The sequence below is a fragment of the Bubalus bubalis genome, chromosome 5, assembly GCF_019923935.1.
Source record: "Bubalus bubalis isolate 160015118507 breed Murrah chromosome 5, NDDB_SH_1, whole genome shotgun sequence".
In the NCBI taxonomy this organism is placed as follows: Eukaryota; Metazoa; Chordata; class Mammalia; order Artiodactyla; family Bovidae; genus Bubalus; species Bubalus bubalis.
Window position 1 is genome coordinate 122,001,633 of NC_059161.1, and position 70,124 is coordinate 122,071,756.

The 70,124-nt window shown below is 49.9% G+C and overlaps 2 protein-coding genes across 4 annotated transcripts; one reads left to right on the plus strand and one right to left on the minus strand.

Annotated features, from left to right (window-relative positions):
* The first annotated feature begins 3,360 nt into the window (after positions 1-3,360).
* LOC102395225 (inner centromere protein) lies at positions 3,361-33,298 on the plus strand. Of its 3 annotated transcripts, XM_025286519.3 has the most exons (20): positions 3,361-3,521; positions 4,106-4,181; positions 6,744-6,894; positions 7,302-7,415; positions 8,242-9,029; positions 15,898-15,949; positions 16,816-16,873; positions 16,957-17,050; positions 18,351-18,402; positions 18,830-18,947; positions 19,336-19,470; positions 19,936-19,947; positions 25,437-25,546; positions 25,617-25,737; positions 26,035-26,157; positions 27,203-27,381; positions 29,128-29,206; positions 29,392-29,499; positions 31,236-31,386; positions 32,821-33,298. In XM_025286519.3, exons 3-20 carry the CDS (start codon positions 6,755-6,757, stop codon positions 33,033-33,035), a joined length of 2,649 nt encoding a protein of 882 aa, XP_025142304.3. In that variant the 5' UTR covers positions 3,361-3,521; positions 4,106-4,181; positions 6,744-6,754; the 3' UTR covers positions 33,036-33,298. The 3 variants fall into 3 exon arrangements, with proteins under 3 accessions (XP_025142304.3, XP_006043249.3, XP_006043250.3); XM_006043187.4 differs by lacking the exon at positions 4,106-4,181 and having other exon boundaries at positions 3,362-3,521; XM_006043188.4 differs by lacking the exons at positions 4,106-4,181; positions 19,936-19,947 and having other exon boundaries at positions 3,362-3,521.
* Positions 33,299-42,928: 9,630 nt separating this feature from the next.
* Positions 42,929-43,947, minus strand: LOC123333811 (3-beta-hydroxysteroid-Delta(8),Delta(7)-isomerase). The gene has a single exon (XM_044943613.1). It carries the CDS (start codon positions 43,872-43,874, stop codon positions 43,182-43,184), a length of 693 nt encoding a protein of 230 aa, XP_044799548.1. The 5' UTR covers positions 43,875-43,947; the 3' UTR covers positions 42,929-43,181.
* Between the last annotated feature and the right edge of the window lie 26,177 nt (positions 43,948-70,124).

The following is a 70,124-nucleotide window of genomic DNA, read 5'->3' on the forward strand; positions in this document are numbered from 1 at the left end:
GAGATGGCAAGAACACAGAAGAACTGCACAAAAAAGATCTTCATGACCCAGATAATCACGATGGTGTGGTCACTGACCTAGAGCCAGACATCCTGGAATGTGAAGTCAAGTGGGCGTTAGAAAGCATCACTACAAACAAAGCTAGTGGAGGTGATGGAATTCCAGTGGAGCTATTTCAAATCCTGAAAGATGATGCTGTGAAAGTGCTGCACTCAATATGCCAGCAAATTTGGAAAATTCAGCAGTGGCCACAGGACTGGAAAAGGTCAGTTTTCATTCCAATCCCAAAGAAAGGCAATGCCAAAGAATGCTCAAACTACCGCACAATTGCACTCATCTCACACACTAGTAAAGTAATGCTTAAAATTCTCCAAGTCAGGCTTCAACAGTACCTGAACCGTGAACTTCCAGATGTTCAAGCTGGATTTAGAAAAGGCAGAGGAACCAGAGATCAAATTGCCAACATCCGCTGGATCATGGAAAAAGCAAGAGAGTTCCAGAAAAACATCTATTTCTGCTTTATTGACTCTGCCAAAGCCTTTGACTGTGTGGATCACAATAAACTGTGGAAAATTCTGAAAGAGATGGGAATACCAGACCACCTGACCTGCCTCTTGAGAAATTTGTATGCATGTCAGGAAGCAACAGGTAGAACTGGACATGGAACAACAGACTGGTTCCAAATAGGAAAAGGAGTATCTCAAGGCTGTATATTGTCACCCTGTTTATTTAACTTATATGCAGAGTACATCAGGAGAAACGCTGGACTGGATGAAGCACGAGCTGGAATCAAGGTTGCTGGGAGAAATATCAATAACCTCAGATATGCATATGACACCACTGTTATGGCAGAAAGTGAAGAAGAACTAAAGAGCCTCTTGATGAAAGTGAAAGTGGAGAGTGAAAAACTTGGCTTAAAGCTCAACATTCAGAAAACTAAGATCATGGCATCTGATCCCATTAGTCAGTTCAATTCAGTCGCTCAGTCATGTCTGACTCTTTGCAACCCCATGAACTGCAGCACACCAGGCCTCCCTATCCATCACCAACTCCCGGAGTTCACTGAAACTCATGTCCATTGAGTCGGTGATGTCATCCAGCCATCTCATCCTCTGTCGTCCCTTTCTCGTCCTGCCCCCAATCCCTCCCAGCATCAGAGTCTTTTCCTTTTTTTTTTTTTTTTTTCCCCAGAGTCTTTTCCAATGAGTCAACTCTTCGCATGAGGTGGCCAAAGTATTGGAGTTTCAGCTTTAGCATCATTCCTTCCAAAGAAATCCCAGAGCTGATCTCCTTCAGAATGGACTGGTTGGATCTCCTTGCAGTCCAAGGGACTCTCAAGAGTCTTCTCCAACACCACAGTTCAAAAGCATCAATTCTTCGGCGGTCAGCTTTCTGCACAGTCCAACTCTCACATCCATACATGACTACTGGAAAAACCATAGCCTTGACTAGACGGACCTTTGTTGGCAAAGTAATGTCTCTGCTTTTGAATATGCTATCTAGGTTGCTCATAACTTTCCTTCCAAGGAGTAAGCATCTTTTAATTTCATGGCTGCAGTCACCATCTTCAGTGATTTTGGAGCCCCCAAAAATAAAGTCTGACACTGTTTCCACTGTTTCCCCATCTATTTTCCATGAAGTGATGGGACCAGATGCCATGATCTTAGTTTTGTGAATGTTGAGCTTTATGATCCCATTACCTCCTGGCAAATAGATGGGGAAACAGTGGAAACAGTGGAAGACTTTATTTTGGGGAGCTCCAAAATCATTGCAGATGGTGACTGCAGCCATGAAATTAAAAGATGCTTACTGCTTGGAAGGAAAGTTATGACCAACCTCGACAACATTTAAAATGCAGAGACATTGCTTTGCCAACAAAGGTCCATCTAGTCAGGGCTATGGATTTTCCAGTAGTCATGTATGGATGTGAGAGTTGGACTGTAAATAAAGATGAGCTCTGAAGATTTTATTCTTTTGAACTGTAGTGTTGGAGGAGACTCTTGAGAGTCCCTTGGACTTCAAGGAGATACAACCAGTACATCCTAAAGGAAATCAGTCCTGAATATTCATTGGAAGGACTGATGTTGAAGCTGAAACTCCAATACTTTGGCCACCTGATGCAAAGGGCTGACTCATTAGAAAAGACCCTCATGCTGGGTAAGATTGAGGGCAGGAGGAGAAGGGGACAACAGAGGATGAGGTGGTTGGATGGCATCACCAACTCAATGGACATGAGTTTGGGTAAACTCCAGGAGTTAGTGATGGACAGGAAGGCTTGGTGTGCTGCAGTCCATGGGGTCGCAAAGAGTCAGACACGACTGAGTGACTGAACTGAACTGAGTGGCTCAGTCAGTAAGGAATCTGCCTTCAGTGGTGGACCAGGGTTCCATCACTGGGTGGGGAATGTCCCCTGGAGAAGGAAATGGCAACCCACTCCAGTATTCTTGCCTGGAGAATCCCATGGACAGAGGAGCCTGGTGAGCTACAGTCCACAGGGTCGGGTATAGTCCATGGAGTCTCAGGAGAGTCCAACACGACTTAACGACTTAACTATCACCAGAAAGGTATGTGTAGAATTGTTAGCTTCTTCTCTTGATATTTGCCTTTTAGCAGGTCATCGCATTGCTAATGACGTCCAGTTGGAGATTAAGTGGAAAGTCCTGAATAACAGAGTTAAATGGATTATGAAATAATGGAAATTTCCTCTGCATTTGCATCAAAGTCTGAAAAAGTATGCTGGAACTGCAGTTTGAGGTTGGCAATTTGTGTGGAAATGGAAATGTGGGTTCTTACTTTAACCTTTGACAGCATGGAAAGCATATAACCAATTTGGCTTCACTTGTGACTCAGACAGTGTTAATTGTTATGGAAACAATTTCTCTGTATTATAAATTTTGCTGTCTTGCTTTGTAATTTTAAGTTGAAATCATTAAGAAACATCATCATCTATATTATTTCTGTAAAATGGCTGAGGTCGGCCCGTATTGAGGACAGAGTTGGGTGAAGAAATGGCAAAGTGAAGACTCCCGAAAAGAGCACTATCCACAAATAAGGCCTCACCTATCTCCCAGGTCCCTCAGGGCACTCACAATGCACACTGGGACTTGTAGTTCTGGCGTGTGAGGCCTTGCGCGCGCAACCCCCACCTCTAGCGATCTCCTTTCTCGGCCGCGCGCCGCTGTTCCCGGAAGCTGTACAGGTTAAAGTTTCAACGCTTCCTCTCCCTTCTTCTTAGTCCCGTAGACTGCCAATCCACGTAGCCAATCGATGGCCTGACTGGTGCTTCCTTTTACTTGATTGGCTTAGAGTTTTGCAGCCGCCCAGACAAACTTGGCGGGGATTGGTCGAACCTTCAGTTTTGAAAATCGTAGGTTTGGCCCGCGCTGTACCGCCCCGTTTGTTCACTGCAGCCGCAAGCCTTGGAGGCCGGGAGCCGTGGGGCTTGGGCCGGCTGGGATTTGTGTTGGGAGGGTCGCCGGACTTGGATCGCAACAGCAGTTAAGGAGACGCGGTGCAGTCGAGTGAGTCTGCGCGGGCGGCCGGGGGGGCTGGGGGGTCGTTAGCAATTTGTTATCCCTCCGCAAGCCCTGGACCGGGGGGCATGACCTCCCTTATCCCCCGTTGCGGCCTGCAGGGGATGGGTCTCCTCTTCCAAGTGACGAGGTGACCTGCCTTGGTCCTGGGGCCCAAGATGACCCCACCCCCCTCACCCCCTGTCCAAGAAAATAATCCCGTCCGCTCCCCCTCCAGGTGCCTTTTGTTGACCTGGACAGGAAGCACCCACCGACCGGGTGTTTGGCGGCATTGTACCAGATGGCATTTCTGTACAGTTAACCCTGGCTCACCACCTCCCTTATCGGCTGAGCAGCATTTTAAATTGACCCATTTCCGGAGGCCGGTGCTGACTTGTCATTCCGCAGGCCCGTTTACTGACAGTGGCCTTCTCTGGGGCGCCCAGTCAGAAGTTAGCGCCTTTCCGAAGTTGAAATGGAGTAGGCGGCAAAACTTGAGGTTAAGAGCACAGTTTAAATCCGGGCCCCTCCCTTGACTTGCACGAAGACTTGGCCTTAACTTCAGTCTGCCTCAATTTGCTCGTCTGCACCAGGATCTCCTTGAGGTTGTGCCGAGAATGAAATGAGATGATGCTCCACCCGAGCATGGAGCAGGTCTCTTTACAGAAGGTAGCTATTACGAACCTCCTTCACTGAGGTGTGGTCAGGGTTGGCTGGTGGACTTCCCGCACCTTCAAAAGAACAGGCATTGTGAAGGAGGGCCGTGGGGCTTTTAACGTATGACGTGAGAAAAGTATTGGGAGAGGAAGATGAGCCTCCTTCACCCTTGGTGGGACGTAAGGTGCTTTGGGTTTTTATCAAGGTTCTTATAGGGGACTGAAAAGATTTTTATTGCTTTTCCAGGGACCCTCATTCTCAACACTGATCACCTTTCTCAGGGTCATCTCTGATCTAATGACAGTGACCCTTTTTAAATAGGCTGAGGCTGCTGAAAACAAACCTCCTTATGGAAGGAGCTCAAACACTTTTTCGCACTTTGTGTAAGAAGCCCTGACCCACTTTGCCATTTACTTTTTTAAATAAAAGAGCAAATTGTTGCTTTCCATAGCACAAAGTGTTTTGTGTTCCTTAAACAGGTCTCTCTTTCCTAGCCTCAAACTGGATTCCTGTCGTTAGCCAGGGCTGAGTGCTGGGACAGAGGGACTGGGGGGAGGCAGAGGGATGGCAGCCAGGAGGCTGTGCTGTGACTGGAATCTGCACATCGGTCTCTGCCCAAAACCTCTGCGATCCTGCCCAGTTGGTCCTGCCCTGACGGGTGCTGCTCTTGGCTCCTCGGAGTAGGGCTTTGGATGAGAAAGGCGTGCTCTAACCTGTGTAGAATGGCCTGATTTGGTGTCCCTGTGTGTGTGTGTCTTTGGGGAGGGAGTTAGAGTGGCTGTAGAATGTTTATTTCTAGGTGTACAGTTCATAGATGGATCTGTTCATTCAACAGGTATTCTTTTTGTGCCAGGCACTCTGCCAAGCTCTGGGCTTCAAAGCTACAAGCAAGACAGATCAGGGCTTGCCCTCAGGGAACAAATGCTTAGTGGGCAGAGACAGGTAGTCTGCAAGCAGATACATTGTCACCTGAGTGTTGTGCAGAGTATTGAAATTGATGGATAGGATGGTGGCTGGTAGTCAGGTCCTCCCTGCGTTGCTGAGAGCCAAGTGCTGAGGAGTGAACTGTACCAAATAAGAGACAGAAGGTTCCAGGCAGAGGGCAGAGCTTGCTCGAGGAACCCAGGCCAGTGTGCCCTGGAAATCAGGCCCCAGGAAGGCAGTCCTATGAGGCTGCAACAGCACCTGGCATTAAGCCCTTTATAGGGGTCGGTGACTTAGCCCCTCCGTCAAGAACTTCCTGTCTTAGGTAGAGGCCGAGCTGTGTGTGGTTCTTGGTTTTGCAGGTGTCGATCGGGGTGGTGGGTCACTGCCATGGCATGAGACATGCAGTCTGTTGTTATGGCTTGTGACTGTCACCTATTAATTCGTTCTTCCATTCATTGCCCCAGTCGAGATATTTATTGAGCCCCTGCTATGAACCAGAATAGAACACTTCTTCTTTGCCTGGGCCTTTGGTGATAATTTTATCACTGAGTTTTGAGGAGAATATCTGAGTTTCTAGTTGTTTGTTTTTGTTTGTTTGAGTTGCTAGTTTCTTAAGAAATAGAAAGCAAGCTTATGGTTACCAAAGCGGAAAGGGGGGAAGAGATAAATTAGGAGCTTGGGATTAAAATATACACACTATGATATACAAAATAGATAATCAACAAGAACCTACTGTATAGCCCAGGGAACTCTACTCAGTATCTTTTAATAACCTGTAATGAAAAAGAATAGATATATATGTATCTGTAAACTGAATCACTTTGCCACGTGCAAATCAGCTATATGTCAATAAAAATTATTTTTAAAAAATTAAGGGAAAACTAATTTTGTATTTTATACTGCCTGATATTTCTAGACTAAGTTTTCTAAAAAACCAAGACATTGCTTATCCACTTTCCTCATGCTCCCTCATCCATCCGAAGGCGTTTCAGTTCAAGGGAGAGAGTTATAGGGGCCCCTTAGAGAAGAGCCTGTCTCTGGACCACCACTTTCTTACCCACTCCTTTGGAATGCAGATCTGTCATTTACTAGCATCCATAAAAGGCAGTTGGATTCGATGTTCTTTGACCTGACACCTGGGGTTAGCTTGTGTGTACCTCAAGTGTTAGTCACTCAGTCGTGTCCGACTCTTTGCAATTCCATGGAATGTAGCCTGCCAGGCTCCTTTGTCCATGGGATTCTCCAGGCAAGAATACTGGAGTGGGTTACCATTCCCTTCTCTAGGGGATCTTCCCTATGCAGGGATCGAATGCAGGTCTCCTGCACTGCAGGCAGATTCTTTACTGTCTGGGCCACCAGGGAAGCCCCTAGGTGTCCCTTAAGGTGGCCCTCAATCACCTTCAGGCAGTAAGAGGAGTGGGTAAGAGCAGGCCTGTGTGTGGGCAGGTCAAGGAGTCCTACCTGGTGGGACCACAGTTTCTCCTGAACCCAGGAAGGCCATTTGTAATGAGGTCCATTGATCCCAGAATTGCCTGGGCAGCATGGACTTCTGTGGAAAGTGTCGTATGGGGCTGGGGAGGGTTTGGTGTTTGAACAGTGTGAAGATTCCAGCCTGAGCCCCATTCCTCTTGTCTCTGCTTTCTCCAGGCAGAGCCACCATGGGGACAACAGCCCAGGGGCCCATTCACTTGCTGGAGCTCTGTGACCAGAAGCTCCTGGAGTTTGTCTGCAACGTGGACAATAAGGACATGGTGTGGCTGGAGGAGATCGAGGAGGAGGCCGAGCGCATGTTCACCAGGTGCGGGGCTGGGGGGGCGGGGGTGGCGGCAAGAGCGGGGCGCACTGGCAGGATGCACCAGGGGCTGCCTGGCTGCTGCGGCCTTAGGGCACTTCCCCACCTGCCGGGCAAGACAGGCTGCCAGGGGTCCTTCCTGAGTGCCCCAGATGCTCGGGCTAGGGAGAGGGGTTGGCCCGCGCCTCAGAAGGTAGGGCTGCCTGGCAACCTTGCTCCCCTGCTTTGTCTACGCGAGGAAGCCCCAAGTGCCTGGCGGTGACTCTTACACAGCCTTGGAGCGCTTGCTTGGTACTTACTGGTCACCCCAGCTTGACCAGCCACCGTCAGGAAAGAGGCAGCTGTCTGGCTGGGTGGGGGAGGGGCAGTGGTTTCCAAGCAGCCTCAACCATTACTGTCTTCGTACCAAACAGAGAATTCAGCAAAGAGCCTGAGCTGATGCCCAGAACGCCTTCACAGAAGAACCGACGGAAGAAGAGACGAATTTCTTCCATTCAGGATGAAAACAGAGACCCCATCCGGAAAAGGTAGGAGGGGCGGGAGGCTTGGTGGCCACGAGGAGAGTTTGATTCAAAGGTGTTAACTGAGATCAGGAGCAGTGGGCACTGCGTGCGCCATGCCGAGGGAAATGAAGCAGGGCTGGAGACCGTGGAGTCCAGAGCTTGTGTGCGTTAGGGTAGGGGTGGTGTTTGATCTGGGCCTCGGAGGATGGGGAGGGTTTCTGGAGGTGGGAGAAGCAAGAGAATCTGACTTTCTGCTTGGGGGAGAGTGACCAGAGGTGTAGACTGGGGGCTGGCTGTCTCCCAACCCCCTGTTGCTATGCTGGTTCTAACTGCCCCTGTAACGACTGTGGGTTTCACTGTACCAGGGGAAAGAGGCTGGGTCTTAGAGTCAGGCGGTCCTGGGTGTACACCCCAGCTCTGCTGCGTAGCAACTGTGTGTCCTTGGGTTAATGTTCCACTTCTCTGAACCTCAAGTTTCTGAAATCTAAAGTGAGGATGAGGGTCCCTGCCTCTCGGGGACTGTCTGGTGGATTAAGCGACAGAAGGAGCGATTCTGCCAGCAGGGTTTTGGCCCAGTCTGACCCAGTCAGCAGGAGGTTTATGGGAATTTAATCTTCCCAGCGGTCTTGTGAGGACTGGCATCATCCCAGTTCACAGATAGGGAGACTGAGGCTTGGAGAAGAGCACCTGGGGTGTCTTGGCTAGAGGCGGCAGAGCCTGAATTGGAACCCCAGTCTTCTGCCTCCAAGCTTCAGAGGCCCCTGGAGTTGGCAGCTCCTCCAGCTGGAATTGTGGGCAGCCTCCCCGCTTCCCTGGGTCACCTCAGCTTCTGCTCCGCCCCCTCCACCAGGTTGTCCCGCAGAAAGACACGGAGCAGCCAGCGGATCTCCCGGCACCTCCGCAGCAAGGACAAGGTGGAGAAGCTGGCCACAGTGGTGGGCGAGAACGGCTCTGTCCTGCGGCGCGTGACGCGGGCTGCCGCTGCAGCGGCGGCCGCCTCTGTGGCTACCGCCCCTCCTTCACCCACCTCCAGGTCTCCCACTGTCCTGACAAAGAATCCCAGGGAGAGCCCAACCCAGTGCCAGCTGGTGCCTGCGGTAGAGATCGGTGCCACTGAGCGCCGGAGCGCCGAGCAGTACCTCAATCAGCTCCAGTCTGCCCAGGCTCCGACCTCTGCCCTGGCCCCGGCCTCCCAGATCCCCTCGAGCTCGGATGAGGATTCAACACCCCAGAAGGCAGAGGTGGGAAGGCTGGAGTCTGTCACTGTGAGCTCCTTGATGACTACACCTCGGGACCCCAAGGGCCGAGGGGCCGGGGCAGGAAGGTCCGCCTCCAAGCTCCGGATTGCGGTGGCCACCCCGGGCCCGCAGGACTCACCCAGCTCTCCCGCCTCCCCGTGGCGGGAGCGGGTGCTGGCTCCCCTCCAGCCAGATAACTTCTCCACCCCAATGGGAGCCCGTGTGGACCGGCATTCCGTGCGGCGCAGCCTGATCGCCCCATCCTCCCCGGGCCCCCAGGCCTCCCTGGCCCAGACTCGCTCCCCAGTTTCCAAAGAATCCGAGAGCACCGTCCGACGATCAAGCAGAAGGATTGCCAAGAAGGCCGCCAAAGAGCCAACTGCCTCCGCCCGCATCATCTGTGAGTTGGGGCTCGGTGTTGGGCAAAACTTCAGAGGGTGGTCCTTTGTGCCCGGCTCAGTGGAGGGTGTCTGGGGGCCCTCTAAGTAAGGAGCTGTCCACAGAACTTTCTGTGATGATGTGAATGTCCCAGATCTGTGCCATCCCACATAGCAGCCACTAGCTAGCCACGTGTGGCTATAGAGCCTTCAAAATGTGGCTCCTTTGATCGAGGAGCTGAATTTTTAGTTTTATTACATTTTATTTGTTTCTGATTTAAGTTGCCACACAAAGCTCATGGCTGCCATGTTGGACAGAGCATATTCGATCCAGCGCTTTTGTTTTCCAAAAGAGAAATTTGAGGTCCAGCACTGTTTTCCACAGTGTCCCCATGGTTAATGCCATGCTGAGCTCAAACCTGGGCCTGTCCCCCAGGGCTGGCGTGTTCCCCTTCCCTCCTGCCCAGACTCTCTTAGATTCAGCCTGCTTATGGACCGCCTCCTGTTGGCATAATTGTAGGGCCTGGAGATACCGAGGTGAAGAGAGATGAATTCTGGGAGGGACACATAGCTGGGTTTGAGTGCCAGGTCGACCTTTTACCTGCCCTGTGACCTCGGGGAAGTTACAGGAATGCCTTCACGAGCTTCAGTTTCTCGTGTGTCGGCTGATAATAACAGCATCACCTCAGAGGGTCATTGGGAGGTTTTCTTGTTAATGCACATAGGATGCTTAGAACAGTGGCTGCACGGAGAAGGGGCTGTGTGACGTTAGCTGCTTTGTCATCATCTGATCCCAGCTCCAGGGATCCTTGTCCCAGGTGGAAGCAGGTGTGAGCCACAGAGAAGGACAGGCAGCTCTAAGAGTCAGGGATGTCTGCATGGAGGAGGTGGGGTCTGAGCTGGGAGGGTTGCGAAGGCTTCCTGGGCTTTTGCCTAGTGGAGAAATCCAGGAAAAGGTATTCCTGGCAGAGGGAACAGCTTGTATGGAGACCCTGAGGCCCGAACTGGCCAGTGATGGAGTATCTGGGACTCGAGCTTGACCCCACAAAGGATGTGGCCCCTCAGTGGTTGTTGGAAGGTTCCAGCGCTGTGTGAAAAACAGCCAAGAAGAGAAGGAACAGGGTAGAGAGTCCAGGGAGGAGGCTGCAGGGTCCAGCCGGAGGACGATGAGGTCCTGGGGTGGTGGAGAGGACGAGCCAGGCTTTTACATTAATGAAACTGAGGCTTAAGGAGGCCACTGAGTCTGTTAAGTTGGGAAGCTGGGGTTAGAGCCCCCTGTGTTTCGTCCTTTCTAGGATGGCGGGCCGCTTGCCAGGGAGGCCAGGTGGAAAGCCTCAGGGCGGGCATCAGGCAGGTGAGGGCCCGGCCCAGTTTCTTCGCTGCCTGGGGAAGGGCTTGCTCCAGGGTCTGGGGCTCAGGGACACACAGCTGGCGGCCCATGCAGGCCTGTGGTCTGACACACTGACCATACTTGGATTCTCAGAAGGGCCCAGAAGCTTCTGACCTGTCTTGGGGATGGGGATTTCCTTAGGTGTGAATCTCATCCTGGGCCCAAGGGGGAGAGCAGACCTGGAATTCTAGAGGGAGGGTCAGGTAGAGACCCTCAAGGCCCTCCTCATGCTTCTGGTTCAGACATCTGGATACTCTTAAGCCAGTCTTTTCCCTGGAGAAGGAAATGGCAACCCACTTCAGTATTCTTGCCTGGGGAATCCCATGGAGGGGAAGCCTGGTGGGCTGCAGTCCATGGGGTCGCAAAGGAGTTGGACACGACTTAGTGACTGAACAACAACTTGGCCCCCGCCCTGAACACAGGTGGGCTTCAGTCCTATGGAAGGAAGACAGTCAGACAAGGTGGTTAAGCCCTGGAGACACTAGAGCCTGCAGGACCTGGGGCATACCCTTCTCAGAACCTCAGTTTTCCCATCTGTTAAATGGTAAGAATGCCTGCCTTGAGTGTGGGTAGAAGACCCATCTTAGTGGTTGGGTATGGTACAGCTCGTTCATGCAAAACAAAACTAGATGATAAAACCACAGTCAGCCTGTGTCCCTACAGCTCAACCGAGGAGTGGCCTATCTGATCCTCCTAGGGCGCTCAAGGGTGTGGAGCAGGGAAGGGCGAGAGGGCTTCCTGGAGGCCTTCCTGATACCCGGGCCCTGGGGCTTAGCTGGGCGGGCAGCTTAGAGGTGGAGGTCTTAGTTTGGGTTCCCCGGAAGCAGCCCTCGATGTCAGGATTTGAGAAGAGCTTGTTACTGTGGGAGGGAGAGGAAGCACCTGCAGCAGGGGAGCAGGGAGGTGACCACCAGTAACGGGACTGGGGCCTCTGGAGCCAGTGTGGAGCCCTTGGGAGGGGCTGCTGGGTGGAGGCATTAACCCCTGAACTCCTGGCACGGTGCACAGTTGGCCACACTTCACTGGGCAAAGAAGTGGTTTCTGAAGTGGTCAGGTGGGGCCAGGGCCACTGCCCCCGGTTTCTGCAGGGCCCAGCTTTACAGGCCGGGCTCCTCCCCAGGTGCCCCGCCCAGCTCTGCACAGGGAAATGGCCCCTTAGCCCCTCTCCAGGCCTTTGCCCTGCCACCAGACCTGTTCTAAAGCCCTAATGGCTTGAGTTGGCGCTTAACATTCCAGAGAAGTCTTTGCACACTTCTGTGTGGTCACATGGGCGTCTTCTCACCTTTCAGCCCCCTCATCAGCAAGCCCTGAGCTGGGATGGGAGGCAGGGGGTGGGAGGAGTCTCCTGGCTGTGGACACCGCAGGTAGGAGCCTGCCCTTGTTCTCCACCCGACTCCCCCAGGCCTGCCTGCCTCCCCCCTAGTAAAAGTCGCTTAGTCTGTCCGACTCTGCGACCCCATGGACTATAGTCTGCCAGGCTCCTCTGTCCATGAAATTTTCCAGGCAAGAATACTGGAGTGGGTTGCCGTTCCCTTCTCCAGGGGATCCTCCCAACTCAGGGATCAAACCCTGGTCTACTGCACTGCAGGCAGATTCTCTATCGTCTGAGCCACCTGGGAAACCTCACAGAAGGATGGTCCCTGCTTCCGGCCTCCCATCCTCTGCCTTAACGTCTGGCCACGCCCACGTGGCTCAAATGCTCCACAAAGCCTGCTCCTTCCTGCCTCATGGCCTTTGCAGATGCTGTTCCTTCTGCCTAGACTGGCACCTCTCAATTTGCGGCCTCAGGACCTCAAAGAGCTTTTGATTATGAGGACTCTTATCTGTGGGTAGTTATTTAATAGTTTTAAGAGTAACAAACCTATTAAGGTTAGTTTTTCTTTCTTTCTTTTTTTTTTAAAATAACTGTTTCCCAAACAAATGTGGTGAGGACCCTGGCATTGTTCTCATGTTATAAATCCCATTTATGGGTGGCTGAGAAGAAGGTGGCTGGGTGCTGCGTTCAGTCTGTTGCACTGTGCTGTTTGGGTTCAAGTCTGTGACGAAAACCTGGCCTCACATAGAAACCTAGTTGGAAAAGGGAAGAGGACTTAGAAAGCATTTTGTTGTGTATTCTTTTTTCTTCCAATTAATTTGTGCGTACTCGCAAGTGTGTGGAGTTACACACATCTTCCAGGTGTTGACACACTTTATTATATATTGTCTTAAAGGAGCACGTTTGTGTTCTGGTCTCATCAGAAAGGTTTTTAGGTATCAGGAAGCTATGAAGTTCATGGCGGTTTTGACTTTTTGGGGGGCTCAGTTTTTTATTCTTGGCAACAAATCCTGTTCATTTGATTTGAAGGGACAGGCTCCCTTTGGTCATTTCTAAGACAGTATCTGCCAGACGCCCAAGCTTGGTGAGCCATAGTTTGTCAGTTGTTCTTTGACTTAAAAACAGCATTCTGTTTAAAAAAAAAAAGGGAGGGGGTGGGACCAGTTCAGGTGAGCCCTCAGACCCCTGTGCTTTTTAGAGATTTGGCTATGCAGCCCAAGGGCATTTTGCATACACTCTACTTTATGACATAGTGTATTAAAAAGATATGTACTTAAGTTTATTTATTTTAAAAATATTTTATTTATTATTTATTTGGCTGTGAGGGGTTTTTTTGTTTTTTTTTTAATGCTTACTTATTTGACTGTGCCATGTCTTACTTGGGGCACGCGGGATCTTTGATCTTTGTGGCAGCATGCGGGATCTTTAGTTGCGGTTTTGGTATTATGGTGAAAATAGTTAAGACCTTGTGGGTGCCCCTGAAACAGTACTCTTGGGCCCTCAGCTCTCAGAAGCCCCAGACTACACTCAGAACTACTGGCCCAGACATCCCCCCCACCCCTCCTTTGCAGCTTTCTTGCACTTCACTTCCCAGCCTCCAGACCAGCTTGTCTCCCCATCATAGGCTTTCCAAGTCCTCTCCTCTTTCCTGTCGTGACACATGCACATGTCAGCCACAGGATTATCTGGTGATTGTCTAGACCAACTTGTGGCCCGTCTGGTTTGCTCTCTTGGGTCCCCAGGCCCTAGTGGCCCTCGACGTGTGTTTGCTGAATGCATCTGATGCTTTGTGATCAGCCTGTGCTGGAAGGTGGAGGCCCGAAGCCCGGCATTGTCCCTCTCTCCAGAGACTTCCAGCCCAGTGAACTTTGTCCCCGGAGGGGCTTGTTACCAGCTATGGAGTAGCAGGAGACATTCAGGCAGCAGCTCTGTGGAAGGTGTGAGGAGTCAAGGGAGTGCCGACTGCAGGGCTATGCACCCCGGGAATGGGGAGAAATCTGTGGGTTAGAGGGGATCTGGGTCTAGTGAAGGGAGGGGTCTACAGGATGGGGAGGATCTGTGGTAGTGAAGGGAGGGGTCTGTGGGGTGAGGGGGTCTGTGACTAGTGAAGGGAGGGGTCTGTGGGGTGAGGGGGTCTGTGACTAGTGAAGGGAGGGGTCTGGGTGGAGGGGGTCTGTGACTAGTGATGGGAGGGGTCTGTAGGTTGGGGGTGGTCTGTGACTAGTGAAGGGAGGGGTCTGCAGGTGGAGGGGGTCTGTGACTAGTGATGGGAGGGGTCTGCAGGTGGAGGGGGTCTGTAACTAGTGAAGGGAGGGGTCTGTGGGGTGGAGTGGTCTGTGACTAGTGATGGGAGGGGGTCTGTAGGGTGAGGGGGTCCGTGACTAGTGAAGGCAGGGGTCTTGGGATAAGGGGGTCTGAGGGGGTCTGTGACTAGTGAAGGGAGGGGTCTGTAGGGTGAGGGGGTCTGAGGGGGTCCGGGACTAGTGAAGGGAGGGGTCTGCAGGTGGAGGGGGTCAGTGACTAGTGAAGGGAGGGGTCTGCAGGTGGAGGGGGTCTGTGACTAGTGATGGGAGGGGTCTGCAGATGGAGGGGGTCTGTGACTAGTGATGGGAGGGGTCTGCGGGGTGGAGGGGGTCTGTGACTAGTAATGGGAGGGGTCTGTAGGGTAAGGGGGTCCGTGATTAGTGAAGGGAGGGGTCTTGGGGTAAGGGGGTCTGAGGGGGTCTGTGACTAGTGAAGGGAAGGGTCTTCAGGTGGAGGGGGTCTGTGACTAGTGAAGGGAGGGGTCTGTGGGGTGAAGGGGTCTATGACTAGTGAAGGGAGGGGTCTTCAGGTGGAGGGGATCTGTGACTAGTGATGGGAGGGGTCTGTAGGTTGGGGGTGGTCTGTGACTAGTGATGGGAGGGGTCTGTACTGAGGGGGTCCGTGACTAGTGAAGGCAGGGGTCTTGGGGTAAGGGGGTCTGAGGGGGTCTGTGACTAGTGAAGGGAGGGGTCTTGGAGTAAGGGGGTCTGAGGGGGTCTGTGACTAGTGAAGGGAGGAGTCTTGGGGTAAGGGGGTCTGAGGGGGTCCGGGACTAGTGAAGGGAGGGGTCTGCAGGTGGAGGGGGTCTGTGACTAGTGAAGGGAGGGGTCTGCAGGTGGAGGGGATCTGTGTCTAGTGAAGGGAGGGGTCTGTGGGGTGGAGGGGTCTGTGACTAGTGAATGGGGGGGTCTGTGGGGTGAAGGGAGGGGTCTGCAGGTGGAGGGGTCTGTGACTAGTGAAGGGAGGGGTCTGTGGTGTGAGGGGGTCTGTGACTAGTGAAGAGAGGGGTCTGTTGGGTGAGGGGGTCTGTGACAAGTGAAGGGAGGGATCTGTGGGGTGGAGGGGGTCTGTGACTAGTGAAGGGAGGGATCTGTGGGGTGGAGGTGGTCTGTGACTAGTGAAGGGAGGGGTCTGCAGGTGGAGGGGGTCTGTGACTAATGAAGGGAGGGGTCTGCAGGTGGAGGGGGTCTGTGATAGTGAAGGGAGGGGTCTGTGGGGTGAGCGGATCTGTGACTAGTGAAGGGAGGGGTCTGTAGGTGAAGGAGGTCTGTGACTAGTGAAGGGAGGAGTCTGTAGGGTGAGGGGGTCTGTGACTAGTGAAGGGAGGGGTCTGTAGGGTGAGGGGGTCTGTAACTAGTGAAGGGAGGGGTCTGCCGGTGAATGAGGTCTGTGACTAGTGAAGGGAGGGGTCTGCAGGTGGAGGGAGTCTGTGACTAGTGATGGGAGGGGTCTGTGGGGTGGAGGTGGTCTGTGACTAGTGAAGGGAGGGGTCTGCAGGTGGAGGGGGTCTGTAACTAGTGAAGGGAGGGGTCTGCCGGTGAATGAGGTCTGTGACTAGTGAAGGGAGGGGTCTGCAGGTGGAGGGAGTCTGTGACTAGTGATGGGAGGGGTCTGTGGGGTGAGGGGGTCTGTAACTAGTGAAGGGAGGGGTCTGCCGGTGAATGAGGTCTGTGACTAGTGATGGGAGGGGTCTATGACTAGTGAAGGAAGGGATCTGTGGGGTGAGGAGGTCTGAGTCGAGTGAAGAGGAGGGGTCAGCAGGTGACAGTGTCTGCTGCAGAGAGACACCGTGAGCCCCCAGCAGAGCCTGGCTGCCCTGGACTTCTTGGACAGACCAGGCAGGTTCTGAGGGTGTCTTTTTGTCCCTTTGTTTTCCCGTCAGGCCACAGTTACCTGGAGAGGCTCCTGAATGTTGAGGTGCCCCAGAAAGTCAGGTGAGTTGAGTTCTGGGGCTTGGGGACCTTCCCGGGGCTGGCAGGACACACACACTGCGGGCCCTTTCCAGGTGAGCCCCCCGGGTGGAGGTGTTTCCTTTGCCCGAGCCTCCCCTTTCCTTGGGAACCACTCCTGAGCGGCCCACCACTGCCCCCTGCCCCTGCCCCAGTTTTACCAGGAAGTGCCCCACGGGTGCCAGGTCTTCCCACATTGCTTGTCAACATCCCTGGTCAGCCCTGGCCCCTCCAAGCCTTACCCTGGGGCCGGGGCTCCATAGGTTGTCAAATCCAAAGCCCTGAGGGTGAGCCAGCGCAGTCAGGAGGAGTCAGTTCCTCCTGGAGTGCGCGGCCTGGGGATCGGAGCTGCTCCATTTATAGCCCGGTAGCGCTTGGGGCCAGCGCCCCTTTTCCAGGAGGCCACGTCCTGCCATCCCTGAAACTACTGCAGCCCCCCTCCCCCGCGGCCCCTGCTCTGGAGCAGAGGGTTGGTGCTGGGGATGGGCAGACCCACTGGCTTTGCCGGCCCCATGGTGAATGGAGGAGAGGCCTCAATGAAACGTGGCTCATTCTGGCCAACCGGGTTGACAGGGAGCTGGGAAAGGGCTGACATCCAGAACCCAGGCCCCGATGGGATCTGAGTGAAGCCAGACTCAGAAGCTGACACCCCTCATCTGGTGTGGCCACAGACTTAAAGCACCCAGCATGTGGCTCTGGCTGCCCTGCCTGCCTGGGGCTGTGGGGCTGTAGTTCAGTCTGGGGCATCTGATGGACCCCTCCTGGCTCGCTTCCCCAGGGCACGGGAGAGGGGCTCCCATGGGGAGGCTTGGGCAGGGTGGGTCCCACAGTGCCCCCTGCTCTGCTTCCAGCCCCAAAGAGGAGGAACCCAGCAAGGAAGCTGAGCCTAAGGAGTCAGCCGAGCCAGAGGTAAGTGGGCAGGCCAGGGAGGGGTGGGCTCGAGGCCTGCGAGTCCCTGGGGCAGACTCCTGAAGCCTTGGTTCTTCCCTTAGGTCCCCAAGAACAAGGGCGGGGCCTTGCAGCTCCGTAGCACCACCAACATCACCCTTAGCCCACCCAGCTCACAGCCTGCAGCCAGCAGCCAGGGTGAGTGTGAAGGGCGGCAGGGTGAGTCTCCTGACCTGCTGGTGAGGGACATTCAGGGCTGTGCAGGCCTTGGTAGCCTCTGCCTGACTTTCTCTCAGAAGCGGGGCAAGGCTGGGTTTCTGTGCTGACAGGCCGAGGGTACGTGAGACCCGGGGTGCAGAAATCTTGAGTCTACATGTTTCATCTCCCACCTTTTGGCTGAAGCTGCTGCTGGGTGGAATTGGGTGGCCATGGCCAGTTGGTCCAGGAAGCTGGGGTGGGGCGACCTGAATTAGGGCAGTAACTGTGAACATGCCAGGTCAAAGCCTCGAGCCTCCCTCCAGGGTGGGGAACAGGGAGGGCTGGGTGCTGGGGTGTGAGCACATGGCCTTGTGTTTTGTCTGCCGCTGGCTCACTTCTCACCTCTGGGTCTCCCGGCTGAAAGGGCGGGAGCGCTGCAGGCTCTGCAGCCCTGCCCGCACCTCCCCTGGTTCAAAGTGCAGTAACTGAGGGGGCTTGAACGTGGCTCCCTGGCTTCATGACTGGGTTAGGGACAACGGCCACGCCAGCCCCACAGACCTCAGGGGTCGCTGCTAGAACCCTTTGGAGTAGAGAGCGTTGTGAGGGACTTCCCTGACGGTCCAGTGGCTAAGACACCACACTTCTACTGCAGGGGACATGGGTTCAATCCCTGGCTGGGGAACCAAGATCCTGCATGCCACATGGTGTGGCCCCCCAAAAAAAATAGAAATGTAAAAAGTGTAATAGTGTTGAAGAACCAGGGGAGGGGAGATCGGCCCCTTCTCTTACTAGGGAAACAAAACCTACTGACCAGCACCCCACATGTTGACCGTGCTCGGGAGCACCCCACCCCCACCCCTGTGCCACCCCCAGCGGAAAGGGCCGGAGAGGTCAGGTTTTGAAGCCAGTCCAGGGGCCTGTTAGAGCTTGCAGCTTCCAATTCTTCCCATGAAAGTCACCCCATGTTAGTGTTAGGCTGGGGAGAGGGGGCAACTGGGCTCTCAGTGTTAAAGGCGGGTGGGACATGCTTGGGGCCCCCTCGATGGGACTGTCTCACCGTTTTCACCCCGGAGGCCAGGCCTGGGGACAAGGGGTCTGTGAACTGGGACAGCATGCTGGCTTTGCACGTCCCGAGATGTGTCAGGACCAGATGGTGCTAAAGTGGATGCTCCTGCCCCTGGCCACCCCAAGATATGCTGGGAAGAGAGCTTTGCCCCTGCCGGGGCTTCTGCCCGTGGGCCCCTTCCCTGGACCCCTCCCCACCCTCCATGCCACCCCCCTGAACCTGCTCTCTCCACAGAGGCCGAGACTGACCAGGCAGATGGCCCCAAGGAGCCACCCCAGAGTGTCAGGTTTGCATCTGGGAAGGGGCATGCAGGCCACCATTCAGAGGGACCCAGAGGGGCGTGAACCCTGAGTCCTTGGCTGGGGAGGGTGGGCACCTGCGTTTCCTCTCGGCAGAGGTGGGGCCTGGTGCTCTCACTTAATAAAGGAGACAGCTTCGTGCTGCGGGGTGAGCCTGGCCTGGGGGTGGGCGACGGGATCCCAGATCCCATCTTCCTGGCCGCATGACCTTAGACTGGTTCATTTCCCCTCCTCTGACCAGGCAGCAGAGGGTCAGTCAGGGAGACTCACCTCTGCGGTACCTTTCAGGCTGGAGTCTTGGGGGCTGGGCCCAGTTCTGTTCACAGAGGGGGCACCTTTTCTGGGGCGTGGCGGGGGCGCTGGGGAGGACACCAGGGCCGGCCCCCTGACACCGCTGCCTCCACGCCTCGGCAGGAGGAAGCGCAGCTATAAGCAGGCGGTGAATGAGCTGGACGAGGAGCAGCAGCTGGAGGATGAGGAGCTGCAGCCCCCCAGGAGCAAGACCCCCTCCCCGCCCTGTCCTGCCAGCAAGGTGAGTGCACGTCTGCCCTCCCTCTGCGCCCCTGCCCCACCCCGGGGTCTGGCCCTGGTCTCCTCTGTCCCGCCCCTGGGGCCTGATCCTGGTCTCCTCTGTCCCGCCCCCTAGGGTCTGACCCTGGTCTGTCTGTCCTGCCCCCAGGGTCTGACTCTGGTCTGTCTGTCCATGGTCTGTCTGTCCCGCCCCCTGGGGTCTGACCCTGGTCTGTCTGTCCTGCCCCCAGGGTCTGACTCTGGTCTGTCTGTCCTGCCTCCTGGGGTCTGACCCTGGTCTGTCTGTCCTGCCCCCAGGGTCTGACCCTGGTCTGTCTGTCCAGCCCCCTGGGGTCTGACCCTGGTCTGTCTGTCCTGCCCCCGGGGCCTGACGCTGGTCCCATCTGCAGGTGGTGCGGCCCCTCCGGACCTTCCTGCACACCGTGCAGAGGAACCAGATGCTCATGACCCCGACCTCGACCCCCCATGGCAACATCATGAAATCCTTCATCAAGCGCAACACTCCTCTGCGCGTGGACCCCAAGGTGAGGAGCTGCCAGGGTCTGGGCCAAGGCAGGTTGTGGCCCAGCCCACCGGTCGGGCCAGCTCGAGCCTCTGTGGCCCCAGGCTGCCTCGACCCTGGGGACTGTCCCATCCCCTTGGGCTCCGCCTGGCCACCTCAAGGCTTGGCCGGCTCCGGGTGGCCTCCCAGGTCCTGGGTCCTGGGCCGGGAAGTTACAGAACTGGCCTGGCTGGCCACCACCATGACTGTCCATCCCCACACACACACCATTCCCTCCCGGTGGCCTGAGTAGTTAAAGTGAAGGACACATGTGGACACTGATTTGCTGGGGATGAGGGCTGGGTGATGCCAGAGGAGTTGACACTGGTGAGAGGTGGGCAGGCCCCAAGCAGACTTATTGGCGTCACCAGGAGGGTGGTCTGCCTTCCAGGTCTCCCCCAACCTGGCATTAACTCTTGGCTTTTTCCCTGTCTCCTCTCCTCCACAGAGCAGCTTCGTTGTAAGTAAGGCCTTCCCCTTCCTCGTAACCTAGCTCCACGCAGCACTTACCCGCTGTGGCCCTGTCTCTGAAACTGACAGCACCTGTAGAGGCACTAACATCATTGATGGGAGCGTTAAGGGGGCCGGAGGAGGGAGGTGAAGCCGAGGTGCTGGCAGGCTGGGAGGAGGCGTCTCAGAGCCTCCCTGAGGCAGGAGGCAGCAGAGCAGGTGTGACCTGTGGCCTGTCCCCGGGGCCGCATCTTGCAGTGTCCCCCCACCCTCCCCACCCCCGACCACCTCCTTCCGGCCTCCCTCCCTCCCTCCCTCTTCCCTGTTGCTGGGCTCATCCTCAGGGTCTGGGGCTGTGAAGAGAACAGACAAGGCTTCTCTGATCCCAGGCCACCGAGATTTACTGGGTTGCAGACCTGAGTTGCTGCCTTGAGGGGCAGGGCAGTGCGGGGAAAGGAGGGCCAGGTCCGCTGGGTGACACTTTCTAGAACGGTCAGTGTCATCCCTTCAGAAAGAAAGCCACAGGAGCTGTTCTCTTCTCAGATGTCCCAGAGCCAGGCTGGACTACCGGCCGTGTGCAGGGAGCCGTAGGGGACTGGGACCGGCTTGGGCCACGGTCCTGGCTCCCGGGGTCTCCTGCGCAGCTGCAGAGCTACAGTCCCCGCAGTCCTTTAGTGTCCACTGGAGCTTTAAAGGGTCTCCTACCAGGAGGGCTTCTGCCTCCAGCCGAGGGTCTTGGGGCCTCAGCTTGGCAGTCAAGGGGCTTCCCCACAGCTGGACAGGCAGGCCCTGAACTTGCCTCTCCTGCAAGAAGGCTGGTCCCATCTGGGTGGACAGGGCTGGGGCATGCCATACAGTATGCCAGGGAGCAGCTGTGTGGTCCTTATGCACCTGTTTTTGTGCCAGGGCCCTGCTGGGCATCTGTGCCCATAGCAGTGAACCAACCCTGGGCTTGTTCCTCCTACGAGGAACTACCCGTGCCCCACCCAGACTGCTTGGAGCCTCACAGGGCCTGTGGGGATGAACAAGGGATCTAGGAAGCTGCCCTTCCCAGCTGTGGGGAGCCCAGGTCTCTGCACGGGGCATCTGGTGGGTAGGACAGTCCTCAAAGAGACCAAGGGACCTACACAGGTCTCTGTGGCCTTGGACCGTTTCCTAACCTTTGGGCCTGCATTTCTTTGGCTATGAAATGTGGAGACAGTGGTCCATTCATGCAGACCCAGTGAACCAGAGAGTACTGTATGTCAAGCCCCCAGCACAGGGCTCGGCACGGAGTGGTAGTTTAATGAATGGCAGAGACGCTGCTCAGTTGAGGCCCCTGGAGGCGGAAGGGGCTGTGCAAGCTTTTGGATTCTTCCTGCTCTCTGCCCTGGCCTTGACGGGGGCGTCTGGGGAGCAGCCCACCTCTCAGGGTTGGGGCAGAGAGGAAGCACGGGTTCTATGGCATAAGTAACTCTTGTTTTCCTTCTGTGAGATTCACAGTGCAACAGGATAAATTCTGTGACCTGGACTGGGAAACCCTAACACCTGAACTTCAGGACAAGAGCCTGTTTTTCTGAGCCCTGCTGGGAGCAGGAGTCTGGCGCGTGGGGAGGGTGGGGTAGGAAGAGAGGGCGGGCACTCTCTGGGTGCCACGTGGCCTTTGTTTCCCCGGTGCTTTCCTCACAGGCCAGCAGGCAGGGTGGCCTCTCGCTGGGTTCCCCTGGGTCTGGGTGGTTGGAGAGCAAAAAGCCACCTGCTCCTTCCCTGAGGGGGCCTCCTAAAGGCCAGCGTCCTCCTCCAGCCTGGCTCCTACGCTCAGGGTCATCTCTGTTTCCATTTCTCTCTCCATCTTCTAAAAAAAACTTTACAGTAAAATTTATGTTAAAAATGATCATACGGTAAAATCTATACTTTGTGAAAGTATAGGTTATGTAACCCCCTGCCACAATTGGGGTGCAGAGCAGTTCCATCCCCCCCCCAAACTCTGTCCCCCACCCACAACCCATGTTCTCCATCACTATAGTTTTGGCTTTTTGAGAGTCACGAGGGGAATCATGACAGGTGATACCTCTTGAGATTGGCATCTCAGCCATTACATTTGAAGTCAGTTTCTGGTAGACAGCATATAGTTGAGTCATGGTGGTTTTGTTTTGTCTTTTCTTTTTAAAATCTAACAGTGTCTGATTTATTTTGTTGTATGTTTGGATTTAAGGATTTAAGTCTACTGCTTTATTATTGTCGGCTGTAACATTATTTTTTTCCTTCTGTTTCCCTTTCTTGCCTTCTTTTGGGGGTCCCTTGAACATTTTTTAGTATTCCATTTTAATTTGTCTTCCACGATTTGGACTGTATCATTTTGAGTGTTTTTTGGTGTTTGTTCTGAGCCATTACATACTTAACTTTCACAATCGCTTTAGCATCTGTATCTTATCAGTTACCTGTAGGCGCCTTGACTCCCTGCTGTGTGTGAACCTTGTCTTTCATGTTTCATCTCCAAACATCGACAGCCCTGGCAGAATAATTTTTGCTTTCAACTGTCAAACATTTTAAAGAAACTTGAGAGGAAAGGAAGTCTGTTGATATTTACCCCGATGTTTATCATTTCTGTTCTGCATTTTCAATGTTTTCTTCTGCTATCATTTCTCTTCCATCTGAAAAACACACTTTAGCAATTTTTTGAGAACAAGTCTGCTGGCAGCAAATTCTCTAGTTTTCCTTTGAGAAAGTTCCTTTATGAAGGATATTTTCACTGAATAAGTGGAATTCTCGAGTAACAGTTCTTTCCGTTTAGCAATCTTAAAATGTGCCATTTCTGTCTGGCCTCCACACTTTCTGATGTCAGTCAAATGATTGCTCCCTGTTAATGTGTCTTTTTTTCCGGTGCTTGCTTTTCAGATTTTTTCCCTTTGTATTAAGTGAATTTTTTGTTTGTTTGTTTTGTTTTTTCAAGCTATGCTGGATCTTCGTTGCGGCATGCAGGCTTTTCTCCTGTGGCAGGTGGGGGCTCCTCTCTAGTTGTGGCGCGCGGGCTTCTCATTGCCGTGGCTTCTCTTATTGTGGAGCATGGGCTCTAGGCACGTGGGCCTCAGCAGTTGTGGCACATGGGCTCAGTAGTTACGGGGTTCCGGGCTCTGGAGCGCAGACTCAGTAGTTGTGGCGTGTGGGCTTATCTGATCCACAGCACTCAGGATCCTCCCAGCCCAGGGATCAAACCCATGTCTCCTATATTGGCAGGTGGATTCTTTACCACTCAGTCATCAGGGAAGCCCTGTATTATTAAGTTATTAGCAGTTTGATTCTTTTCTGGCTGGGTATGTGTTTCCTTGGATTTATCCTGTTTAAGTTTTGATGACCTCAGCTTCCCTGGTGGCTCAGATGGTAAAGCGTCTGCCTGCAGTGCGAGAGACCCAGGTTTGATCCCTGGGTTGGGAAGATCCCCTGGAGAAGGAAATGACAACCCACTCCAGTACTCTTGCCTGGAAAATTTCATGGACTGAGGAGCCTGGTGGGCTACAGTCCATGGGGTCGCAGAGTCGGACACGACTGAGCGACTTCACTTCACCTCACTTCACTTTAATCTGTAGATTTATATCTTTCTGCAGCTCTGGGCATTTTCAGCCATTATTTCTTCAAGGTTCGTTGTTTTTTGTTTTTTTTTTTTTTTCTCCCCAGCATTTCATAAACCTTTTGTTGTCATCCCACAGTTCCTTCAGGCTCTGTTAATTTTTCTTCAATATCTTTTCTCTCTGTGCATAGACTGGATCCATTTTATTGATTTATCTTCAAGTTTTCTCCATTCTGCTGTTGGGTCCATCCACTGAATTTTTTTTTCAGTTACTGTATTTTTAGTTCCAAAATTTCCATTTGATTCTTCTTTAGATCTTTTACTTGCTGAGAGTTTCTATTTTTCCAGTTTCTTAAGAATCCTCTGATGACTTATTAAAGCATTTTTGTCATAGCTGCGTTAAAGTCTTTGTCAGGTAATTCCAACATGTCATCTTGGCATTGGTGTCTGTTGATTGTCTTTTCCCATGGGAGTTAAGATTTCCCTGGTTCTTTTATGCTGAGTAATTTGGGATTGCATCCTGGACATTTTGAATATGATGTTAGGAGTGAGTTAAAGTTGCTCAGTCATATCCGACTCTTTCCAACCCCCTGGGCTGTAGCCTGCCAGGCTCCTCTGTCCATGGAATTCTCCAGGCAAGAATACTGGAGTGGGCTGCCATTACCTTCTCCAGGGGATCTTCCTGACCCAGGGATCAAACCTGGGTCTCCCACATTGCAGGCAGATTCTTTACTGTCTGAGCCACCAGGGAAGCCCTATGTTAGGAGACTGGGTCTTGTTTAAATCTTATGGAGAATGTTATTGTTTGCTTTAGTGGCAATCCGCTGGTCCCGGCTGTGGTTCCAGCCTGCTTTCTGTGGCCTGTGGTTCCAACGTCAGTTCATATTTCCAAGCCTTCACAGTGCTGTTTGGACCTGTCCAGGTGCACCAGTCAGCGGTCAGGCTGGGATCTGGCAGGGGGCCTGTGGCTTTAGTTCTCAAAGTTTCAGGTGTGATAGTGCAGGGATTGAACCCGTGTCTCCTGCACTGACAGGCAGATTCTTCATCACTGAACCACCAGGGAAGCCCTGAAACAACTAATACTTTTAAAAAGTTGTTTTTGAAATTATTATGTAGCCATATCATAAGAAGTGTGAAAAATAAAGAGAAAAAATGGCATCTCTCATCTACCTCTGCAGCCTATAGTAAACCTCTGTTAGCATATGGCAGTATTATCTTTTCTTTTTTTTTCAACTGTTAGGAAATAGTTAATACACACAAAACTATGTGTGTACAGTCATAAAGTTATTACACATATAATAAAAAATTAATACACGTACCCACCCAGGGGCTTCCCTTGTGGCTCAGCTGGTAAAGAATCCACCTGCAATGCGGGAGACCTGGGTTCAATCCCTGGGTTGGGAAGATCCTCTAGAGAAGAGAATGGCTACCCACTCCAGTATTCTGGCTTGGAGAATTCCATGGACTGTATAGTCCATGGGGTCACAAAGAGTCGGACAGGACTGAATGACTTTGAGTTTCACCCACCCACCCCCTTAAATAGAACATTAACAGTAACTTTAAAAACTGCCTTTCTGTCCCTTCCCAATCCCGTTCTTCATTCTATTTTCAAATATACTTTTTACGTATCTAGACTCAGAACATACATCCAATGTTGAGCCTGACTTTTGTGTTGCCCAGGACTTGACCAGGCCCAGGTGAGGGCACACGTGTCTCAGGCCCCTGGGAGGCCTTTGGATTCCCCCAGGAGAGAGACCGAAGCCCCAGGCCTCCATCTGGGTGGGAATGGAGGCCCGTTTGGGGTGACTTTGACTCTCAGAAGCAGTCTGGTGCTGCTGCCTGTCTGGCGGGGTTGGGAGGGGTGGTTGCTGTGGGGGTCCCAGGGCAACGTCTGGGGGTCATCCTGGCCCAGCACCGGGCTGTGCTCGCTCACTCCCTACCCCCCACCCCAGGAGAAGGAGCGGCAGCGCCTGGAGAACCTGCGGCGGAAGGAGGAGGCCGAGCAGCTCCGCAGGCAGAAGGTGGAGGAGGACAAGCGCCGGCGGCTGGAGGAGGTGAAGCTGTAAGTGCCCCCGTGCCCTGCAGCCCACCCAGCCTCGCTGGGCCCCCGTGACCAGCCTGTGTGCCCACAGGAAGCGCGAGGAGCGCCTCCGCAAGGTGCTGCAGGCCCGGGAGCGGGTGGAGCAGATGAAGGAGGAGAAGAAGAAGCAGATCGAGCAGAAGTTTGCTCAGATCGACGAGAAGACAGAGAAGGTGCGGGCCTGGGCTGTGGGTGGCAGCTCAGTGGACTGGACCCATGGGGACCTTACCGGTCTCCTGCCCCATATCCTCCTGTCCGTCATGGGCCCTGCGTTCTGTTCCATGTGGAGGGTGGAAGGTCTGCTCTGGAGCAAGCACAGGACTGCCTCCTGGCTGCCCCCTCTCCGGGGCTGTGGGAGCAAGCCAGATCCATGGGGACTCGGAGTATCCGTCACGCAGAGTACCGAGCCCCCCTCCAAAGGGTTGAGTGAGGGGGCTGTTCCGACGGGCATCTGGGCATGGGCTCCGCAGGCCAAGGAGGAGCGGCTGGCAGAGGAGAAGGCCAGAAAGAAGGCAGCAGCTAAGAAGATGGAGGAGGTGGAGGCGCGCAGGAAGCAGGAGGAGGAGGCACGGAGGCTCAAGTGGCTGCAGCAGGTGTGAACGCTGGGTGCGGCCGCAGGGAAGAGGTGGGGGAGTCTGCAGGACCCCGAGGACCGCTGGGCACGCGCCGCTGCACCAGGTTGATCCTGGTGGATCTTGTCACCTTGAGCTCGGAAGGAGCTGCAGCAGAGGCTGTGGAGATGGGGATGGTGACGGCGACCTGCCTTGTGTTTTCTGCAGAGGCAGCAGTTTGAGGGCTAAGTCCATGGCCTCGGGAGCCAGACTTCCAATTTCATTTCTGCCCTGTTAGCTGTGTGACTTTGGGTGGGTTCCTTGACCTCTCTGTGCTTCATTTCCTTCAGGTAACAGTGGTATCTACTTGATAGGGTTGTTGTGAGGATTAGGATTAAGATTACAGGGCTTCCCTGGTGGCTCAGATGGTAAAGAATCCACCTGCAATGTGGGAGACCTGGGTTTGATCCCTGGGTCAGGAGCAACCCACTCCAGTATTCGTGCCTGTAGAATCCCCATGGACAGAGGAGCCTGGCGAACTACAGTCCATGGGGACACAAAGAGTCGGACACGGCTGAGCAACTAAGCACAGCACATAAATTTACAGGCCTACCTATTCCTGAGACCTCAGTCTTATGACTCTCAGTCAGTCAGTCAGTCAGTTCAGTCGCTCATGACTCTAGGGGATGCAAATCTGGCATTAGGGGGTTGCAAGACTAGTGGCTGAAACGTATGAAGCGTTTACATAGTGCCAGCCACTGTTCTAAGTGCGTCGTGTATATAAACCCAGCAGTCTCATGAGGCGTGGCCGTAACTGTTGTCCATGTTTTATCAACGAGGACAAACCAGGCCAGAGGGCTTGTGTGACCCGCCCGGTGTCCTCCAGCTCCAGGGTCTGGCTCCAGTCTGTAAACATGCTACAGCAGCAAAAGTTGTTGCGGGATGCCTCTCAGGCCGGTCAGGTGCTCCTTGTGGACGGGGCTTTGGTGGGGTGTCCTGGGCTCACGCCCCTCTTCCTCCCCAGACGCTCTGTGGCCCCTGCAGCCCGGGCTGTCCTGCGGGCCCTAACCACGCTCCCTGTTGACAGGAGGAAGAGGAGCGGCGGCACCAGGAGCTGCTGCAGAAGAGGAGGGAGGAGGAGCAGGAGCGGCTGCGGAAGGCAGCCGAGGCCAGGAGGCTGGCAGAGCAGCGCGAGCAGGAGCGGCAGCTGGCGGAGCAGCGCGAGCAGGAGCGGAAGAGGGAGCAGGAGCGGCTGCAGGCTGAGAGGTGAGCGGCCGGGTGGGTGGCCCACCCCCTGGGGGCCACGCTGTCCTCCTGTGCGTGTGGTTGACACAGGTGTAGCCATGACCCAGGGGCAGCTCCCACCTTCACTCGGGGGTCTGGAAAAGAAGGTTTCCCTTCTTCCTATAGGCTTCCTTGGTGGCTCAGATGGGAAAGAATCTTCCTGCAGTGCAGGAGACCCGGGTTCAATCCCTGGGTCAGGAGGATCCCCTGGAAAAGGGAATGGCTACCCACTCCAGTATTCTGGCCTGGAGAATCCCCATGGACAGAAGAGCCTAGTGGGCTGCAGTCCATGGGGTCACAGAGAGTCAGACATGACTGAGAAACTGACGCTTTGCAAAACAGGGAGGCTTTTTTTCTCTTGGCTCCAAACCAGGCAGACCACCCAAACATGGTGTGTTGGCTGCTGGAGATTTGAGGAGTACGGGGCAGAGTCACTCAGGACTTTGTCTTCATTCTTCCTCAAGCCGGATAAGCTGAGCCCTTTGGTGTGTTTTTTTCTCAGCTGACATGAGGCAGGGAGGTTGCAGGATGAGCCAGCATTTCTCAGCAGTCGCTGAGGGTCTTTGGGTGGGAGCGTCCCACCAAAAAGGATGCCCTCTGGCGTCCTTGGCTCTTGCCCACCACTCTGCTCCTCTATTCTGATGATGACTCGGGTTGCGTCCCATCAACATTTCCTGGCTGCCCCCCACCCCCATTGGGGACCATGGTGGATGAGCCCTTTCAGAGACAGGGGTCTCTGCGATAGGCAAGATTTCCACACTTAGTTCCACCGCTGTTTATCCAAGGCCAGTCCCTGTGCCTGGTTGTGCTGGGTCCTGGGGGTGCCAGGGAGGATAAACCAGTCACCGTTGGCCCCGAGCTGTATGGGGCCCTATGCCTGTGTGTAGACATAGAGAACTCTGCCTGTGCATGTGTAAACACACGGGCAGACCTCAGCCCAGGCCCTGCCTCCACTTCCTAGGAAACACCAGGTGTCTACGTGGGGTACCCCTGGTGGGGGGGTCCACGTGCGTGGGGGGTCCACTGCCAGGGGGCTCACTGCATCAGGGCTGTCTCCCGTGCTTGATGATTGGCACAAAGGTGTCCTTTGACCTGTGGGCAGAGTCAGAGACAGGAGCCTGGGAAGGGAGCAGAGGGTGGCAGCTGGTGTGGTTTTAGAATTGGATGTGTGCTAGGCAGCACCAGGGGCTTTGAGGGGACGGACAATGGTTTGGTGGTCATAATGGTTGGCAGCTATACGCCTTCCACCCATTTCCTTGTTTAAACCTGTGGCCGGCACACCAGCAGCTCCACCTCCAGAGGGGCACACAGGTTCAGAGAGGTTCCGTGATTTGTTCAGGGTCATCCAAGCAAGTACACGGAGGTGGCCCGTGAGCAGCCCCGCCCGGCTTCACGTCAGGCCCGGGTGTGGGCCTGCGGTCAGGATGAGTGGCAGTGACTCGGAAGACCTCATTTCACTCTCCTGTCAACTCTGGAGGAAAGGAGCTGGGTTCCCATCGTACGGCAGATAAGAGCGAGGTGCAGGGTTGTGGAGGAGGGGGCCCCAGCTTGGTGGCCCCGAAGCCCAGCACCCCCACCCTGTCGGGTGTGCACGCCAGCCTCCGGTGTAGCTGCTGGCCCTCAGCTGGCATGCCCGCCCTGCCAGTGGGCCAGGGGGCCTGGCTTCCCTGGCAGGGACGGAACAGGGGCTCAGCTTCCCACCCTGACGTGCTCTGTCTCGGTCCTCAGGGAGCTGCAGGAGAGAGAGAAGGCCTTGCGGTTACAGAAGGAGCGGTTGCAGCGGGAGCTGGAGGAGAAGAAGAGAAAGGTAACGGGGGGCTGGGCGTGTGGCTCCCGCGGGCTCTGCACTGAGCTCTGGGCTGGGGCGGCCTGGCCCCAGTGGTTCGGGCAGGAGCTGCTGTGCCTGCCTGGCTGTGCTGGGGTTGGCGCAGAGGAGGGGAGCGCACTCCCCTGGTCTGTGACATCCTGCCTCCTGCTGTCTCCGGGCCCCAGGAAGAGCAGCAGCGCCTGGCTGAGCAGCGGCTGCAGGAGGAACAGGAGAAGAAGGCCAAGGAGGCCGCGGCTGCCAGCAATAACCTGAATGTGACCGTGGACGTGCAGGTGAGCCCCGGGCATCAGGGCGGAGAGGGCCCCCGTCTCTGATGATTCTCTTCCCAGGAGCTGGAGGCACAGGCTGAGTAAATTAGGACCATGAGACAGAGGGGGCTTCCCTTGTGGCTCAACTGGTAAAGAATCCACCTGTAATGAGGGAGACCTGGGTTCGATCCCTGGGTTGGGAAAATCCCCTGGAGAAGGGAAAGGCTACCCACTCCAGTATTCTGGCCTGGAGAATTCCATGGACCGTACAGTCCATGGGGTTGCAAAAAGTTGAACACGACTGAGCGACCTTCACTTCCCTTCATGAGAAACAGGAAGGATACAATCAGCCCGTTTGTTTTTTTCTCCCCCCACTATTTTTGATATATGTATTGTTCTTTATTCTGAAAGTAGGAAGTAGTTAAAAAAAAAAAAAAAGAAATTGAACTTTATAAAAGAATACAAAGCAAAAGAAAGGTGCCCTCAAAAGGAAAAGTCTAAGTCTGGTGTATTTCTTTCTATATTTAAACATTCATAAATATTTTGTACACACTTTTTCTCATGCACACATAAGTATAGTTTTTTAAATGGGCCCAGACTGTACATACCGTCTCAGTCTGTTCGTGCTGCTACAACAAATGACCCTAGACTGGGCGGCTTAAACAGCAGACACGCTGGCAAGTCCAGGGTCAAGGCACTGGCAGGTGAGCGGCCTCCTCCGGTTCACAGATGGCCGTCTTCTCGCTGTGTCCTCACATGGCTGGAGGGGAGAGGGCGCTCTCTGGGGTCTTTTCTAAGGGAACTGAACCCACTGAGGAGGGCTGTGCCTCCCAAAGGTCCCACCTCCAGATACCATCACACTGGGGATTAGGATTTATCATAGGAATGTGGGGGAAGAATACAAACATTCAGTCCAGAACACATACCCTTTGGCAGCTTGATTTTTTTTTTTTCCTCCTTTTTTTTGTGTGTGTTTAATGTGTTATACACGCCTGTTTCCCCTCCTTTTTTTTTTGCTTGTTTAATGTGTTATACACGCCTGTTTCCCCTCCTTTTTTTTTTGCTTGTTTAATGTATTGTACACGCCTGTTTCCCTTCCTTTTATTTTTGCGTGTTTAATGTGTTGTACACGCCTGTTTCACCTCCTTTTTTTTGCTTGTTTAATGTGTTGTACACACCTGTTTCCCCTCCTTTTTTTTTTTGCTTCTTTAATGTATTGTACACGCCTGTTTCACCTTTTTTTTGCTTGTTTAATGTATTGTACACACCTGTTTCACCATTTATTAATTTCCTTTGGTGGCTGTGTTCCACTTAGTTGGTACCAGAATTTCTTTAATCAGCCCTTCCCGACAAGCATTTAGGCTGTTAATGCTGTTACAGACGGATATAGTGTGAGGAAGGGTTTTCGTTGCAGTATAGTTTAGGATGTTGAAAACTTGGAAGGTCGCTGAACCAGGTGGTTAAATTACAAATCATGGAGTTCCCAGTGCAGTGCCCTGCAGCCATTCAAAGGACATACACACACATACACACACTGACCTGGAAGAACGTTTGTAACATACTTTTACATGAAAAAGGAAGACACAAGAGTCATGTATGTGGCATGTTTTTTTTTTTCCCCAATCAAAAAGCGACCCCTGAACCTTTTTCTTTCTTTTCCCTGTGAAACGAGGGGAGGTGGCCAGAGCCTGGTGCTTCTCAGCTTCAGGAGAGGCCAGCGTGCAGGGCGGGCAGCCAGTAGCCATGTTCATCTTTTCCAGTCTCCAGCTTGTAGCTCGTATCAGATGACCCCTCAGGGGCACAGGGCCCCCCCCAAGATCAATGCGGATGACTACGGGATGGATCTGAACAGTGATGACTCCACCGATGACGAGGCCCATCCCCGGAAGCCCATCCCCAGCTGGGCCCGAGGTGAGCAGGGCCTGGAGCTCCCCAGGAGGGCGGGTCCCCACTTGTGACTCCGAGGGCTTGGCGGCTGTGGGTGTCAGGAGCCCATTGTGCCCATGGGCTGACAGCTTGAGTCTTGGGCCAACTCTGCATCGGACCTCCAGACGCTGCTGCAAAGGGTGGGTGCCCTGTGACCAGTGGGCTCACCTGTAGACCAGATCTACGGTGATGGGTGCCTCCATTCTCAGCAGATGTGTTAGATCCTGGCTGACTGCTGGCAGGCGTGGTGCTGGGTATTCTGCCTCAGACTCTGGCCTCCCCCTGGGAGCCCCACCCAGCAGGCCAGATAGACCCAAATATGTCGCCTGGGATGGGAATAGAGCTCAGAGAGGTAGCGGGGCTTTGGCCGTGCATAAAGACCTGGAGCAGGGGTTCTGGCCAGCTGGTGGCGGGAGTTGGGGGTGGAGATGGGGGACCTTGAGCAGGATTGGTCCCCGAGTTTACACATCTCTAAACGGGAGTGTGGGTGAGTTTGAAGGTGCTTTAGGCCTGGGTCCAAAGCTTGTGGGAGTGATCGAGGCCAGTGGGTGCCCATCTCACAGAGCTGGCCGAGCTGGGAGCGGGGTGGGCCTCACTCCCCTGAGGAAGGGCCCAGAGCCCTGGAAGCTCAGCCCTCTACAGACCACAGGCCCTGTGAGTCTCACCTCATCTAAACCCCACAGTAACGGGAATCTGACTCCCTCTCCTTAATAGTAAGTCATTCTGGAGGTGGCAGCTGGCAGGAGTCAGCGTGGCTGGGATGCCAGGCTAATTGTGGTTGACCTTGACCAGCCCACTTGAACTCTCAGTTTTCCCATCTGGAATGGGGGTGCTGAGAGCACCCAGCTGAGAAGGGCTACTGATGACGAAGCACATTAGTGCAGGAAGGCCTGGTACGAGGCAAGCGCTGGGCACGCATTCTGCCACCCTGACCCCCTGGGTTCCTCCTCAGCTTCACTCTAGGCTCTGAGCCTCCAGCAGCCCCAGCCTGCACTGTACGTGATGGGGCTGGCAGTGTTGATGTCACGATTAGCCGATCAAGGCCGTCAAGCATGGTGTCAAATGTGTTGGTCTGGGAGCTGGACTTGTCTTCAGACCCCAGCTCTGCCGGTCACCAGCTGTGTGCCTTTGGGCAGGTCTCACCGAGGTGGCCGTGGTGGTCTCACAATGAGGCGGTCATGCAGTGACCTCAGCCAAGTGCCTGGCTCACGTGAGCTGCCAGAACAGGGCTTGCAGGAGCTGGCAGTGAGGGGTTATCGCTGTTTTGTGGAGGAGGACTCTGAGGAGAGTTGATGTGGCAGGAGGTGGGGGAGTGATGAGGCGGAGAGGTTGACAGGGGTTCTGTGGGGGGGCAGGGAGACGGGAGGAGGCTCAGGGGGAACCCAGGGCAGTGAGCCAGCCCTTCATGTGCCCCCGCAGGCACCCAGCTCAGCCAGGCCGTCATCCGCCAGTATTACCAGCCCCCAGACCTTATGGACCTCTTTGGAAGCCTCCTCCAACTGGACTTGGAGGAAATCTTTCAGAAGAGCAAGCCCCGCTACCATAAGCGCACCAGCTCCGCCGTGTGGAACTCGCCGCCCCTGCAGGGCCCCAGGGTCCCTGGCAGCCTGGCCTACAGCCTGAAGAAGCACTGAGCCAGGCCCGCGGGCCCGCTCGACCATCTCGGCCTTTGTCTGTGTCTGTCTGTCCATCTCTCTGTTGACCTACTGCCCTCCTGCCTGGTATCCTGTCACTGAGGGTTCGGTCAGGTGTATATAAACGTCCTCTGAGTCATGGGTGAAGAGCGGCCCATCCCCACCTGGTCTGTGGACAGCACTCTGTAAATAGATTGTTCGAGTTCAGCTGAATTTTAGCCTCTAGTATTTGAAAGCTAGATTAATAAAGTCTATTCCTTTAAGCCTGCTGTGGGTATCATGGTACCAGGGCTTCTCTGCGCAAAGCCCTGGACCCTGGCTCTGTCTTGGGCCACCGGAGGGGCCAGAGGAGGAGGTATGTGTCAAGGTCAGCTGGATCCCACCCCCAGAGAGGCCGATGGGACAGGCAATGCTGATGGCAGCCCTGAACAACCCTGAGAAACACTTCAGTTACTTTCGTGTTGAGGCAGGTGACATTACAAGCCTGTTTTTCTGGGCACCGCCCTGCCTGGAAAGAGGGGCTCGTTCAGTGGGTCAGACTTGGAGTTGAGGTCAGAGTTGGGCTCTTGACACAGCTCTGCCACTTAACACAGGCCCTCAGCCCCTCCACGCCTCAGGTTCCATCCACCCTCGCCGCACAGATGCTGAAAGGACTTTAGAACATGGACAGGCCGCTGAAGCAGATCTGGGTGAGGAAGGGGATGTCTCTTGAAACTACCTCGGGACCAGTACGTGCAAGCAGCTGGGATGTTTCTCCAGCAAAACCAGGCAGCCGCCAGGTTCAGTGCTCATTAGCCGCCTCATTAAATGCTTCTCCACGGAAGCTGGCCCCGCCCCACTGCCGCCAGCTGTGTGCTAAACCTGCCGTAGCTCCATCTCCTTCTCCAGCTCCTGGGATGGGGGTTGGTGAACTTGGGCCTATGGGCAAATCAAGTCACAGTCCGTTTTTGTTAAGTTTTATTGGAACCCGCTGTATAGACATGAATTAACTACTGTCCCCATCTGCCCTGCTGAGGGCAGAGTTAAGGAGTTACATCAGAGGCCTAATGTTTCCCAAAGGTGAGAGTATTTATTCTATACCTTTACAGAAAATGTTCGCTGACCCTACTTCAGGACAAAATCAAGGCTGAATATAAGAGAGATTTTTTTAAATGAGCAAAGAGTGAATACACATAACAGGCTGAGATCTAGAAGACTCCACCCATGAAAAGAAAAACATTTTACTATTCATTTAAACAATTTACATTTGTTTCATATGTTCTCTGGGCTTCCCAGGTAGTGCTAGTGGTAAAGAACCCACCTGCCAATGCAGGAGACCTAAGGGACATGGGTTCGGTCCCTGGGTCGGAAAGATCCAATATTCTTGCCTGGAGAATCCCATGGACAGAGGAACCCAGCGGGCTACAGTCCATGGGGTCACAGAAAGGACTGACGCAGTGTACGCATGTGCACACACATGTTCTTTGATGAGAAACTTGTGTTGAGTCTGCTGGTGAGGATGTGTTTGCCTAAAGCCATAATGTCAAAATATGGCCTCTTGTAAGCTTATTTGTATGGTGGGTTTGAGAAGAAATTGTTAAACCAGCAAGTGGGTGGTTACAGTTACTCTGTGTCTTCACCAGCACTTGATATTCTTAGTGCTTATTTTCGCTGTTTTTATAGATGTGTAGTGAGTTCTTGTTGTGGTTTTTTGTTTGTTTGTTTGTTTTTTTTAACTTTGGCGGCACTGTGAGGCTTGCAGGATCTTGGTTCCCCAATCAGGGATCAAACCTGTGCCCCTGCGTGGAAGCTTGGAGTCTAAGTCCTAGCCACTGGACCACCAGGGAATTCCCTCTTCATGGTTTTAATTTGCATTTCCCTAACGGCTGGTCATGCTGAACATCATCTCATGTGCTTACCTGCCATCTGCCTACCTTTGGCGAAGTGTCTGTTCAACTCAGTTCAGTTTAGTTCAGTCGCTCAGTCGTGTCTGACTGCGACCCCATGAATTGCAGCACGCCAGGCCTCCCTGTCCATCACCAACTCCCGGAGTTCACTCAAACTCATGTCCATCGAGTCAGTGATGCCATCCAGCCATCTCATCTGTCATCCCCTTCTCCTCCTGCCCCTAATCCCTCCCAGCATCAGGGTCTTTTCCAATGAGTCAGCTCTTTGCATGAGGTGGCCAAAGTACTGGAGTTTCAGCTTTAGCATCATTCCTTCCAAAGAACACCCATTTGTTCATTTTTAAATTGAGTTGTTAGTTTTCTTGTTGTTTAGAATCTGTATATTCTAGACATAAATCTGTTGTCAGATATGTATGTACTTTGCACTATTTTGTCCTAGTCTGCAACTTGTCTTTTCATTCACTTACCAGTATTTTTCATAGAGCACAAATTTTACTTTTGATAAAGTTCAATTTATTAACGTTTTCCTTTTATGGATTATGCTTTTTTGGCTTCATGTCTAAGAAATCTTTGTCCGGCTCCAGTTCTCAAAGAGTTTCTCCTATGTTTTCTCCTAAATATTTTATAGTTTTACATATTACATTTAGGTTTATGATCTAGTTTGTGTTAATTTTTTTTAATGTGAAGTTTATGTTTTTGTTTTGGGAGCATATCTATATGCTCCCAGTTGTTTTGGGACTATTTGTTTAAACGACTGTTCTTTTTCACTAAATTTCTTTTGTGTCTTTATCAAGAGTCAGTCAGCCGTATTTGACTGTATCTGTTTCTGGACTTTGTATTCTCCTTCACTGGTCTATGGGTCTCTCCTTTTACAGTAGTCTTGACCACGCTAATGGTCAAGATTACTGTAGCTTAAAGTCTTAAAAATCTGATAGTGTGATTTCTCCATCTTTATTCTTCCCTTTCAAAATTATCTTGACTTTTCTATCAGTGTTGCCTTTCTGTATAAAATTTAGAATCAACTTACCTATATAAAAGTGCTGCTGGGATATTGATTGAAATTACATTAAGCCTGTAGATAAACTTGGGGAGGGTTGACATGTTAGTGATGGTGAGTCACGTGACATAGCTCTCCATTTCTTTGCATCTTTAGTTTCTTTTATCAGCATTTTGTAGTTTCAGCATGCAGATTCTGTTAAGTATGGTTAGATTTCTAGCTAAGTATTTTCTCAGAGCCTTTATAAATGGTATTGTCTTTCTAATTTTGGTTTCTACTTGTTCATTGCTGGTATATAGAAATCCAATTGACTTTTGTGTGTTGACCTTGTATCTTATAATGCAAGTTAAGCAGTACTTAGAGGGAAATTTATAGCACTAAATGCTTAAATTAGAAGAAGTCTCAAATCTACGACCCTAGCTTCCACTTTAAGAAACTAGAAAAAGAAGAGCAACCCAAAATACAGGCAGAAGGGAAATAACAAAGGTAGAGTGGAAGTCAATGACATTGGAAAGAAAAAATAATAGAGAAAAGTTTAATTAAACCCAAAGCTGATTCTTTAAGAAGCTCAAAAAAAAAAAAAAAAATTGTAAACTGCTTTCAAAACTGATAAAGCGAAAAAGAATAAACAAATGACCAATGTCAGGAACGAGAGGAAACACTACAGATTCTACAGACACTAAAAGAATATTATGAACAGTTTATGATGTTTGGCAATCGAGATGAACACAGATTTCTTGGAAGATACAAATTGTTTCAGTCACTCAAAAAGAAATGTAAAACCTAAGTAGCCCTATCTATGAGAGAAATTTAATTTGTTGTTTAAAATACATATGTATGGTCACATGGTTTTGGACAAAGGTGGAAAGGCAATTTAGTGCGAGGAGAATAATTTTTTTTTTCAGCAAATTGTCTTGAAACCATTGGATATATTTAAAAATCTCCAACCCTACTGACACCATCTACCAGATTAATTCATGATGGGTTGTAGTGCTAAATTTAAAAACTAAAAATAAGAAACTAGGGAAAAAAATGGGACAAAGTCTTAGCATCTGTGTTCAGCACAGATTTCTCTTAGACATGACAATGAAAGTATTCTCTGGTGGCTCAGACAGTAAAGAATCTGCCTGAAATGCAGGAGACCCAGGTTCTACCCATGGGTTGGGAAGATCCCCTGGAGAAAGGAATGGCAACCCACTCCAATGTTCTTGCCTGGAGAATTCCATGGACAGAGGAGCTACCATCCATGGGGCTGCAAAGGGTTAGACATGACTGAGTGACTAACACTTTCATAAAGGAAACATTTAAAACTCTTCCCCCTTTAAAAGTCACTGCTGAGACTTCCCTGGTGGTCCAGTGATTAAAAATCTGGCTACCAGTACAGAGAACACAGGTTCGATCCGTGGTCCAAGAGGATCCCACATGCCGAAGGGCAGCTAAGCCTGAACTCCACAACTACTGAGCCCATGTTCTAGAGCTGGTGCTCTGCAACAAGAGAAGCCACCGCAGTGAGACGCCCGTGCACCGCAGCAGAGTAGTCCCTGCTCACCACAACTAGAGAAAGCCCACATGGAGCAATGAAGGACCCAGCACAGCCAAATAAAGTATTAAAAAGTCACTGTTGCTAACCATTCTCCCACCCCTATGACTGGGGTGATGCAAATAGCCTGTAACCATATTCCTGGGGGTTCCCTGGTGGTGCTAGTGGTAAAGAATCCACCTGCCAATGCAGTACCACAGGAGACTCGGGTTTGATCCCTGGGTCGGAAAGATCCCCCTGCAATAGAAAATGGCAACCTGCTCCAGAATTCTTGCCTGGAAAATCCTAGGGACAGTGGAGCCTGACTCCACTTTTTTATTTCCAGGGATAAAGCTGGGAATGGATTCAACTAGGCTCTCTCTTGCTTCGGTAGGACCTATTCCTGTGTGCCCATCCCACCCCTCATTGTAACCTTCTTTTACCTACCTGACACTTCCCCTGGTCAGGCACCAGCTGGCTACCTGCTCTGTGAAGCTTTCCTTGTCTCCCTCAGGTGGACTAAGGCCGACTGCTTTCTGGCTCCCTCTGGGGTGGTGAAGCTCTGGGTACCCACAGCTCTGAAGTCAGCTGAGCACCAGTGAATGCTGGGTAGTCTCTGCTTGGACAAGAGCTGTAGCAGCCTCTGCTCCTCTGGATTTCCCTGATGCAAACACTCCTCCGGAAGCTTTAGGAAAGAAGGAAGTGTATAGCCTGTATTCCAAAGGCTTCCAAACTTGTCCAAGACCTAAGGTTATGGTCCTGCCTGAGCCACGTGGAGCTCAGTTCTGAGGTTCCCTTGGACATCTAGAGAGCAATCAGCAGCACGTAGCGCTAGAGAAGCTGAGTCACTTGAGCCCCGAGGCACCAGCTTTGTATCCTTCCTGACTGAGGAGAACAAGCTTAGTTGTCCCCAACCAGCAAAACAGAGAATAAATTCCACGACCCATCCCAACCAAAGCTCCACTCAGTGCAATCTGTCATGCATGCTGGAAGGAGGAAGTGAACTTATTTTCTTATAATGAGAAGGGGGGGACTTTTAAAATAGTCATATCTTTTTCTTTGGCTTCACCAGGTCTTATTTGCAGCACCCAGAATATAGCTCCCTGATCAGGGGTTGAACCCAGGCCCCCTGCATTGGGAGCACATAGTCTTAACCACGGGACCACCAGAGAAGTCCCTAAAATAGTCACATCTTCATTTGGACTTGTCTTGATCGCAATTTATTAACCCTGAAAAACTGGACACTTTCATTAGGATTTAGTTGCCTTTAATCGTACTTGCCCGCAGATACACACGTGTGTACACACACACCTGCCAACATTATTTACCTTTTCAAACATTCCCCATCCTCTGCTGTTAAGATACAGGAAGGCAGGTCATATCAGATTAATTTCAGGGTAACCATTCTAGGGCTACATGTCAAGGGAGAGGGGGTAACAACCCATGAGAGCTGTGAGATTTCTTTGGGCCTCTGTGTTTTCCCTACCCAGCTCTGCCTCTAGCCTGGAGGGCTCGGTGCAGGTGAGGATCCATCCCTCAGAGCAGGAGAACTTGAGGGGTCTATTTGTGTCCTTGGATTGTGATTTGAGAATAACAAAGAGGTCATGTATGGATGTGAGAGTTGGACTGTGAAGAAGGCTGAGCGCTGAAGAATTGATGCTTTTGAACTGTGGTGTTGGAGAAGACTCTTGAGAGTCCCTTGGACTGCAAGGAGATCCAACCAGTCCATTCTGAAGGAGATCAGCCCTGGGATTTCTTTGGAAGGAATGATGCTAAAGCTGAAACTCCAGTACTTTGGCCACCTCATGCGAAGAGTTGACTCATTGGAGAAGACTCTGATGCTGGGAGGGATTGGGGGCAGGAGGAGAAGGGGACGACAGAGGATGAGATGGCTGGATAGCATCACTGACTCGATGGACGTGAGTCTGAGTGAACTCCGGGAGTTGGTGATGGACAGGGAGGCCTGGCGTGCTGCGATTCATGGGGTTGCAAAGAGTCGGACACGACTGAGCGACTGAACTGAACTGAACTGAAGGGCCCCTGGGATTCTGTAACAAAACAAGTACAGGATCACTTCCTGTACCCTCACCACAAAGGCAGTCACAGTGTTTTTACTGAGTGAAGCCAAGAAGAAGGTGGCATTGTGGGAGCAATGGGGGGGCCAGACAAAGACGGTGGCACTTAAAAGGAGCTGGAACATGTCCCCACTCTGGTCCAGCCTGGGGGACGCTGCTCGGAAGAGCATGGTCTCCTGGGCTGCAGCCTCAGGCCCGGGTCCCGCTGGCCCTTCCGCTGTTGTGTCTCATGTTTTGATGAAACAGATCAAGAAGAGTGGCTCAGGCAGAGAACATAACCCAGCAGTAAACTCCTTACTGTGTGAGGGTCAAGGGCACGGGGTTTGTCATCCAACCTGAGTTAACTGCTTCCCCCAGGAACTGTCTGGGAGTAAGGATGATAACTGTCAATTACAAAGCACTGACTGTTGGCTTCCCTGGTGGCTCAGTTGGCAAAGAATCCATCTGCAATGCAGGAGACATGGTTCGATCCCTAGGTTGGGAAGACCCCCTGGAGAAGTAAATGGCAACCCACTCCAGTATTCTTACCTAGAGAATCCCATGGACGGAGGAGCCTTTGCATCCATAGGGTCGCAAAGAGTCAGACACAACATAGCGACTAAACCACCACCACCGTGTACAAGTCTTCTGCAAGGTCTGAGGGTCTGTGCCCTCAATCACATCTTCACTCCAAACCAGGGGAGGGGTGGTAATGGTATCATTTTCGTCTTCATTTTAAGTTTATGCAAAGTGAGACTCAATGTCAATGCCAAGCTCATGCAGGGCATGTGGTCAGGTTGGAATCTCTTGACTCTGGAGGTGTTGCTCTGAAGGTACAGCTCTGCTGTACTGCTGTCCAGACATGAGGAAGGTAAGAGGAGGCCCTCCATTGTCCAGTACTCTTGCCTGGAGAATCCCATGGATGGAGGAGCCTGGTAGGCTGCAGTCCATGGGGTCGCTAAGAGTCGGACACGACTGAGTGACTTCACTTTCACTTTTCACTGCATGGATTGGAGAAGGAAATGGCAACCCACTCCAGTGTTCTTGCCTGGAGAATCCCAGGGACGGGGGAACCTGGTGGGCTGCCGTCTATGGGGTCGTACAGAGTCGGACACGACTGAAGCGACTTAGCAGCAGCAGCAGCAGCAGTGTCCTCATCCAAGGCTGCTGTAACTTACCCAGACTTCCTGACGCCCCCTAGTGGCCAGGCATGGTATCACGTATCACCCAGGAGGCTGGCAGATGACATACACAGAAGTGCCAGGAAATGAAGTCTTCCTGGGGTGGATTTTGACTAATGGGGAACTGGAGGTAGGAGGGAGCTGCCACCTTCCTGTCTCCCACAGGGGTTTCTGAGGCATCGTTTCTCCACACAGCCCATCTGGAGAAGTCCCACTGCCCAGCCAACTGCCGTGTCTCCACACTGGGTGGGTGTGGAGGGGTGGTTGATGCAATCAGGCCCATTTGCCTGACACCTGTCCTGGCTCACTTCCCTTTTGCCAGGTTCCCGGGAGGCCTGGGGACATCTCGTGAGGTTGGGGCACAGTGGGTATACACAGCATAGATATCCCCTGACTTGGCCAAGTAAGGGAGCAATAGAGTAGATCAGGGCCAAATACAGAGTTTCCTTATTTTTATTATTTTCTAAGTGACATGGTAAGGAATCTGCCTGCCAGTGCAGGAGATGCAAGAGATGTGGGTTCGATCCCTGGGTCAGGAAGATCTCCAGGAGTAGGAAATAGCAACCCGCTCCAGTGTTCTTGCTATGGACAGAGGAGCCTGGCAGGTTACAGTCCACGGGGTGGCAAAGAGTCAGACGCAACTTGAGCATGCACACACACACACATAGTGACCCCACGAAGGACCCTTGTAACTTTGGGTGTTCGGATCTCCGTTGGTCAGAAGGAGGATCTAAAAGTCAGATTGTCACACTGGAGCACTGGCTGCACGTTGATGAAATTCAGTGAAGCGGACCTCCATGTCTGGGTTCTGGACCAGGTCCCTCTGGGGTTGTCCTGCCCAGGACTGAGCCCTGACTCACGATGGGTGAGAGGAGAGCAGAGGGGCTGGGAGAGCTGGGCTCACCTCCGTGTCTGCTATCCCTGCTTTCTCCTCTGCCAGAACTCAGCAAATGAGCTCTCAAAGCAAGCTTTGACAAACACATTCAGCTCTGCCCACAGATGCTGGAGGAAAAGGCTTAGGCCTGTTCACCATGACCCAAAGCCAGCGCTGTGCGTTGTCAGGGGAGCACTGTGCGTGGAGCATGGCCCCACCTGTGAAGCAAGGTACCAGCCTATGGACATCCATGTCTGGATGGATGGGGAAAAGACTCAGGTTAACACTGGCCGTATCTGAGTGACTTCCATCGTCTTCCATGTGCTTTCTTCATTTTTTTCAAAATTTCTAAGGAGTGCTCTGTCCATTACACAGTGCCTTGCATAACAACTTTCATTTATTCCTAAAAACCCTGCTCACTGAATGAAAAACATTCCTGTTATTTTTAATGGGAAAAATGATGATGTATTTCGTTACAAACCAACGTTCCCAAATTATTTTCACAGACAGAAAAAATATCCCAAATTATTTTCACAGATAGAAAAATACATCAATGGAACAAGGAAAAGTTTATGTCAATAATACATGACACCTTGAAAGTCAAAATGCAGTTTCTATGCATAAACATGTCGCAATGATGGTAAGCGTGTGTGTATTTTTTTTTTCATCATCATCTCCACACAATTTTCATTATCAGTTTCTCAGGCTTTTGGGAGCTCATGATCACCTTACACCCAAATGAGACTTAAAAGTATAGTGCCTTTACTATATATAAAGTTGCATATGTTAATATATATACCTTTATATCCATATCTATATCTACATCTGTATCTTCATATCTATAGCTGTCTACCTTTAGAACAAAATTAAGGCTGAATACAGGAGGGCTTTCAAAAAAATGAGAAATTAGCATGCACTGTACACGTTAGTCTAAAAGATTCTATCCATGCAAAGAAAAGTGTTTTAGGACTCATTCAAATACAGAGTGCATTTCAAATTTGTCTCATGACATTCTATGACTGGGAGGGGTTGTGCTGAGTAAAGTGGCAAGTATGTCTTTGCCTGGGCTTCCCAGATTTCCCGGGCAAGACAACTGGAGTGGGTTGCCGTTTTCTTCTCTGTTTGATCCCGACTCAGGGATCAAACCCGTGTCTCCCGTATTTGCAAGTGGATTCTTTGCCACTGCCTGCAATGCAGGAGACCTGGGTCAGGAAGATACTCTGGAGAAGGAAATGGCAACCCACTCCAATATTCTTGCATAGAGAATTCCATGGACAAAGAAGCCTGATGGTCTATAGTCCATGGGGTTGCAAAGAGTCAGACACAACTGAACAACTAACACTTTCTTTCACTTTTCTTTTTTTTTTTTTTTTTTTTTTTTATAGGGTCAAGATCTTTATTTCCTGATTTAAAAAATTGTCCCCATCACAGACTTCCTAGGTTCTCTTGTACCTTTGTCCTATTGGCTCCTGACAGTGGCTCCACATGGCTCCTTTCTTCCCACTGCCCACCCATCGACCTGAGCTTGACAGATCAATTCGATTTGTCCTTCCAACCTGTGGGAGCAAGGATTGAGATCTTCTGGTAGGTGGAGAGTTCCTCAATAGCCGGTGTTTAAGCCTAGTTCATCACTCTTTAGTTCTGCTTGCTCTTGGCTTTGGGGGCTTTGGCATCCAGTATGCTCTGGGCATGAGCAAGTTGCTTTATAGAATCCAGTATGAGGAGTCCGGGCACCACCAGCCACAGGGAGTTCAAGAAAACAAAGTAAAACCAGAAGTAGAGTGGGTGGCCCAGCTCCCCGTGCTGGAATCCATCACGGTACTCTGTCAGGAAATAGAGCACATCTCCATATACCTGACCCATAGAGACCACAAGCTGTAGGACAAAGCGGAGGGGTTGCTGGCGGAGAAAAGCAATCACCACCCACAGGCTGAGTGGTCCCCACAGGTAAGCCGTGACTGTCTCCATGCATATCGTGAAGTTATCATTCAGGATATATCGGCTGTCTCCCTTGGCATACTCTTTCCAGAGTTGAGATAAGATGGCTTGGTCTCCGAGAAGGTCCGCGTGGTAGAGGCTGAACCAGCCCTCAATCACCAAGTGAATGAACCCACATACTGCAAACCAGCACAGGGACAGTCTCCGCCAAGTCCCCAGTGGGACGACCGCAGCACGCCCTGACAACAGCCATGTGGCCACAACTAAGACTCCAGAGACGGAGAATAGGCCAGCCAGGATATGCCAGGTGGGGCAGTCATTAGGCACAAAGTTGTCTAGTCTCAGATGCCGAGGCCAGTAGGGGTGCGTGGGGCTGGTGTTGGTGGTCATGTCTTTGTAGGTCAACAGCGCGTTTGCAGCGGCCTCTCCCACAGGCTCCCGGGTCTCACTTTCTTTCACTTTTCTTTGCCGCTGAGTCACAAGGGAAGCACAGCTGGAGCACAGGAGCTCTAAAGGTTCCCGAGGGGATTCTAGTTAGGGAACCACCGATGTCTGTAGAGGCAAGCATTTAACATTATAAAAGCATTATAATGCTAACATATGCATATAACTATAATGCAAACATTGTAAAGCATGACAAAAGTCATCAAGAATGATGTCACCAGCAGCTCCGTTTAATAAAAACTTAGTGTATGTCTGGAATTATGATGAGTCCTTTACCTGCATTATCCACATTCACCCTCTCAGAGCCCTGCAGGACATTCATGTCCATTTTCAGTTCAGTCCAGTTGCTTAGTCGTGTCCAACTCTTTGCAACCCCATGGACTGCAGCATGCCAGACCTCCCTGTCTATCACCAACTCCTGGAACTTGCTCAAACTCATGTCCATTGAGGTGGTAATGCCATCCAACCATCTCATCCTCTGTCATCCCCTTCTCCTGCCTTCAATCTTTCCCAGCATCAGGGTCTTTTCCAATGAGTCAGTTCTTCACATCAGGTGGCCAAAGTATTGGAGTTTCAGCTTCAGCATCAGTCCTTCCAGTGAATATTTAGGACTGATTTCCTTTAGGATTGACTGGTTGGACCTCCTTGCAGTTCAAGGGACTCTCAAGAGTCTTCTCCAACACCATAGTTCAAAAACATCAATTCTTCAGTGCTCAGCTTTCTTTATAGTCCAACTTTCACATCCATACATGACTACTGGAAAGACCACAGCTTTGACTAGATGGACCTTTGTTGGCAAAGTAATATCTCTGCTTTTTAATATGCGGTCTAGGTTGGGCATAGCTTTTCTTCCAAGGAGCAAATGTCTTTTAATTTCATGGCTGTGGTCACTATCTGCAGTGATTTTGGAGCCCCCCAGAATAAAGTCTCTCTCACTGTTTCCATTGTTTCCCCATCTATTTGCCATGAAGTGATGGGATCGGATGACATGATCTTAGTTTTCTTAATGTTGAGTTTTAAGTCAACTTTTTCATTCTCCTCTTTCACTTTCATGAAGAGGCTTTTAGTTCTTCTTCACTTTCTGCCATAAAGGTGGTGTCATCTGCATGTCTGAGGTTATTGATATTTCTTCCAGCAATCTTGATTCCAGCTTGTGCTTCATCCAGCCTGGCATTTTGCATGATGTACTCTGCATATAAGTTAAATAAGCAGGGTGACAATATGCAGCCTTGATGTACTCCTTTCCCAATTTGGAACCAGTCTGTTGTGCCATGTCCAGTTCTAATTGTTGCTTCTTAACCTGCATACAGATTTCTCAAGAGTCAGGTCAGGTGGTTTGGTATTCCCATCTCTAAGAATTTTCCAGTTTGTTGTGATCCACACAGTCAAAGGTTTTGGCGTAGTCAATAAAGGAAAAGTAGATGTTTTTCTGGAACTCTCTTGCTTTTCCAATGATCCAGCAGATGTTGGCAGTTTGATCTCTGGTTCCTCTACCTTTTCTAAATCCAGCTTGAACATCTGGAAGTTCACGATTAACGTACTGTTGACGCCTGGCATCCTGACCTTGTGTCAATGTTATCTCAAAATGCATGTTGTGGGTGAGGGGCCTGGTGCCAGTCTCTGAGTTTTGAGACATTTCCTTTCTCTAATTAGCAGACGGCTAGTAGCTATATAACATCCAGCTAAAGATTAGCAGGGGGGCATTCTTTCTGCCCCTTTCTGATGTCTATGTCAGAAGCTTTCTCTATGTCTCTTATAGTTTAATAAAACTATTACACAAAAGCTCTGAGTGATCAAGCCTTGTCACTGACCCCGGATTGAATTCCTCTCCTCCAGAAGCCAAGAATCCCGGTGTCTTTCATGGCTCAGCAATAATCTTTCAGCAACCTTTCTGCATATAGGTTAAATATGCCCATTTTACAGAGTAGTAAACAGGCTTAGGGTTAAAAATCACACAGCAAGTAGATGATGTAGTCACATTCCAGTTCAGGTCTCTGTCCCTAAAGCCCAGGCACATGGTTAATATTTGGTCTCCTGGCTTCCCTGGTGTAAAGAATCCACCCTCAATGCCAGAGACCTGGGTTTGATCCCTGGGTTGAGAAGATCCCCTCGAGGAGGCATGGCAACCCTCTTCAGTATTCTTGCCTGGAGAATCCCCATGAACAGAGGAGCGGTAGTCCATGGGGTCACAAAGAGTTGGACACGACTGAGCAACTAAGCACAGCACATCTTCTATATCCAATAAGGGATTTCCTGGGGGTGATGCCTCTGGAAATTGTTCCAGAGATCAAATGGAGCTGAGAAGGTCAAGGTGACCCATGTTCTGCTGGCAGGAGACGTCTGGCCTGGAGGGTGAGACTGAGAATCAGGAAGGCCAAGATCACCTGCGTGCCTGGACTGTCAGCGGCCGGTGTTTAAAGGCCAGAGCAGAGAGTCTCTGGTGTCTACTGCTTATGTCCCAGCATCTGAGCCCGCCTGCCACAGCAAGCTGGGCTCCTGCAGGCAGCTGGACACACCTTGGGGACAGGTGGGTGCGGAGGCCAGTCCCAAGGTGTCACAGGAGCAAGAACGTGAACTTGCAGCACAAGCTCTTCCGGGAGTGGTATTCCTATGTACCTCAAGGGCAGCGGGAACGCTGGGTCCCCTCACAGAGAAGGCTTTGTGCTCCAGGGATGGGAATCACTTCTTTGCCTCCAAACCTCAGTGCTTCTGATTTTTGCCCCCCATTTCACAGTAAATCGAGCTCCTAGAGAGTAGATACATGGTGCAGGGAAAGTTGGGTCACACTGGAGTTCCCTTTTCTTTGTTGATGGTTCTTTTCTTGAACCTGGACTCTGGAACCCATCTTCTCTTCAATTCCATTGCTACTTCCTCATCATCTCCTACTTGGACTTGCCCAGGAGCCTGCTTCCCTCATCAGTCATCCTTTGACTGGTTCCGCTCTGCAGTCACAGGCATTTATGCATAAAACCTCTTATTGAACATGTGTTTCATGTAAGCCACGGTGGATACATCAGTAAAGAAAACAAACCAAAATCCTTGTCTTCACAAAGCTGATATGTTATTGAGAGGAACAAAACAATCAGCCAACCAAAGAGGTAAAATTTAAAGTACAAGGTGATAAATAATGTAGAGAAAAAATAAGGCAGGAGGTAGGCTGGTTTTGTGGTTTTAATTAGGATGGACAGCCCCCGAAACTAATATTTTTTTGTAAATCAGCTATAGCAATAGTGTAGTGTTAGTTGCTCAGTCGTGTCTGACTTTTGGCAACCCCATGAACTGGGGCCCGCCAGGCTCCTCTGTCCATGGGATTCTCCAGGCAAGAATACTGGAGTGGGTTGCCATTCCCTTACTTCAATAAAACTATTAGGATGTACAGGAAAGGCCTCACTGAAGAGGAAATGTTTCAGCCCAAATGAAGGAGGTGAGGGACAGAGCCTGAGGTGTCTGGTCAATGGGCAATTCAGGTGGAGCACTCCAGGGTCTGGTCGTGATGTTCTTTTTAGTTTTTACATAAGTACGTGTTGTCTTGACCCTTGCCAGGAACCAGTGTTCCAGGAAACAATTAAGTTCTGTTGGCCAGCACATGGGAGATGCTCCAGGGCTGTGTTTCTCAAACACAACTTGCATCAGGATCACCTAGAGATCTTGATGTAACAGTTTGTTGGGCTCGCCCTTGGGATTTCTCATCAGAAGCTCTGAGGTGAGGTCCAAGAAGCTGCATTTCAAACATCAGGTGATTCTGATGTTGCTGGAGTGAGGATCGCATTTTGAGAAGGTCTGCTCTAAGGCAACTTGCCATCTCCTTCTGGAAGGCTTGGGGTTTGGCTGACTTCAGTAAACTAAAGACACAGCTTCTACTTATCAACTTATTTGAACCTCAGCAAACAACTGATGGAACATTCTCTTCCATTCTGAGAGCATTTGCCTGGCCAAAAGGGAGATCATTTTATTAAAGACCCTGTCATCCCCAACCTTCCAAACAAATGGCTTAGTGTTGGTTTAAATCTCATTTATTTTACTAAAATATACCCAATGTTAGTAAAATAAACAAGGTTAGGGGCTTCCCTGGTGGCTTAGGTGGTAAAGAATCTGCCTGCAATGCGGGAGACCCAGGTTTGATCCCTGAGTTGGGAAGATCCCCTGGAGAAGGAAATGGCAACCCACTCCAGTATTCTTACCTGGAGAATTCCACGGACAGAAAAGCCTGGCAGGCTACCATCCATGGGGTCCCAAGAGTTGGACACGACTGAGCAACTAATAAAACAACAACATCCAATATGAACACCGTTCCCTCCTGTCATTTGCTTTAGCTCTTCCTCCAGCTGCACATCCTGAGAACAGCAAGCTTGGTATTTTCTCCCTTTGTTGCCTTCTGCAGCACGGCTTCTAGGCTCAATCAATGATAAATTCAACATTCAAAAACTGTAAACTCAACAACAACAACAAAAGGTAAATTCAACATTCAAAAAAAGAAGATCATGGCATCCAGTCCCATCACTTCATGGCAAATAGATGGGGAAACAACGGAAACAGTGAGAGACTTTATTTTCTTGGGCTCCAAAATCACTGCAGATGGTGACTACAGCCATGAAATTAAAAGACACTTGCTCCTTGGAAGAAAAGGTATAGCAAACCTAGACAGCATATTAAAAAGCAGAGACATTACTTTGCCAACAAAGGTCCATCTAATCAAAACTATGGTTTTTCCAGTAGTCACGTATGGATTTGAGAGTTGGAGTGTAAAGAAAGCTGAGTGCCAAAGAATCGATGCTTTTAAATTGTGGTTTGGAGAAGACTCTTGAGAGTCCCTCGGACTGCAAGGAGATCCAAGCTGTCAACCCTAAAGGAAATCAATCCTGAACATTCATTGGAAGGACTGATGTTGAAGCTAAAACTCCAATACTTTGGCCACCTGATGCGAAGAACTGACTCATTGGAAAAGACCCTGGAAAGACCTTGATGCTGGAAAAGATTGAAGGCGTGAGGAGAAGGGGATGACAGAGGATGAGATGGTTGGATGGCATCACCGACTTGTATGGACATGAGCTTGAGTAAGCTCCGGGAGTTGGTGATGGACAGGAAAGCCTGGTGTGCTGCAGTCTATGGGGTCTCCAAGAATCAGACCCAGCGGAGCAGCTGAACCGAACCGAACTGAACAATGTTAAATTAATAGAACCAAATGGCAGATTCGTTGTCTCTGCAACTGTAAGCTTTGAACCTCCAGGTGGCGCCATTTCACGTAGAATCTGGGATCTCCCTGAACACTTGCCGTGTGTATACTGCTGGTCACTAGAAGGGGCCTTTATGTTACACTCCTAAATGCAATGGTCAAAGTCACTAAAAGGAAGTAAAACTTTCACTTGGATTTGTACTTGTTCAAAACAACTGACCAGAACTTCCCTGGAGTCCCAGGGGATAAGAATCTGCCCACCAAAGCAGGGAACACGGGTTTGATCACTGGTCCGGGAAGATTCCACATGCCTCTGAGCAACTAATCCCATGCCATACAACTTTGGAGCCTGTGCTTTAGGGCCCAGGAGCTGCAACCACTGAGCTCATATGTCCTAGAGCCCATGTTCTACAACAAGAGAAGCCACTGCAATGAGAATCTCTCTCACTACAAGTAGAGAAAGCCCGTGCACAGCAACGAAGACCCAATGCAGCCAAAATAATACAACTGACCAGCTCTTCTCGAGAGTGCTGCACGTCCATGCCAGGTGTATTTAAGCCTGTCTCTTCAGATTTCACACCCATGGAGCAGAAGATGAGAAATTGAGGGCTACATGGGTTGACGAAATCATGAGACACAACGGAGTAGAGCCTAAGAGTTGACTATTGAGGGCAGAGGTGACAGAGAGGCAGATAAATGATCACGGTGGTGGTGAAGCTAAAGAGGAAGTGAAGATCAAAAGTGCCTCACTTGCAGAGGACTGCCACTGTCTGGGGGCTTCCCAGGTGGCGCTAGTGGTAAAAAACTGCCTGCCCATGCAGGAGACGTAAGAGATGCATGTTTGATCCCTGTGTCGGGAAGATCCCCTGGAGGAGGAAATGGCAACCCACTCCAGTTCTTGCCTGGAGAATCCCATGGACAGAGGAGCCTGGCAGGCTACAATCCATAGGGATGCACAGAATCAGACACAACTGAAGCGGCATAGCACCCACACACGACACTGTCTGGATTTATGGTTCTCACTAAAGTGATCATCTGAATGAGGCACTGTGCTGAGTGTTTCACGTATATACTACTATTTAATTCCTAGGATTTCCTTGTTAATAAAGTGCATCTCCATTTATTAAATAAGTAAAAGATTAGTGGTGTCCTGCATGCGTGTGTGCAGGCTTAGTTGCTCAGTCTCTTTGCAACCCCATGGACTTTACCCACCAGGTTCCCCTGTCCATGGGATTCTCTAGGCAAGGATATTGGAGTAGGTTGCCAAGCCCTTCTCCAGGGGATCTTCCTGACCCCAGGATCGAACCAGGGTGTTCTACATCGGCAGGTGGATTCTTTACCATCTAAGCCACTAGGGAAGCTCTACTGATAGACAAATTCAAAATTGGAATGTGGAGAGCTGGCCTTGATTTTCATCTTTAACAATACTGGTATTATGTCCCTGCTATTGCTACAGTTCCTTCTCTGGAACTATCTTTACCTTTCTCACTACCATCATTCCCAGGAAATTAGGTCATCTCAGTACAGAAACAGTTGTCAAAATGAGATTCAGAGGGAGTTATATTTGCTTTAAAAGAACACTGACCTTCATTTGGCACCACAAGTTCACAAATATCTGTTATGTATCAGTCAAAGCACCTGAACACAGTAAAAATTAAACACAACATCTGAGATTGGATCAAGAACACAGAGTGTAAGTTTAACCCCTACTCAACTTTCTTGGAAATCTCCAAGCACAACAAAAATGATATTAAAACAACAACAAAAGAACAAAGCAGTAAACTCAAGAGTTGGGTAGAAAAAAGAAAGCGGCAATGACAAGTGTTTAAGATTTCCTGGTAGGCAGAGGACAGATAGGATGAAATCTGCTGCTGCTGATGCTAAGTCACTTCAGTTGTATCTAACTCTGTGCAACCCCATAGACGGCAGCCCACCAGGCTCCCCAGTCCCTGGGATTCTCCGGGCAAGAACACTGGAGTGGGTTGCCATTTCCTTCTCCAATGCATGAAAGTGAAAAGTGAAAGTGAAGTTGCTCAGTCATGTCCTACCCTCAGCAATCCCATGGACTGCAGCCTTCCAGGCTCCTCTGTCCATGGGATTTTCCAGGCGAGAGTACTGGAGTGGGGTGCCATTGCCTTCTCCAAGGATGAAATCTACTGAGAAACAAATCTAGAGGAAACTGAAGTCCAGTCATGTGCTGGAGACCATCCTTTAGAGACAGGAATTTGGGGTACAAAACAGGAATCGAGGTTTAGGGTAGGATGATAAATATTAAAGCTGAGAATAGTGAAGGATGAAAGTAGAAACACCACATAACCAGAATGGGACAGCTACCCACCCCAGTTCTGTCTTTGCTCAATATGTGGTGCTTGGTAACTGCAAGTTTGTGCCTCTTATTCACCCTCGTGTATGTCTATCCGCCCCACACCCTCCTCCCCTCTGGCAACCACCCGTTTGTTCTCTAAGAGGTACAAACTTTCAGTTACAACATAAACAAGTCATGGGTATGAAATGTGCAGTGGGGAATATAGTCATTAATCAGGTAGTGTCTTTGGAGGGTGACAATCAACAACCAGACTTATCACGGTGATCATTTTGAAATGCACAGAAATGCTGAAACACTGCGTGCGTGCCAGGAACTAACATGGTGTTGCAGGTCAATCATATTTCAAAAACAAACACCCAAACTTATAGAGAAGAGATCTACTTTGTGGTTACCAGAAGCAGCGTTGGGAGGGAGGGAGTTAAAGGTAGTCAAAAGGTACAAACTTCTAGTTATAAGACAAATATGAACCAGGGATGTAAGGTAAAGCATGGTAAACATAATTAGCATTGTTGTATGTTATACATGAGGGCTTCCCTGGAGGCTCATTGGTAAAGAATCAGCCTGCCAACGCAGGAGATGCAACAGACATGAGTTCAGTCCCTGGGTCGGGAAGATCCCCTGGAGAAGGAAATGGCAACCCATCCAGTATTCCTGCCTGGAAAATCCCATGGACAGAGGATTATGGTGGGCTACAATCCATGCGGTCACAAAGAGTCAGACACAGCTTAGCAACCAAACAACAACAATGTTATATACAAAAGTGGTTAAAAGAGGAAATCCTGAGTTCTCATCACAAGGAAAAAATTTTTTCTATTGCTTTAATGTTACTCCTTGGAAGGAAAGTTGTGACCAACCTGGATAGCATATTAAAAAGCAGAGACATTACTTTGCCAACAAAGGTCCGTCTAGTCAAGACTATGATTTTTCCAGTAGTCATGTATGGATGTGAGAGTTGGACTGTGAAGAAGGCTGAGTGCCGAAGAATTGATGCTTTTGAACTGTGGTGTTGGAGAAGACTCTTGAGAGTCCCTTGGACTCCCAGGGGATCCAACCAGTCCATTCTAAAGGAGATCAGCCCTGGTTGTTCTTTGGAAGGAATGATGCTAAAGCTGAAACTCCAGTGCTTTGGCCACCTCATGGGAAGAGTTGACTCATTGGAAAAGACTCTGATGCTGGGAGGGATTGGGGGCAGGAGGAGAAGGGGACGACAGAGGATGAGATGGCTGGATGGCATGACCAACTCGATGGACGTGGGTTTGGGTGAACTCTGGGAGTTGGTGATGGACAGGGAGGCCTGGCGTGCTGCGATTCATGGGGTCGCAAAGAGTCGGACATGACTGAGTGACTGAACTGAACTGAATGTAGCATCTGTATGACATAAATGATGTTCCCTAAACTTACTGTGGTCATCATTTCATGATGTATGTGAGTCAAATCATTATGCTCTACACCTTAAACTTACACAGTGCTGTAGGTCAATTATGTCTCAATAAAACTAGAAGAAAAATATTAATATCAATTAGGAGCACTAAAACTGTGTTTCACCATGGAAGACAGTAGTAAACAATTACACAACTGATTTATTTCCTTTGTGAACATTAAGTTACCAGGATGCCAGGTGAGATTGAATTGATACAATATCACAAGATATCATATTGTATCAATTATCAAATGAGCCATAGATAAGCAAATTTTCTAAAGTATTGGTAATGGTGGTAATAGCATGCTTTTGAAGATGCCAGAGTATTTGCTCAGAGATTGCAAAACTATAGGGCCTTACAGTTTGTTGACACTTTACTTGTGTTATCTGACAGTCAATGTGACCCACAGTCCCATCCATGATGAGGCTTCTTGCTTCCCTTTTGTAACTCTGCAAGCTATGATTTTCACGCATGTAAACATCTGAGCAGGTTTCCCAGCTGGCTCAGTGGTCAAGAATCTGCCTGCAATGCTGGAGACACCAGTTCAATCCCTGTGTCTGAAAGATCCCCTAGAGAAGGAAATGGCAACCCACTCCAGTATTCTTGCCCAGGAAGTCCCATGGACAGAGGAGTCTGACAGGCTACAGTCCATGGGGTCACAAAGAGTCAGACATGACTGAGTGACTACATAACAATCATCTGAGCTATATGTATCCTTTTCCAGTGTTTATCAGTAAGCGTCCAATAAAAGAAATAGAGAACACTCTAGGTATATTGAACAGGAAGAATTTCATCAAGGAATTGATAATAAAGGCGTTTGAAGGGCTGGAGAAACCAAAAAAATGGAGGAGGGAGGAAGAATACAAGGGTGCTCAATGATTGATGATTGCTTAGAAGACAGTACCAGCCCTAGAACTGGAAGGGAAAAAGAAAAGTGGTGTTGCCAGATCTCATGACTGTAGGTGAAGCTGAGGCTCACTTGGAAGCAAGCTACTGGAGCAAGAAACCAGGAGCCCATACATAAGAGTGGCCACTGCTGCAGACGGGGCCATGGCTGGCTTGCTGTGGGTACCACGCACACTGCTTCTACAACCACTGCAAGATATGATGTCAAAACTGGAAAAAAAATGACATCTTCCCTCTTCTCACCTTCAAACTCCCATCAGTGTCTTCCACTGGAAAAGCTCTCAAGAAGGCAGTTGGCAAGAGAATCTGTATATATAATTCGTCGCTTTCAGTTGTAGCAACAGAGTGATGAGCAGGACAAACAACTCTGGAACTGAGAAAACAGAGACACCCTGTCCTGAGTTACACCGCGACTGTAACCTGCAGAGTCTTCATCTGGTCTTCGTCTGGTTTTCGGCCACTTGGAGGCCATTTGTCTCCCCTCAGAAGAGTTTGCATCTGATGGCTTGTTGCCCACAATGTGATAAATAAATTTAATGAATAAGAGGATCAATTCTTGGCCCATTCTCCATAGTTTCTTCCAACTCATAAACATCTTTATTCAGCCTGTTGCTGATGCCACAGGGTAACTGCTTTCCTCCCTAGACTAACACCTGTGTTTGCAGAAGGCTCAAACTCCCTTGTTTGGGAGGGACCTGTGATGGGGTGGTGACTTGCTGTCCCCAGGGGTCTCCTGCACCTGTTCAATGAGGGACATATACCTCAAGGACAAGCCAGCTCCCCTTACTGACAGAGGGAGGGACAGGAAGCATCATTAGCACCTGGCTCCATTCCTGCAAGGCAGCTCGCCCTCTGGAATTGCTTCCGGTAACATCCGTTCCCCAGGAAGAACAGATGTGTTTGAACAATTCCCACCTTGATCTGTCAATATTTTTTTAGATTTATTTTGCTGGTGTGCAGTTGATTTACAATGTTGATTAGTTTCTGCTATAAAAGCAATTCAATTATACATGCACATTCTTTTTTATATTCTATTCTATTATGCTTTATCGCAAGGTACTGAATATGGTTCCCTGTGCTATACCGTAGGATCCTGTCATTTATCCATTCTATATGTAATAATTTGCACCTGCTAACCCCACACTCCGCCAGTCCTTCCCTTCTCCTCCCACCTCTCCCCCTTGGCAACCATGAGTCTGTTCTCTATGCCTGGGAGTCTGTTTCTGCTTTGTAGATAAGTTCACTTGTGTCATATTTTCGATTTCACATGTTAAGTGATATAATACGGTATTTATTTTTCTCTTTCTGATGTACTTCACTGAGTATGATCATCTCTAGGCCCATTTGTGTTGCTGCAAATGGCATTATTTGGTTCTTTTTATGGCTCAGTAGTATCCCATTCCACCCACTTTGTCCATTGATCTGTCAATGGACTTCTAGGCTGCTTCCACGTCTTGGCTATTCACTCATGGTGCTGCTATGAATGCAGGGGTGTGTGTATCTTTTGAATTACAGTTTTGTCTGGGTATATGCTCAGGAGTGGGATTGCTGGATCATACAGCAACTCTATTTTTAGTTTTTTGAGAAAACTTCATACTGTTTTCCATAGTCTGTGCATTCTAAGTCGCTTCAGTCATATCCTGGTCTTTGCAACCCTACGGATTGTAGCCCGCCAGGCTCCTCTGTCCATGGGATTCTCCAGGCAAGAATACTGGAGTGGGTTGCTGTACCCTTCTCCAGGGGATCTTCCCAACTCAGAGATTGAACCTGTGTCTCTTATGTCTCCGGCATTGGCAGGCTGGTTCTTTACCACCAGCGCCACCTGGGAAGCCCTATTTCCATAGTGGTTACACCAATTTACATTCCCACCAACACTGTAGGAGAGTTCCCTTTTCTCCACACCCTCTCCAGCATTCGTTATTTGTAAACATTGAGGGTCTTGACTCCTGCTGAAAAGAAGTTTAGGGCAGAAGGGGAGTCCTTGATATCTAAGTGTCCTCTAGCAGTGGAAGAAAATTGCTGGAGTAACCACCTGGAAATCTCATGGTCTCATGACAGTTCCATATGGAGAGAGCCCCAGATTCATTCAAATGTAGCCTGCGTGTTCACTGTGACAGAGAGGGATTTATGTAATTTTCTCATCCCTTGTTTTGCCACTGGATTTGTACAGGACTGTGCCAAGGCTCTGGAGTTGGCATGGGATATATGATGTAACTGGATGTTTAAGACTTTGCATACCTATTGGAAAGTTTCTGCCATAAATTGAGAACTTTGGCTCAAGTCATTGCTGAGTTTTTGTTGTTTAGTCGCTATGTCATGTCCCACTCTTTTGTGATCTTGTGAAGTGAAGACAAGAATACTGGGGTGGGTTGCCATTTCCTTTTCCAGGGAATCTTTCCCACCCAGGGACTGAACAAGCGTCACCTGCATTGCAGGATGATTCTTTACCACTGAACTACATTGTTGAGTAGAATAATTCTCCAAAAGAGATTTTATTCTGATGTAAATAGAGTAACTCTGCATTCAGATGGGTATATCTTTCCTTTTCTCTTTTGTTTTCCACTTCTTTTCTTTTCACAGCTATTTGAAAGTCCTCCTCAGACAGCCATTTTGCTTTTTTGCATTTCTTTTTCTTGGGGATGGTCTTGCTCCCTGTCTCCTGTACAATGTCATGAACCTCCATCCATAGTTCATCATGCAGTCTGTCTATCAGATCTAGTCCCTTAAATCTATTTCTCACTCCCACTGTATAATTGTTAGGGATTTAATTTAGGTCATACCTGAATGGTCTATTGGTTTTCCCTACTTTCTTCAATTTAGGTCTGAATTTGGCAATAAGGAGTTCATGATCTGAGCCACAGTCAGCTCCTGGTCTTGTTTTTGCTGACTGTATAGAGCTTCTCCATCTTTGGCTGCAAAGAATGTAATCAATCTGATTTTGGTGTTGGTCATCAGGTGCTGTCCATGGGTAGAGCCTTCTCTTATGTTGTTGGAAGAGGGTGTCTGCTATGACCAGTGCATTCTCTTTGCAGAACTCTGTTAGCCTTTGCCCTGCTTCATTCTGTACTCCAAGGCCAAATTTGCCTGTTACTCCAGGTGTTTCTTGATTTCGTATTTTTGCATTCCACTCCCCTATAATGAAAGGACATCTTTTGGGGGTGTTACTGTTGTAGCCAAGCGTTCCAGGAAACAAACTCACTCAGAAGGACAATGCAGATAGTGGAGTGCAGTTTATTACACCGGCAGGCCCAAGGCAGAGTCTCCTCTTAGCCAAGAACCCCGACCAGTTTTTGTGAAAACCTTACCTACCCTAAGTGTACATGCTCAAACCCACCTCCCCAAATTCTCTGAAACTAGTCTGAACAAAGGAAAAGAAAGATACCATCAAAGTTAATCTGTGATTCGTATGCCTTAAGCCTAGGTAGTTAACTGTGGACAATTATCAATAGGCCTGTAGTCATACCTCAATAAGCATAATAGAATTTATGATTCTATTCGGTTACACAGATAATTAGGGTATTCTTTTAGGCTTCAGAAAGTCTAGGTACGAGCCCAGGGGCTTTTCCATTGTGGGAGGGGGGGGATCTGATTTTCCAGTTGGTATGTCGTTTCCATAGATACTGGGCATATAGCTCAAAGTCCACAGTCCGGCTGAAGATGGAGACCTGCTTTCAAGATGGAGCTGCTCTTGAATGCTGCTTCCTCCTTCATTCCCCCCTTTTGATGCTCTTAACTCATAGTATGAGCATCACTCATAGGGACATATTGCACCCTGGCTCTCTGACAGCCAATTTGGGAGAACGACACCAACCTTTGGGTTACAAAGTTCATAATACATTGTAAAATGCAGGGTCCACAAAGCAGAACTATCAAGGCAACTGTAATGGTAAATATAGTTTTCCACCAATCACCCTTCACCCAAGAAGTCCAGAAGTCCAGAAAGGAATGTCTTCATTTGACATTGCTTTTACCTGGTTTTTCATGTCATCTAAAGCAGCTGATACATTGCCAGATAAATCAGGAATACATACACAACATTTAACCTTAATTATAGCATAAGTCCCTCCTTGAGCAGCTGTGAGCATGTCCAAAGCCATTCTATTTTGAATTACCACTTTTCTCATTTGGATTTGTTCTTCATTTAAGGCTTGGATGGCTTTATCACCATCTAGGAGGGCCTGTTTAGTGAAACTAGTCAAGGCTTCTACTTTAATCATAATATCTGTTGTCCCTATAGAAGGTATGAATAAGGCAGCAACATAGTCGTACCACTGAAACACAGACGTAGCCCACCTAGCATGTAAATAAGGTAGATTTACCGGGGCTTGTTGTAGGTTAGGCTTTATGCTGCCATGGGCAAAAGCGAATCCCAGTGTGCAGCGGCTTACCCAGCCAATTGGTAACCAAGGCCAAAGGTTAGGCCCACAAAGCCATTGGGTTCCGTTGGGTGCCGCCCAGCGGATTCCAGGGTTATATTTCCAATCAGAGCCTGGCCAATGGATGGACTGGTTGGGGTGGTATGTGACTTCGAATATTCATTTACATTGTTCAGGGGATAGGTACTGAAGGAGTCTTTGGGCTTAGAAAAGAAAACAACAGTCTCAAAGGCCCTTGCTGAATCATCTAACTTCAGAGAAAACAAAACAGAACTTTAGGTCCTGCCTTGATGTTCCAGGCCAGTTGCATCTATCTGGGACTTATCACCCTCTGTCCAGAAACCTTCCACCCCCTACACCTGCCCAGGAGACTTATCACCCCCTGTCCAGAAACCTTCCACCCCTACACCTGCCCAGGAGACTTATCACCCCCTGTCCAGAAACCTTCCACCCCCTACACCTGCCCAAAAGACATATCACACCCTGCACAACTACAAATGCCATCTCAACTAAAGAATACCCAAAACATCCCGCCTGATTAACATTTCCATTATCGCTTCCACAAACCTCCCTATAAATATGGAGCCTCCCTGATCCCTCTCCACGCTCAGCCTGGTCGTTAGGCCAACTGTCGCCCCTCCTTGCCTGGATAAAGGTAATCTACTTTTGTTGAAGTCGTCTTTCCTTTTTCTGCCTCGGCCCAAACTATACCTTACAGGTACCCCATATATTTTAGTTCTTTTGGGTCTAATGGACGGTCACCAAACCCTACTCTTGGTTCTTCTTGTTCCCAGCATATAGCGGTGGGAGTAATTGATTGACCCTTTTCTGGAGTCATCCAGAAATATTCATCCCAGACTTGGTAGAATTGTTCAACATACTTAGAATCCTGTCCTTCCTTGCCAGTCAGGGAGCTTTTTTCCTTTTTGTTCTTTAAGTATGAGGTATGGGTTTTTGTTACTTCTAGGAAACTGGTGTTTACATCAAATGTAACCCCATGACCCGAGTCTATTGACTGGAGGTCTGACTTACACCAAGAGGGCAGGGAGAGATTATGATTGACAAGAGAAAGGAAAGTCTCTTTTTGCCATCCCAGAAAAGAGCAGAGTGATTTAAAATCTCCTTGGTGGAGCAGTGACACCCACCAAGGAAGTCCATCCATCACAGACAGAGGCATAGCCCCACATACCCAGCAGTTGGAGGTGTTGTGGAAGTCCACGTAGCAATGTGCCCATGAGATGAAAACATTGTCCTGAGTTGAAACAGAAGTTAAATTCAAAATCACGTTGATGAGGCCAAGCAGCAGGAGTTGATTATGTGGTTTCATCCTGAAGGGGCTCGTCCCGGATCTTCTTTTCCTTCTTCTTCTTAAGGATGATCTTAGTCTCTTGAGGGTCAGTGGGGACCCTCAGCACAGTCCACTCAGCGTTTTCTGGGTCTGCGTGGTATGTTCTCTTCATCCTCATGTGGTGGATCCAGGGAGTGACACCTGCGACTTTAACTGCCACAGGGGTGGTTAGAACAGCAATATATGGACCCTCCCAATGTGGGGCCAAGGAGTTGTGTTTCCGGTACTTGAACCACACCTGATCCCCGGGCACAAATTCGTGAATCCATTCCCCAAGGGGGAACGGCACCCTTTCTTGTACAAACTTAGTTACCTGATTTATTACCTTGCCCAGTGGTTCCATCTGCTGTGAAATCTCATCTCCCCTTACCTGAGGCAGATTTGTTGACATCTGTTTTATTATGGGAGGGGGCCTCCCATACACAGTTTCATATGGAGAAGAGCCATGGGATCATGGGGTCATCCTGAGTCTGAGCAGAGCCGTCGGAAACAGGTCCACCCAGGAGCAGTCAGTCTCTATGATCCACTTGGAGAGTGTCTCTTTAAGTGTCCGGTTGGTTCCTTCCACCATCCCAGAACTCTGGGGCCCATATGCTGTCTGTAATTTCCACCTGATGTTTCAAGTTTTGCTTACTCGTTGTACTAAATCAGCTACAAAAGCTGGGCCATTGTCTGATCCAATGCTGGTAGGAGATCCAAATCTGGGAACTATCTCCCTAAGCAGGCACCGGCCTACTTCTGATGCTCTTTCAGTCCGAGTAAGAAAAGCATCTACCCATCCCAAGAGCATACATACCACTACCAGCAGATAACAGTAGTGTCGGTGAGGTTTTATTTCAGTGAAGTCCACTTCCAGGTGTTCAAAGGGCAGCGTGCCTTTTAGCTGAATCCCCGGAGATTTCTGTCTGTGCCGAGAGGCAGCATTGACCTGTGAGCAGGCCATGCAGTCCTGAGATTCTGTCCTGCATAGGAAAGAGAGGTGGGGAACCAAGAAATATTTTCGAATTAGCTCTTCCAGTTTATCATGGCCTAGGTGAGTCGCTTGGTGTGTTTGGCTTACCAGAGTGGGTGCCAGCTCCTCTGGTACCAATAATTTGCCACTTGGCAATCCCCACCATCTCTTTTCAGTTTTGATGGCCCCTTCCGCTTTGGCTAGTTGGTTTGGGGCTTCAGTGTATTTTGGAGAGTCCAGCATTAGCTCACGCAGTTCTGCCAATACAAGAGCTTTAATAGGGGCTTCACTTGTCACCCTCAAGCCCTCAGCTTCTTGTTTAGTGGTCTTATCTGCCAGTCTGTTTCCCCAAGCCTGGGGGGTATCCTCTTTTTGATGTCCTCGGCATTGTCGGACTGCAACCCTTTCTGGTTCCCAGGCAGCATTGCTGCCAAGTCGCTTCAGTCGTGTCTGACTCTGTGCGATCCCGTAGACGGCAGCCCACCGGGCTCCGCCGTCCCTGGGATTCTCCAGGTAAGAACACTGGAGTAGGTTGCCATTTCCTTCTCCAATGCATGAAAGTGAAAAGTGAAAGTGAAGTCGCCCAGTCGTGTCCGACCCTCAGCGACTCCATGGACTGCAGCCTACCAGGCTCCTCTGTCCAATGGATTTTCCAGGCAAAAGTACTGGAGTGGGGTGCCATTGCCTTCTCCACCCAGGCAGCATTAATAGGGTCTTAGTTTCCTCCTTATTTTTAATATTTTTTTCACTAGCTGTCAAAAGGCCTCTCTCGTTATACAGAGCCCTGTGTACATGTAGTGTGGCAAAAGCATACCTGGAGTCTGTGTAAGTGTTTGTCTTCTTACCTTTTGACAGCTGGAGGGCCTGAATTAGAGCACATAGTTCGGCCTGTTGAGCAGACCAGTGTGATGGCAGACAGCTAGCCTCAACGATGGTTCTTCCATGGCTACTGCGAATCCCGACAGTTGTCCTTGGCTCACCAGGCTGGTACCCTTGGTGTACAGGACCCAATCTGGGTCCGGGATTGGCTGGTCTCTCAAGTCAGGGCTGCTGGCATATTTCCTTGCAATCATGTGAGGGCCCACCTTCTCCCACAAGAAAGAGATTGGCCAGATTCAGGGCCTGACGAGGCTCAAGAGTAACATGGGGGTTCTCACATAACAGTCCCTGGTATTGAGTAATCTGGGATGTTGACAGCCATTTATGGGGTCCCCTCGCAGGCGAGTGTTGACCTCATGTAGGACTTTTACCATCAAATCTTGGCCCAAAGTCAGCTTGGTTGCCTCCAGGACCAGTAAGGCAACTATAGCACCTGCCCGTATGCATTCTGGCCACCCAGTGGCAACATTGTCCAGCCATTTCTGGAGATAAGCCACGGGTCTGTCCCATGTCCCCGTAGTCTGGGACAACACTCCCATAGCCACCTTGTCCTTTTCAGTCAACGGCTTAGCAAAGTCTGGCAGGCCCAAGGTGGGTACTGACTTCATTGTACCGGGTTTGAGCTCTATTACCACTGGGACTTGTTTTGCAAGCCTGGGGCGGGGTGGGGGTGTTGCTTCTGCCCAGACCTCAGGGAATTGTTTTTTTTTTTTTTTCCTCAGGGAATTGTTGACTTAACTCTCTCTCTCTCGACTGCTTAGCCCATCCGGTTTCCCTTCTGGGAGATGGTGCAACTTCCATTCATCTTGAGAGGTTACTGAGAGGAAGAATAAATAGGTGGTTGAACCCACTCAAAGAGTGGGTCTTTTGTGGGGGTGGGGGGAAGGTCACTTGTGCCCACAATTTAGACAGCAAATTTCTTCCCAACAAAGGTACTGAGCATTCAGGGATGTATAAAAATTCATGAGTCATTTGGTGTCACCCCCATCTGACATTTTGGGGGTAGGCTAGAGACACAAAGGCTGCATTTATCACCATCTGAGACCCAGCAGCCTCTGGATCTATTGGCGTATAAAGTCTACAGAGCTCGCAGTCTTTCGTAGAACTCAGAGGGCGATTCGCTTTCCCTTTGAATCACTTCGGAGGGTTTTGCCATCCTCATAGGTTTTCGGGCCCCCCTCTTGAAACCTTGTAAAATAGCCTCCCGATATCTCTCCAGGTGGCCCCTCTCTTCCTCTGTGTTACAGTCCCAATTGGGCCTCCCTCTCATCGGGGGTGGCTGGTTCTGCCCACCGCTGCGGGTTTGCAGTACCCTCAGGTGCCATTGCTCTTAACCATTTTCTGACCTCAATTAGGATCCTGTGTCTTTCCTCAGTACTGAAAAGGGAGACTAGTAGGTGGATTATGTCATCCCATGTGGGGCGGTGGGTTAAAAAAATAGTCTCCATTAGCCTAATCATGGCTTGTGGCTGCCCCGAGTACAGTGGAGCATGTCTCTGCTAGTTTAATACATCGGTAGAGGAAAATGGCTGGTAATAATAGGCTACAAGGGGCTGATGGTAGTGCCCACATGCGTCCTGAACCGGAGGCTGTTGTAGCTCTCTGAGGGGCATCTGTAGTGGGGTTCTTTCCCCCTGTTCCCTGCAGAGGGCAGCCTCTGTCTAATTCCTGTGTTTTCTTCCCCTTTCCCATGGGTACTCACCGGGAGAGGTGGATACAATCTTGGAGGTCTGGCTGAGGTGGAATTCTGGGGGCATTGACCAGAGGTCCCCATTGCTGGGATTGGAGCCTGCTAAAATGGTGGCTCTACGATCTCCGGGAGAGCTGGCGGAGGAGCAGCGGCTGCTGCAGGAACTTCCCCTGGCCCTGGATCGGGCATTAAGGCGGCCTCCGGTCCTGGGGGAGCACTGGGCGGAAGGCGTGTCATCATCCAGTATGAGAGAGGGGTCAGGTCATCCCCGTTCAAATCCTATAGAATTTCCTTTTTTATCATCAGTCAATTTTTGTGCCATTAATATTTTTCCCTTTCCTTTCTGGATACAGAACATTGTCCAAGTGGGAGGGTCTTGAGCTAACCCTCGCCATGAGTCAATATATGGATATTGATCCGGGTGTCCTGGCTCTCCTATAACTACTGCATAGACTGCTTCCACTATTTTTAAGTTCATGGTGTTCTCTGGTGGCCATCCTACTCCCACAGGGGGTCATTCAACCTCACAGAGTATGTGGAGGCCATTAGGCATCATCTTCACAGCACAGTCTCCTCCAAATATCTCCTTTAAATGTTTAATCATGCCCTCCAATGCAGTTGCCTTAGATTCACTTCCCCCTATCTTGCTTACCTTCTTGGACCTTCTTCTACTTCTCCTTTTCGTTCTGTCTATGAAGTTCTCAGTACCCTATGTACTTCTCATATTTCCACTCAATGAAACACTTAAATTGCCATTCCGCCTCCTTCCTAATTGGGGTGAGAAGAGCCTTACCTCCCAGATCCCAGAGGGAGAAGGGGGATCTGTCTTCACCTGCCAGTCAGCGTGGCCGAGCCAGAACACCACATGGTCCAAGACTGTGTCTCTCTTAACTTTTAAAGTCCGTTCTGCCTTGGTGGGCTTGATCAAGTGCAAATGAAAACACAGATGGGTTAAATATCCCAGGTCCCAGGCTGTCTCTGGAAAAGCCAATTTATGTACTCATTTATGTATCCTCCTCCTTCTAGCCTGACAATTCCAAGGGGGTCAAGAATTTCACAGCAGATGGGACACCTCCTTGAGGAGGGCAGGATATGAGCACATGAAGACCAAGTTTCTTCTCCTAACAATCCCCTGGCAACTGCTTGGTAATAATTTTCTCCAAGATGGCATGGACACCACCTCCTAAATGACCTTCACAAATTTCCTTCCTAAGCCCTAACACGCTCGTCGACCTGTGCATCAAGCAATCACTCAGATCAGATCAGATCAGATCAGTCGCTCAGTCGTGTCCAACTCTTTGCGATCCCATGAATCGCAGCACGCCAGGCCTCCCTGTCCATCACCAACTCCCGGAGTTCACCCAAGCAATCACTGCCACCTGCCTATTCCAGGCTCCTGTGGGTCCGTGCCCCTTCTAGTTCCTCCCAGGGAGGTGATCAGGCCCCCTCTTCCACCCTGTCGGGTGGGTTCCTCCTCACCTGAGTGCTCAGTCCCGCTGCTGCCATTCACTACCTGCTAACGTGAAAGGTCCAGGCATTGAGAAGCAGAATCCTTTCAGAAGGGGGAGGTGCCTTCCCACTTCTAGAAAATTCTAGTCGCAAGGCCTCAGTTCAGTTCAGTTCAGTCGCTCAGTCGTGTCCGACTCTTTGCGACCCCATGAATTGCAGCATGCCAGGCCTCCCACCAACTCCTGGAGTTCACTCAGACTCACGTCCATCGAGTCAGTGATGCCATCCAGCCCTCTCATCCTCTGTCATCCCCTTCTCCTCCTGCCCCCAATCCTTCCCAGCATCAGTCTTTTCCAATGAGTCAACTCTTCACATGAGGTGGCCAAAGTACTGGAGTTTCAGCTTTAGCATCATTCCTTCCAAAGAAATCCCAGGGCTGATCTCCTTCAGAATGGACTGGTTGGATCTCCTTGCAGTCCAAGGGACTCTCAAGAGTCTTCTCCAACACCACAGTTCAAAAGCATCAATTCTTCAGCGCTCAGCCTTCTTCACAGTCCAACTCTCACACCCATACATGACCACAGGAAAAACCATAGCCTCGACTAGACGGACCTTTGTTGGCAAAGTAATGTCTCTGCTTTTGAATATGTTATCTAGGTTGGACATAACTTTCCTTCCAAGGAGTAAGCGTCTTTTAATTTCGTGGCTGCAGTCACCATCTGCAGTGATTTTGGAGCCCCAAAAAATAAAGTCTGACACTGTTTCCACTGTTTCCCCATCTATTTCCTGCCGGGAGCCGGCGAGAGACATTCCACTCGTGACAAAGGTCATGAGGAAGGAGGCTCGGCATACGCAAAGGCGGGATTGAGCCTCGGGAGTGCCCCCAGATATTCTCTAGCATCTACCCCCAAAAACCAGAGTCTGCCTACTTTATTGCCTTGTGCTCTCACCTCTGACTTTACTGGGGGCTGTCCCCCACCACCATCTCGCTCTCTCTGTCAAAGAGGTAACTTACAGCTTCAATTAATAAAGTTCCTGTGCAATTAGGAGTGTTTAAATCCAAACCCCTCAGATGGCTCTCTAACTCGCCTGACAAGTTTACCCGGACACCTACAGCTATGTGTACGATTGTTTACAGTCTCCCAGCCTCGAGAGGCACAGGAAGCTTAAGATATTCAAATAGCTTAGAGCCTCTCAGAGAGTTAGAAACTGTCAGAATAAAACTAGTAAAAGATTTCATTGATGAGCCAACGTTTGTTGCCAAGTTTCCACATCCCCTGAATTGTGTCCTTGAATATGTATTAATTAATAGTTGGTATGTAGAAAAAATAAGTAGTGGCCTTGGTGTTAGTAACTTTAGACCCTTAAGGTAATAAATTCTTTCCTTTGTAAACCCATTACACATCCGCCCTATAGGAATGTAATTTTATCTTCGAAAGATGGCGCCAAACCTTAAAATAATTACTCTTAGAGAAAATAAGTCTTTGTTGATAAGTCCTTGTCAAGAGTCATAAAATGTTAATAGGCCTTCTGGTCAGAAGATGATGTAAATCACCTAAGCCATTTGTATACGATAAATTTGCAGGAAAGAAACTCTGGTTTTTGATAAGCATCAAAGACTGCTGACTTTGCATCCCCTATTATCCTCTATGTGTAACTTAGGGTATAAAAGCCCCTGTTGAAAATAAAGCTATGGGCCTTGCTCACCAACGCTTGGTCTCCCCATGTCATTCTTCCCTTTAACTTCCAGCTGAGTGTCCATCTGGAGCGCGGATATCCTCTGCGACCATTTATTTGCCTGGGCTTCTAAGACCCACTCGAGAAGGTGTCTAAGGTGGGGCACCTTCCGCTATTCGAGAGGGCGCCTGCGGCCTCCGTGGTCAGAGCTAACTTGGTGTCACGGGTTATATTGATTTTCCGCGTAAACCAAGCCACTCAGCTTCTTTTCTCCACTGAATTTTCCTACTGAGCTATCCTCATTCTATTATTCTTTATATCTCTGAATAAATAAATAAATAAATGGGTCGCCTACTCCGTCTCCCCTTCGAATACCCTGAATCAGCCGGGGCTGGACCTCGGCAATTTCCCATGAAGTGATGGGACCGGATGCCATGATCTTCGTTTTCTGAATGTTGAGCTTTAAGCCAACTTTTTCACTCTCCACTTTCACTTTCATCAAGACCTCAGAGTAGTCCTAAATGGAACTTATCTTCTCCAAGTGAGGAGTTTCCCAGCTAATGCACCAAATGCTGTAGCCACGCGTTCTGAGAAACAAACTCACTCAGAAGGACAATGCAGATAGTGGAGTGTAGTTTATTACATGGCGGGCCCAAGGCAGAGCCTCCTCTTAGCCAAGGACCCCACCAGTTTTTGTGAAAACCTTATATACCTCTCCCTGGTGACTCAGAGGTTAAAGCGTCTTCCTGGAATGTGGGAGACCCGGGTTTGATCCCTGGGTTGGAAAGATCCCCTGGAGAAGGATATGGCAACCCACTCCAGTACACTTGCCTGGAGAATCCCATGGAGGGAGGAGTCTGGCAGGCTACAGTCCATGGGGTTGCAAAGAGTTGGACACGACTGAGCAACTTCACTTTCACTTCATATACCCTAAGTGTACGTGCCCAAACCCACCTCCCCAAATTCTCTGGAACTAGTCTGAACAAAGGAAAAGAAAGATATAGTCAAAGTTAACCCGAGATTCGTATGCTTTAAACCCGTGATTCGTATGCCTTAAGCTTAGGTAGTTAACAGTGGACAATTATCAATAGGCCTGTGGTCATACCCCAATAAGCATAATAGAATTTGATTCTATTCAGTTACACAGATAATTAGGGTATTCTTTTAGGCTACAGAGAGTCTAGGTGCAAGCCCTGGGGCTCTTCCATGGCGGGGGGCAGGAGTGGTCTGGTTTTCCAGTTGGTATGTCATTTCCATAGATACTGGGCATAGAGCTCAAAGTCCACAGTCCGGCCCAAGATGGAGTCCTGCTTTCAAGATGGAACCTGTTCTGTCTGTTTCCTTCTTCATTAGTTCTAGATAAATAAAGCTGAGCACCGAAGAATTGATGCTTTTGAACTGTGGTGTTGGAGAAGACTCTTGAGAGTCCCTTGGACTGCAAGGAGATCCAACCAGTCCATCCTAAAGGAAATCAGTCCTGAATATTCATTGGAAGGACTGATGTTGAAGCTGAAACTTCAATACTTTGGCCACCTGATTCGAAGAGCTGACTCATTTGAAAAGACCCTGATGCTGGGAAAGATTGAAGGCAGGAGGAGAAGGGGACAACAGAGGATGAGATGGTTGGATGGCATCACCGGCTCAATGAACATGAGTTTGAGTAAACTCTGGGAGTTGGTGATGGACAGGGAGGCCTGGCGTGCTGCAGTCCATGGGGTCACAAAGAGTCGGACACGACTGAGCGACTGAACTGAAACTGAAATAGGGTAACATGTCAACAATAAGAGGATCCTGGTAAAGGTATACAGATGCTCTTTTGTTAGTAGCATATTCATCACTGCAACATTTCTGTAAACTTGAAATTATTTCCAAATATGAAGTTAAAATTTTTATTCCAGAGACAAAATGTATCAGGATGAAAACAACTTAGGCCTTCTTGAAAGAGGAGGCCTTAAACTGTCGCTAGAGAATACTTGATAGAGCTAGGTCATGAGAGTACCCCATTGATGGGTGACGGTGTATGAGGTCAACTTACAAGCTGATGAAGAGTCCCCACACTCTGGATTGTGTCCCACTGGTACCTGGGCTGGATTCTCAGCATTTTGAGGCCCACGGTGAGCACAGTGCACACAATGAGAAACTGTTTTGGAGAATTCAGGAGCAAACCAGGCATTTCTGACATTTACCTACCTTATTCTACTTATATAAGGACACAGCAAAGAGATGCATGGGAGCACCACACTTCAAGGTAAGAGTTGGTGAATAAGGTGAAGGAAGACATCTCTGATGCCCAGTGGCCTTTTCTGTATCCTGGGCCTCCCTCTGCAGCTCACAGCTTGTAGCAGGAAGTCTGAGATGCCCTAGGTGTAGGAGGGTGGCTGGCAGGGGCCTGTGGAAGTAGTAGGTAGGGATACCTCAGCACACGTGTCTCCTTGATGAACCTCAGGGCATAAAACTTGTAGGGACAGCCTTGCACAGTGGCGAGGGAAGAAGTGAAAAACGGCTTTGAGGCATTTACCAGGTAAAACATTTTGGTGTTTTGTGTACCAGCAGAGAAGTTTATAACTTAGGATACAGACCCGGCATATATATTTTTGATACTTCTTAAATATATGACATAAAATGTTATTATCAAGTGCCTCTCAATGAGCAGAGAGAGGACCTTCTTTGATTTTGTATATCCATGGATAATAATGGCTTCCCTGATGGCTCAGCAGCTAAAGAATCTACCTGCCATGCAGGAGACACAGGAGATGTGAGTTCAATCCCTGGACCAGAGGATCCCCTGGAAGAGGAAATGGCAACCCACTCCAGGATTCTTGCCTGGGAAATCATATAGACAGAGGAGTCTGGTGGGCTAGAGTCCACGGGGTCAGAAAGCGTCAGACACACGTGAGCATGAGCACGATGTCGGACCCAAGGATAATATCAATTATTGCTAAATGAGGCAATTTTATTCGTGTTTTTCATTTTTTTTAGATGTAAACTCTGAAAATGTGTGTCACGTGAATGTGCAGATGTGAAAAGAATAAATTTGTGGTAGTGATGTCATTATTTTTTAAAATTTCTTTGAGCTATAGGTTAAATATGTCGTAATATATCACTCAAATATTTTAATTTATTCTTTTTTAATTAATGGCTTCACTGGATCTCTGTTGTGGCTTGTGGGCTTTCTCTAGTTGCCCCAGCCCCAGGGCCTACTCTCTAGCTGTGGCACACAGGCTTCTCATTGTGGAGGCTTCTCTTGTCTTGGAGCACAGGCTCTAGGGCGGGTGGGCTCCCGTAGTTGCGGTTCGCTGGCTTAGTTGCCCTGAGCATGTGGGATCTTAGATCCTGGACCAGGGATAGAACCCACATCTCCTTAATTGGCAGGTGGATTCTTAACCACTGGACCACCAGAGAATTCTCTCACATTTATTCTTAATGATTTATCATCCAGGCTAAACTGGGTCCTCCTTTGATTTTCTGAAGAAGAAGGGTTTAGAAACCACCTTCTATAGAAGAAAATGTCTGTACCACAAAATAAATTTCTGTGTGTGTGTCTGTGTGTGAAGTCTGGAGATTTGTACCTCTGAGTCAATGGTCTGTGCGAGGATTCTGATGGATGACAGGATGTCTTCTGTCTTTGCTAAGATGGAGCAGTGGTGACTGTGAGAGAGGAGGCAGGACATGCGAGTCAGTGTGGCCACACATGTCTGTATGGTAGAAGGGTGTGTGGCTGTTACGATCTAGAAGTGACCTCTTCAGAGTTTGCATCCTCTTCGTATGTGTTGATGAGTCAGAAGACCAAATCCATAGAGGAGCCCTGAGGTTTCAACCTCAAGCAGAAGGGACAAATGAGGCCAGAGTGCACTGCTGAGAACAGGAATCTAGAGACCCTGCATGCCTTGGGGTAGGTAAAAGCAGTCCCCATCCACCACCCTCCTATACCCTTAGTTACAAAATTCAACGTTTAGAACTTTAAAATCACATCAGTCACTTAGATGTGGCCATAAAACA

Coding starts and splice junctions, on each gene's coding strand:
- LOC102395225 (XM_025286519.3), top strand. CDS start 6,755: ATGGGGACAACAGCCCAGGGGCCCATTCACTTGCTGGAGCTCTGTGAC. Junction 9,030..15,897: donor TGCCTCCGCCCGCATCATCT/GTGAGTTGGGGC, acceptor TTTTCCCGTCAG/GCCACAGTTACCTGGAGAGG. Junction 17,051..18,350: donor GCCTGCAGCCAGCAGCCAGG/GTGAGTGTGAAG, acceptor CTCTCTCCACAG/AGGCCGAGACTGACCAGGCA.
- LOC123333811 (XM_044943613.1), bottom strand. CDS start 43,874: ATGACCACCAACACCAGCCCCACGCACCCCTACTGGCCTCGGCATCTG.